The sequence below is a fragment of the Mercenaria mercenaria genome, chromosome 17 (genome assembly GCF_021730395.1).
Source record: "Mercenaria mercenaria strain notata chromosome 17, MADL_Memer_1, whole genome shotgun sequence".
Classification (NCBI taxonomy): Eukaryota; Metazoa; Mollusca; class Bivalvia; order Venerida; family Veneridae; genus Mercenaria; species Mercenaria mercenaria.
In genome coordinates, this window is record NC_069377.1 from 13,832,970 (window position 1) to 13,905,058 (window position 72,089).

A 72,089-nucleotide genomic window follows, 5' to 3' on the forward strand; every position below is an offset into this window, starting at 1 on the left:
GTTGGTCTACGGATTGCGGGGTCGCGAGTTCGATCCCCGGGCGGGGCGTATGTTCTCCGTGACGATTTGATAAAAGACACTGAGTCTGAAATCATTCGTCCTCCACCTCTGATAATTCATGTGGGGAAGTTGGCAGTTACTTGCGGAGAACAGGTTTGTACTGGTATAGAATCCAGGAACACTGGTTAGGTTAACTGCCTGCCGTTACATGACTGAAATACTGTTGAAAAACGGCGTTAAACCCAAAACAAACAAAACAAAACAAATGTTTGCAGTGACAAATTTACAACTAAAGGAGATAATAATGTGTTCACACTTTGTTTTCCTTTGACCAAGTGATCGCAAATCAATGTAGGTCATCTACTGACAATGACAAATAAGCTTGCCAAGTTGAAAGATCCCAGACGAAAGGCGTTTCAATCATTTTTCAGCATAGGGTCACCACGACCTTGACCTTTGACAGTCATCTACTGACCATGACCAGTAAGGCCACCTAAATTTGAGATACTAGAACCAATCATTCTCCGAAAAATGAACGAAATATAATTTTTAATCGAAGGTCACTATGACCTCAACCTTTGACCCACCAACCACCAACCTTTATATCACTAGGGTCCATCTTATGACCATGACCAATGTGCAAAGTGTGATGATCATAGGCTAATGCCATTCTCGTACCCCAGAGCGCAAATCAACTTGATATTACGGACTGCGCGTACGGCCGTTTGTCTGGGACTTTGACAAACCACTGATGTATGAGGATGAGGCTAATTTAAGCTCGACTACATTAAAATTGAGCCGTCATGAGAAATAAGCCTTTGGAGGTGTTTGCGACATGCATAGATCCTGCACACAACCACGCAGTCTGATCTGTATCTATGCTTTTCGGCTACCGCAATATAGGTCTTAGCTGCATCAACGGAAAGCATAGACCCTGATCAGGCTGCGCAACTGTGTGCAGCAAACTGACCAGGACCTTCGCTGGTTGCAAACGCCAGAGGGTAACTTTTTCCATGACACGGATCAGTCTTGAATCGAAATCGAAGAATGTTATGACCTTGACCTTTAACCTACTGACCCAAAAATCGATAGGGGTCATCTACTGACCATGACAAATAAGCCTACCAAGTTTTGAGGACCAAGCCTTCTTAAGTAAATAAAGTGGAAACTTATTTTCAATTAAAGGTCTCCGTGGCATTGACCTTTGACCCACTGACCCCTACATCAAAATGGTTATTTACGGTCATGAAAAACAAGCCTACCAAGTTTCATTATCCTAGGCCACAGTGGTTTCTAGTAGATAAGCAAGTGAAAGTGTAACGCCGACTAGCGTCGTCGCCGTCCTTATATGATCCCACAGTTATGTACTTGCATTTTTTATAACACATACTATGACATACATGATGTGTGCATGTAACAATGTCAAAAGTCACTTAGCGGAAGGGGAATCGAACCCACGCCTTCCTATTTGGAAGTCAGTTGCTCTATCTACTGACCTACCCAACTAGACATATTCTGCTTTCGCTTCGTAACAATATCGCACTATGCTGCGTGTATATATTTACAGTCATGGAAAGTTAATCATGTCCCTTATTTGTCACCAAGACTTGTCAATGGCAACAGCACATTTATCAGAGGCTGATCCAGGTTTAAATATAAAATGTTTAAATTCTCGTTATTTCATAGAAATTGTTCTAATTAGAAACAAGGTGTTTATTGATGTTTATTTACTGACCCGCAGATGTAGTTTCTAAGGGGCCTATAAGATCCATGCCCACTTGTTTAAATGCTTCCGAAGGCACCGGTATGGGCCGCAGCGGTTTCTTTGCCTTTTTCAAGTCTGCCTTTCGCTGACATTTGTCGCAGTTCTTGATGAACGTCTTTACCTCGTCGTAACTGCCTCTCCAGTAAAATCTTGAAGAAATTTTTTCCCACCTGGAAAGACAAATACAAACTACCGTAGAATGTAGCCGACATATCAGCATACTGGTGTATAATTGAATATAACAAACATAATACTCTGAAGAGCGTTACTATCGTATAGTCGTGCTTGCAGGATGGACAATAAATACATGCCAAAGTTTCAAAAAACGGCATCGTGTGTTAATGGACAATAGGCCCCACTGGAGTGCTGATGTGCACTTACATTACAATAAATGATTGATAACAAATGAATTTTGCCAAGCAATAAAAAGTCTCCTAAGGCTTCTACCGCTTCCAAACGGTTACCTTGACCTTTGCAATGCCGTCTGGATAAGGTGAACATGTGACCAAAGTTTAAAGAAAATCATTTTATGCGTGACCATGACCTTTGAGCTACGGACCTTGGTCTAGCGTGTGATACATCGGCTCGATATAGTGAACATTTCTACTAGTTATTTCAAAATCACACCATTAATCACCAACATTAAGTTACATCTGGTCCAGTAACGGCCATCTTCACACTATTTGCACAAATGCAGGACCTGGTGACTTTTAATCGCTAAATGCGACCTCGACCTTTGACCTTCGGGACGGACCTGGGTGATACGCGCGACATGTCGTCTTGATATGGTAAACTTTTATGCAAACCTGATGACCTTTAACCTTTAAGCCAGTTGTGACCTTGATGTTTGACCAACGGACCTGGGTCTTGTGCGCAACAAGTCGTCTCCATGTGGTGAATAGTTGTGCCAAGTTATTTCAAAATCCCCCATGAATGACCAACGTCAATCCCGGACACGGAAAGGCGAATGGGCGGACGGACCAAACTGGGTCGCTCGCCAATTGTGTAATTCAGTAGATACAATCATAATTTTAAATGAAAATGACAAAGAATATAGGCTCACCAGCCTTGTTTTAATTTTCTGTTGTTTTTTTTTTTTGCTTTCTGATTGGTAGATGTCGGCGTGCGTATGGGCGGGAGGCCGACGGAGTGAATCATTTCTTTCGACCACACTTCAACAAAACGGTTGTCATCAAGTGCCCAAGGGCATATTTTCGGGCTTTTGTAATTCGATCATTTTTGCACATATGCAATATATTGAGGAAATACTCTTCTGTGAGCAACTCATCCTACATTATTCATGGAAAAATTGCAACCAAACTATCACAAACCAACTATTATCAAGTAAGCCGTGGCATGGTAAAACGGACCTTGGAGAGGCTTTGGCGACCAAGATTAGCCTGCGGACAACTGCGCAGTCTGATCAGGGCCTATGCTGTCCGCTGATGTAGCTAAGGCATATATTGCGGTAGCCGAACAGCATAGGTCTTGATCAGACAGCGCGGTTGCGCGCAGGCTGAACTGGGCCTATGCTGATCGCATCTGTAGGCCCTAAGGTCCCTTTTCGCATGACGCAGCTCAGGTATGCTAGTTCACTTTGCACGGATTTTGAAATTTGGTAATGTTTGGCAGAATTATGGCACTTTGTTTGATTTGTACATGTGAAATATATTTGGCAGGTTGTCATCAACAAGCCATTTCTGATGAATAGCGGCTCAGGATATTGCAAATATTGTTTTGTGGCATTTCCATGTCCCTTGTACTTTCAAATACATCAATATGATATGTTTCATTTCACGGGGATGAAAGTTATTTTCATTGATGTGATCAACCTTCCTACCGTGTTCTCAATGTTCAGTAATCTAGGCTTGATACATTCGAAAGTAGTTAAATAATAGAAATGAAATAATCTAACTTACGTTTTCAATACCCCTAGGTGCCCACCATGTTCCTCGGCATGGACGTTTTGCACTATGTTCACCGTCTCTCCCTTCTTTATGACTTTGAGACGTTTTGATTTCTTCTCGGAATAATAGTACAAATCATCGTTGTCAATTTCAAACGGTGCACACTTGCGTCGAAAGTTCCTTTTCTTATGCTTGCTCATCTTCATATTTTCGGGATATTTCCCGTCTAGTAAGAACGCCTTAATTTCTACGTACTCTGTTTCCTCCATTGCGAGACAATGACAGACTTAGCCAAGACTAAGCGTTTCATCTTGCGTCAAGAACTTTCGGCATCATCGTACCTTTGATTTGAATCACATGGTCTCACATGAAAGAGAAGCGGCGTCTTTTAAAGTATTTTCTCTGCTTTTTGTTGAGAAATGTCACGTACGCAGTGTCGGCGCATCGTTTGATGTTGCCAGAGCCCCGCCCTTGATATTGATTGACAGGTACAGCATGGACAACGTCACAAAGTGAACTCACTGAACTTATCAAACTTTTAACATACCTTTCATCTTGGAAACGTGTTTTATGGGTTTGCGACCAGTGTAGATCAAGACCAGCCTGAACAACCGTGCAGTCTGATCAGGATCTGCACTGTTCGGTTTTTTGTTGCTAAAAGTATTTCTTACGGAAAAGCGAACAGTGCAGATCCTGGTCAGACTGCACAGATGTGCAGGCTGATCTGGATTTACACTTGTTGAAAAAACACGTTTCCGAATGGGAATAGGTTAAGTTTGATTCGTACTTTGCTTCATTTTAATATCACCAGTCAAACACTACAGTTAAGTGTTCTAGCGCCAATTAACGGCGATAGTATGAAGAAAGCAGGATTTATTTTTGAACTGTAATGGAACTAAAAGTATAAAATAATCTAGCTTTTTGAAACGCATCTTTTCTTTACACTTGATCGAGTGACAATTGCCTATGATATTAAGTAGCTCTCAACTATTTAATCCTTAGCAACCTGACCACGTGCTTATAAAAAGGCACAGGGGTCTATAAGGTAAAACGTCGGTCTCCTAACCCGAAGGTCGCAGGTACGAGTCCCGTTGCCAGCGGGTTGTACTGCGAATTCTGCAATCCCTTCTTTCGGAGAGAGAACTGGTTAGTTTCAGGACTACAATCGAAGTAAAATAAATACGATTAAACTATAAACCCGTTTTGAGCACAATCCCCTGCTCAACTGGGTTTCAACACATTTTTTTACAGCTCTTAATCCATACATTTTAGATTAACATGTAGAACCTAGGAACTGCTAGACACAGGTTTTCGCCATATATGTAATCGTGTAACAATTTCATTTTCAACTGAAGTTTGATCATAAAATCGAGTTCAATAAGTTTTAGAAGCACGGGGGCCTGATGGACATTTTTTCGCTGAATTTTATGAAACCTGTTATGAATGATTAATAGATGAATATATGTTCCAACGAGAGTTTTGTATTGTAGAATAGTGGAAAATGTTTTTTTTTTAATTAAAACCAAATATCTATGTAGATCTATTTATATGTCTGTTTATTTGTTTGGCCATAATTAACCGCTTCCCACCTTGGTTACAATGTCCCAGCGTTGTTGAATTAAACTCCGCCCACAATCCTGTCTACATAACCTCCAGCTGATACGTATACCCAGGCAAAAATAAGTAACTTGCCCAAAAAATATGTGACATATTTTTGACAGCTTGTGATTGGACGAGAAAATAGGACAAACGGTAACTAGAAATGTGTCCATAGGACACGGTTGCCCCTACTCAGACAATAAATGACCATTTTTTAATAAGTCAAGGGCCATAACTCCTACATGACTGAAGGAATCTGGACGCAAAACCCCAGGTTCACAACTACACATGCTGACCAATATTCCTATAAGGTTTGGTGACTCTAGGTCAAACATTTTTAGAGCTAGAGGCGACACAACATTAAAATGACCAGTTTTTACTAAGTCAGGGGCCATAACTCCAAGAAGACTGAGTGAATCTGGACGCGAAACCCCAGGTGCACAACAACACATGATGACCAATATTCCTGTAAAGTTTGGTGACTCTAGCTCAAATACTTTTGGAGCTAGAGGCGGCACAACATTAAAATAACCATTTTTTACTAAGTCAGGGGCCATAACTCCTACATGACTGAATGAATCCGGATGCGAAATCCCAGGTGCACAACTACACATGCTGACCAATATTCCTGTAAAGTTTGTTGACTCTATGTCAAATACTTTTGGAGCTACGCGCGACACAACATTCTCGGACGGACGGAAGGACGGACGGACGTACCAAAGCTTGGGGTTTATGAGCTAATTCTATTGTTCTTTTCTTTTGTTTCCTTGTGGGCTAACTATTGTTTCCTTGTGAGCTAACTATTATTTACGGAATGAAATGCATTGTTCTCTATTGTCTGCATGTACCGTTTTCAGCTCACATACCATAAACGTTTATGCGGACGGACGGAAGGACGGACAAGGGCAAATCTATATGCCCTCCTTCCCCGAGTGGGGGGCATAAAATGCAGCAATTAGGCATTAAATACATGAGTTATCACTAAATTTGACCATTAGCCCCAGATCTTTTGACACAGAAATCAGAGCATTCCGCAACGGGAAAAGGGATTCTATTTCTAGACGCTGTATCTTGGTGTATACATTTTTTCCAGGAAAATAACAATTCACAATACGTTCACAAAACACACCAGTGTCAATAATCCCTGCAAACTTCGGTATGAAGTAATTCTTCAGAAGAAAACTGCACAAGAAACTGCTAGCATAGAACTTAGTATTAATAGAAGTTGCATTACTTAGCAGTGGCAGTAAAGTACGGTAGCGGCAACAATAGAAAGTAGTAGTAGTAGTAGTAGTAGTGGCAGTGGTAGTCGCAGTTGCAGTAGCAGCAGCAGCAGCAGCAGCAGCAGCAGCAGCAGCAGCAGAGGAATAAGTGACAGCAACAACAGCAGCAGGAGAAGAAGAGGTAGATGTACAAGACGTATTAGTGGAAGCAGGTATAGTAGTAGCAGTAGTAGCAGTTGTAGTAGTAGTAGTAGAAGTAGTAGTAGTAGTAGTAGAAGAAGAAGAAGTACATGTAGTAATAGCAATAGAAGTAGCGGCACCAGTAGTAGTAGTACAATCAAAATGTTAACTATTGGCAATGGAGGGTGTTAGAGTTGTAGATCTAGTAAAATTGTCCGTTAGGTTTGATGGGGATCACTTTTTAATCGATATTATCGTCGAAAGTCTTTTTAGGAGCCGGTGTTTTACACGGAAAGAGTAACTTTTTGAAATAGAATAATGTCCGGGAATCGATATTGTATGAGAGTTCGAATGTAGTAATTTCGGCAGTGAGTATTTTACATGGAAGGAGTCACTTTTTCTATAAAATAATAACCGGAGTCGTTATTCTATGAGATTCGAAAGGAGTCATCTTTAGGGAGTCAGTATTTTACTTGGAGGGGTCAGTTTTTCTATAGAATAATGACCGGGGGGTCGTTATTCTATAGAGTTTTCAAAGGGAGTCAGTTTTTTATAAGGGGAGTCAATATTTTACAGGAAAGGAGTCACATTTTCTATAGTATAATGACCGGGGGGTCGTTATTCTATGGGGGTCGAAATACTTCATTACACCGGCAATGTTCACAGGTACAGCTCTCAATGACAGGTTGGCAGATACCGAGATCATAAAGGGAAAACGGTTGTTTGAAGTGTTCCGAAAGTAAACGAGTGCAAATTTACAAACGGGAAACATCTTCTTAACGGGTAGTATAGGGATTGTTTCTCCCGGTGTAGACTTTGATAGTAAATAAGTATTTTAAGTTTCAGGTCAATAGCTTTGATAGTAACAGAGATATTTGACTTTATCAAAAATTTTAACCAAAAATTCTAAGTTCAAAAGGGACATAATTCTATCAAAATTCAAATCAGAGTAACGCAGATTGTTTTTCCTGGTGTGGACTTCGATAGTAAATAATTATTTTAAGTTTCAAGTCAATAGCTTTGATAGTAACAGACATATTTGACTTTATCAAAAATTTAACCATAAATTCTAAGTTAAAAGGGGCATAATTCTATCAAAATTCAATTAGAGTTATGGGGATTATTTTTCCTGGTGTAGACTTCGATAGTAAATAACTATTATAAGTTTCAAATCAATAGCTTTGATAGTAACAGAAATACTTGACTTTATCAAAAAATATAACAAAAAATGCTAAATTAGAAAGGGGCATAATTCTGTATAAATTTAATCAGAGTTATGGGAATTGTTCTTCCTTGTGTAGACTTTGATAGTAAATAAGTATTTTAAGTTTCAAGTCAATAGCTTTGACAGTAACAGAGATATTTGATTTTATCAAACATTTTAACCAACGGAGACGCCGACGCCGACGCCGGAGCGAATGCAATAGCTCTACTTTTTCTTCGAAAAGTCGAGCTAAAAACAGGCACATCCAAATTTTATATCACCTACCGCATAGTGACGATATAATAACTCAAAACCTATTGCCGTTATAAACTCTTTTTCATACCGCGCATAATATAATTAAACTATGTTGAGACGGTCCCCTTGAAAAAATCTATCGTCTTAGGTGTCCACAGTCCACGTAGACTTAATCCGTAAATGTCTATTAGGCCTACAGCACAATTGATGTACAAATGAAGTTGAACAATTCATGCATGCCATGAAAAATAATTATTACACTATTTATTAATCTGGTGTAATATATGTTATTGTCATTCAACTTGTATAAATACGGTATGTTGAAATTTTAGTGCATGACCATGCTGCATTCAGACCCTTGACCTTGTCAGCTATGCAGAGGTATCCTTTCTTTTGCATACTTACAGACATGCTTCTTTTTCATACCAGAATATCGTAGATTCTATATAGAATATTGACATTTACCTTTCTGTACTGTTGGTCGCCATTATGCATTCCTGTTGAATAGATATGTGCGTGCCGAGCTCAGGTTCCACGACAGTTTACAAATTAGATCTTCATTATTTCCATGGTGCAGGTATTCATCTGAAACAAACACAAGACGAATAAAATGCACGCTAATTAACGGTAATTAATTTTCATAGGTAACAGGGTGATTCTTTTTTTTTTTTTTTTTTTTTTTGGTTGGGTTTAACGTCGCACCGACACATTTTAGGTCATATGGCTACTTTCCAGCTTTGATGGTGGAGGAAGACCCCAGGTGCCCCTCCGTAGAACCACCGACCTTCCGTAAGCCAGCTGGATGGCTTCCTCACATGAAGAATTAAACGCCCCGAGTGAGGCTCGAACCCACATCGATGAGAGGCAAGTGATTTGAAGTCAGCGACCTTAACCACTCGGCCACGGAGGCCCCAACAGGGTGATTCAGTCTCACGTCTAATCATACATGCAGAGGGCTACTGGTCGTTTTCTTTCTAAGTTTCAAATTATGTCAATTTGAATGCAAAAAGTACATAAACGGTTTTTCTTTGCTATGACAATGCCCCATCCTGATCGATTTACTATATACGAAATAATGCGTTAATTCTGCATCTATTAAAATGATAAACTCTGGTGACAGTAGAAACTAGTACATGCATTCACTGAAGTTACTTAGTACTATGTTATCCTCCCAGAACATTACGTTTAAATGACTGGGCAAATCGTTTCCAGGTCTTGAAATACAGACGACTGATTATCAACCTTATTTTGAACTCGCTGCAAAATAATTTATTTATAAACTTGCACTTACCGTCGTTCCTGCAAGAACACCTTCCTGCTGTCGTGAAGTATATACATATGCATAATGTATCGCATGTACATTTAAGCTTAAATTTAATATTTGTGAACTCTGTCCTTTGGCTGTTTTACGTTAAGCGCCAGAAATTATGTAATCCATAAGGCCATGTGCTCAGCCTGATCACATTTCTACGCACAAACACATTTTGCTGTGAAAAAATGTATGCTGACATTTACATTTTATTCTGTCAAGTACTTTGTGACCGCAACCGTTTCTAAGAATAAAATTGACACATCTGAATTTTATGTGTATTGCCCTTGTAATGATATTATGGATTTTGTCATAAATACACATGTTTATCTCAAACCAATAGTGAAATGATGATGTCTGTATGAAAAAAAGAGAAAATAAAAACTATCTGAAATGATCGACTCTAACAGGCCTTTTCATCAAATCTATTTAAAAATTGTTGCTAGCAGGCAGTAGATATATTATCCTGGTAAGTTTTGGTCACAATTTTAGACAGAATACTGCTTGCGTGTAGTAGCTGTCGATTTTGAAAAAATGACCTCCTAAAACTATTTTTCCTGCTTTTTTTGCCGGATTTTCGGGTAAAAGTTGGCATTTATTTTTCAAGATATTTACTTCAAAAGAGACCTTAATCATTTTCAATAGGCATTTCATTCATCAAATTGTGTAACTTTTCAGTAAAACTTCGCAAAATGTTAATAAAGACAAGCACTAAAATGTCGATATTATGACTATAGAATGTACCTTAATGATATCTTGTTTCTTTTTGCGACGAAATCTGTATGATGCGTACTTAAACTTAAATGATGTCATCCCTGCCCACATGTCATTTTATTCGTCATAATTTAATGTGTGCAAATTTTATTTCAGCTTGACATAAGAGTTTTTTTTAATTAACTCCAACTGGAATCACAAATCTGGGACAAAGATTTATTTTCACGATAGAGAATATTCTTATGTGAGAAGTTTCAGTGACAGGGGCCAGTTACGTATTTGGCCCGGGAACGTTTTCTAAATAAAATCGACAGATGTTCTTTAAAGGCATTTATATTCAACTGGTTATTTATGATGTTTATAGAACTAATGATTCCTGCGTACGAGTACTTATTGTGTAGAATAAATACATGCTTGTATCAATTTTCCTAGCTCCGTGTAAACGGCCGGGTCTAAAATCTTACCTGAGGTAACGGAAGTCAGTTGAAATGAAAACGGTCATCCATCCATCCATCCAGATTCAGCGCAAAATGTGCGGGAAAAGTAAGCGGTTATGAGACACTTTTCTTTTCACCATTATTTTCGTCTGATCACAAGCTTTAAGAATATACATATATTGTAGGTCAGTCATTTACAGATAATACGGTACAGGTCGAGCAAGAAGTGTATTTTGGGCCATTTTTGCCTGAAAATTTAGTGTCCTGTAATCTGCGCTTAACTCGTTTTTATAATATAACCGGATCGGCAGGCTGAAAATGTTACATGACAAAGTGGTAAGTATATTCAATAAATCCGCTCAAAAATTCCACAGACCTTTTCAGAATTGGATTAGTTTATGATTTTTTGCGCACTGGTATCAGCGCAGGTTTCTTTAATTTTCAAATTTTCTGTCCCTTTCCCCTATAATTCTACTCGTTTGATCAACATATGCTGACAGACAGCCCGAATGAGCCATTCGTTCTCAGTGACATTCGTACCTCAACAGATATAATCTTACATTTATTGAGATCAGGAAACTGAATATTTCCATGGGGTGCATCATTTGTAACCTGCTTACGATATCAAATTTCAACACAGAATGCAACATGCGTCTTTTCAAATCGCTCGATTTGAACATATCTTAGGACATTAGAAGGGGTGTACTGCTCTTCTAAGTAGACTGCAAATTAAAAAGCCTATAGCGGTAATCAACACTCTTGGTCTTGGGAATAACGAATACATGTACAAACAGTAATAAAAGAAGTGATACTAAACTGATTTGTTGCGTTAACGGCGCAGAATTAAATGTGCGAATTGCTAGTTTTTCAATTAGAAACGGACATCAAGGAATGCATGATGTTATTGATTACTTACATTTTGATAAGGAATGAAAATAATTAATAATCGTATGAAAAACTGTTTTAAGAAATATTTAAGTTGAATACATTTTTAATTTAATCTGACTTATCTCCATTTACAACATTTTTTTCTCATATCCTGTCTTTGTCTTGCTTTTTTCTATCATACCGTACTCTGCTTTAAGTATGTTTAACCTTCATTCTATGTCATCTTTCAGTGTGTGTCCCATATACAAAATCAGTTCACGTAAAGTTATAATCATAATGCCCCGGATGCGCTTCCGGATGAGTTCAGGATTCCCTATCCCCGGCTTGCTCCGCAAGTGAAAGAAAAAAGGGTTTTGATAACGTCTTACGTTATAAATCTCTAAAGCAAACGTAACAGAACTTTAAAAACCATTATTAGAACCTGAATAAAACTGTAAGAGCTCGTACGTTTTGGAACAGTGATTGTCTTCTGGACTGTTAAGATCTTTTAAGATCTGTTACGATCTTTTCAGAACTGTTGCGGATTAGGACACCGCGTGCAAATCGCATTACAAGCCTGTTTTAATCCCGGGCTGCTGTAACTTCTGTGTTTGTCCCTTTCTAATATTGAAGATATACCTTTGAAAATAATATTGTGATCTACAATTTGAGGGGTTTCATTACCGATTTGGTTCATTGGATAGGGCAGGCTGACGGAATCAATTTGAGTAAAATTCAATATTTACCAAGCAAATAGTAGGAAACCGGGTGCAAATTGCATTACAAGCCTGTTTTAATCCCGGGCTGCAGTGATCTATATGTTTATTCCTCTCTGTTATTGAAGATATATCTTTGAAACTAATATTGTGATCTACAATTTGAGGGGTTTCACCGCCGATTCGGTTCATTGGTTAGGACAGGGCGAAGGTACCAATTTGAGTAAAATTTCATATTTACAGAGCAAACAGTAGGAAACGGCGAACAAATCGTACTAAAGGCTGTTTTAATCCCGGGCTACTGTGACTTGTGTGTTTATTTCTTTCTATTGTTGAAGATATATCCTTGAAAGTAATACTGTGATCTACAATTTGAGGGGTTTCATTGCCGATTCGGTTCATTGGTTAGGGCAGAATGATGGTATCAATTTGAGTAAAATTTAAAATTAACAGAGGAAATGTTTTTATACGTACTTTGCATGCATACGAAAAATAAATGGTACTGGGTGATTTCTTTCAGCTTTCACAAAGCTCAGCCGTATAGGACACAACGCAAATGATGACCTTATATTACGATGTTAAAAGCCTTAGTTATTCGGGCTACTATGACCTCAGTTTTTGTCATTACCTGGCCTTGAGATCATATTTGTGTGAATTAAGCTTTTGATCTACCATTTGAGGGGCTATACTGCCGAATCGGTTTAATATTTAGGGGAGGATGGCGAAGTCAATTTGGAGAAACAAACTGATATTTACAGAGCAAATGTTACAATAGGTTTCATATGAAATAAACATATCTCTAGTTTCTTGTGTTTTCAACTTTCACAAAACGCATCCGTATACGACTAAACGCTGGTAGGAACCTTGTGCAAATCGCATTACAAGCCTCTTTTAATCCCGGACTACTGTGACTTATGTTTTTGTTCCTCTCTATTATTGAAGATATATCTTTACAATTAATATTGTGATCTACAATTTGAGAGGTATTACTGCCGATTCAGTTCATTGGTTAGGGCAGGGTAACGGTATCAATATGAGTAAAATTAAATATTTGCAGAGCAAATAGAAGGACACCGCGTGCAGGTTGCATTACAAGCCTGTTTTAATCCCGGGCTGCTGTGACTTCTGTGTTTGTCCCTTTCTAAATATTGAAGATATACCTTTGAAAATAATATTGTGATCTACAGTTTTAGGGGTTTCATCGCCGATTTGGTTCATTGGTTAGGGCAGGCTGACGGTATCAATTTGAGTAAAATTCAATATTTACCAAGCAAATAGTAGGAAACTGGGTGGAAATCGCATTACAAGCCTGTTTTAATCCCGGGCTGCTATGATCTATGTGTTTCTTCCTCTCTATTATTGAAGATATATCTTTAAAATTAATATTGTGATCTACAATTTGAGGGGTTTCACCGCCGATTCGGTTCATTGGTTAGGGCAGGGCGAAGTTACCAATTTGAGAAAGAGTTCATATTTACAGAGCAAATACATATAGTAGGAAACTGCGTACAAATCGCATTACAAGCCTGTTTTAACCCCGAGCTGCTGTGACTTGTGTGTTTGTTTCTTTCTATTGTTGAAGATATATCCTTGAAAGTAATACTGCGATCTACAATTTGAGGGGTTTCATTGCCGATTCGGTTCATTAGTTAGAACAGTTATCAATATGAGCAAAATTTAAAATTAACAGAGGAAACGTTTTTATACGTACTTTGCATGCATACGAAAAATAAATGGTACTGGGTGATTGCTTTCAGCTTTCAAAAAACTCAGCCGTATAGGACTCAACGCAAATGATGACCTCATATTACGATGTTAAAAGCCTTAGTTATTCGGGCTACTATGACCTCAGTTTTTGTCATTACCTGGCCTTGAGATGATATTTGTGTGAATTAAGCTTTTGATCTACCATTTGAGGGGCTTTACAGCCAAATCGGTTTAGTGTTTAGGGGAGGATGGCGAAGTCAGTCAGTGTGGAGTAACAAATTGATATTTGCAGAGCAAATGTTACAATAGGTTTTCAAATGAAATAAATATATCTCTAGTTTCTTGTGTTTATCAGCTTTCACAAAACGCATCCGTATACGACTCAACGCAGGTAGGAACCTTGTGCAAATTGCAGAACAAGGCTGTTTTAATACTGGGCTACAGTGACTTATATGTTTGTTCATCTCTATTATTGAAAATATATCTTTAGAATTATTATTGTGATCTACAACATAAGGGGTTTTACAGCCGATTCGGTTCGTTGGTTAGGGCAGGGTGACGGTATCAATATGAGTAAAATTTAATATTTACAGAGCAAATAGAAGGACACCGCAGGCAAATCGCATTATAAGCCTGTTTTAATGCCGAGCTGCTGTGACTTCTGTGTTTGTCCCTCTCAAATATTGAAGATATACTTTTGAAAATAATATTGTGATCTACAATTTTAGGGGTTTCACTGCCGATCTGGTTCATTAATTAGGGCAGTATCAATTTGAGTAAAATTTATATTTTCCAAGCAAATAGTAGGAAACTGGGTGCAAATCGCATTACACACCTGCTTAAATCCCTGGCTGCTGTGATCTATGTGTTTGTTCCTCTCTATTATTGAAGATATCTTTATAAAATTAATATTGTGATCTACAATTTGAGGGCTTTCACCGCCGATTCGGTTCATTGGTTAGGGCAGGGCGAAGGTACGAATTTGAGTAAACTTTCATATTTACAGAGCAAATAGTAGGAAACTGCGTACAAATCGCATTAAAAGCCTGTTTTAATCCCGGACTGCTGTGACTCGTATGTTTCAAAGTAATACTAGTCTGAAATAGTTATGTACCTCTATCTCACTTCTTGTAGATAGAGGAATGTTCCTCTATCTGCAATATATGACCAATAGAGGAACAATAGTCTTAGTTCAGCTAGAAATATTTTTGTACCTCTGTCTCACTTCTTGAAGATAGAGGAATGTTCCTCTATGTTACAATAACACTACTAGCTGGAGACAGTATTGTTCTATCTTTCATATGTTGAAGATAGAGGAATGTTCCTCTATGTTTTAAAAAATTCACTAGCTAGAGAGAGTAATGCTCTTCTATCATTCATTTGTTGTAGATAGAGGAATGTTCCTCTATGTTACAAAAAATACTAGCTGGAGAGAGTAAAGCTCCTCTATCTTTCATATGTTATAGATAGAGGAATGTTCCTCTTTGTTTCAAAATACGGTTTACAGTGTTCCCATGGAAAAGGTACAAATGGAATTTCCTTTTTTATTCTGTAAGGCCTTATAAGTGTAAAATGAATTAACAGGTGACATTTAGGCCTATTAATTGAGCCGCGTGTTGTGCCGGATGAGTATTTATTGTAATATGTATGTACTGTATATATATCACCTGTCACGTTAATAACAATTTATTTAGTAATACTTACTTATTTACTTATTCATTTATGTCAGATAAAATAACATAACTTAACTGGTTTCACCTGTTAACGCGATCTTCATTACTGATACTGTACCGTTGATTTTAGCACTGTAACTTTGTAATGATTGATGCCATATATTTGACGACACACTGTAAAGGGTTTTCAAGGATCGTAACTGTTCATTTATCATTTTGAATTTAGTTCTCGATAATATGTACTAATTAGTAAAATTTTTCTTTAGAATCTGTCTGTTTCACGTAGTTTATAAATGTAATAATAATATACAATGCAAACAATATAAACAGAAATGATTGCAGAAATTAATACAATGAAGTAATAAACAGATATACATGTAGACACACATGAAAATGGGTTCAGAGGGCCCCACTTTGGAACAATCAGAAGCAAAACCAACATAGAGATGAGTAAACTACCAAACATGCGCCAAACCTTATTATTTAATACCCAACGTTTTATTCAACCACGAATGGCATGGCAACGCAACGGAGAGAACTCGTGAGATTTTCACCAAGCACTTGGATTTAACACAGGTTTGTGCTTGATCGATGCGTCACCTGTTACTCGAGGAGCGAAAAGCCAACAGAGTCGAATGTGCTAAAGAAAAGCTGGAAAAGTTCTCAAATTTTGATGATCGCACAATGTCACAGCTCCTTACATTAGATGATACCTAGTTATACTAATCTTTTATGAGCCATAGCGTCGCATTGACAATACTGGCTGCGAAAAGGTGGCCGAGTCACTCCTTAAATTCAACGGAACACACTAGAATAGGTCAGACTTTCAAGCTTATAAAAATACCCCCAACTATAAAAAAAAAACTTGAACAATCAGAATCTTGGCCGTGACTTAAAGTAAAACTATTTTTCTGCGGCTTTTTTAACTACCATTATACGCCGGGAATTTGTCAACCTTTTTGAAGCAGAGTAAGTGATTAGTATTTGCAATAGTTAACCCTTATCCATTACCTGAACTCGCTCATACTGGACGGACACGATGACCAAGTAATTCCATCCGGGTGACAATTTACTTCAAAGTTTCATTGCTCGGCCATCATCGGTACGCTAAATACCCTTGCAAGACTTTTCTATGAAAGTTCGATTGATTTGTGTGGCCCAACCAAACACAGCGGGAAAATATTTTATGTACTGTATATACACGAAAAATCAAACACCACCATTGAATTCGAAAAACAACGATTTGTATCGAGTTCGAAATTCCAATCGTTTGCATTTAAAGGCAGTCCTAATAACGTCTCAATCCAGGAGTACAGTATTTACAGACACAATTAGTTTTTACCACTGATTACTGCACCGAATAACTATACAATACAAATATAAACTTTAAGGTAGAATTCCATTGGCTTGTACCAGACCATTAAATGCCATCTTAAAAAATATATTCCCTCGAGCATCATCAGTGTTTTGTATCGCAGAGACAGCCCATATATCATATATTTCTTTCAACGTTATAAACAAACTTGCATTAAGTCCTCTAATCATTTCCTGGTACCATATTGTAGGGTATAATTTGTTTAATACATCGTGCTAGTGCACTAAACTAGTTAAACAAACGACATGGAATACTAGTATGGACAAACTTTTTAAACTTTGTGCTCAAAGCATTTTACTTTTGGTAGTGAAGAAATATTTTTACGGTCTAAAGAGCAACTCAATATTCACTATTTTGCATTAAGTATGTCACATACATTTATACTGTAAGACTATGAATAAAAAAATAATAGATTAAGTAATCAGGGGAAAAGAGGCAATAATTATATGCAGGCGTTTGATGCACCTGCCAGAGGTATTGCCAGATGTATTGCAGTGGTAAAAAGTAGATTAATTTGATTACAAGAACTGATAATAAAGAAGTTTATTTTATTTATTTTTTATAAATGTGATTGTAAACATATATCTTGTGCGTAAAAAAACCTTTCAGAGAAGCCCGATTCAATAACGAGCTAAACATACATTTTGTACAACTGCGAGAGTATGACATCAACAGTGAACGACCGATACCGATAATGGGTTTCACAATATAACATAGAAGAATTTTAATTTCGGTAAGTTATCGTTTTGTAAGATATTTATATTTATCTATAACTGATATACACTAAAAGATATACTCGAGTTAAAAAATTTTTAATGGAAAAGAAAATTGTCAAGAGCGGATGACTGGCGCAAAAGTCCATTGAGTATACATTTTTAAAGCCTAAAATTGAAACCAAAAAAATCAATAGTTTTAATTATTGTTAAAGTGGTGGGATTGATTGTAGTAATTAGAATTAAAAAAACTGTCTATACGAGGGATGTTCGATATGAATTGCTTATTGTCCTCTAGCTCGATATCCACGTGGGGCACGATAAAAACCAATACCTACCTGTATAGGGTTATTCAATACCTACACAACGGTGTATAAATGTACATGTTAGACTAAGTGTAAGACATAAAATTTGCCATTTGAATACACGCAATCATTGACCACTGTAGTAAAAATGGTTGGTAGAAGCGTCGACAAGAAAGATGAAATACGGGCTTACATCAAAGCTCGCTCAAAACTTGGTTGTTCTTTGAAGCAGCTGATGACTGAACTTTCTACTGCTTATGGACCTTCTTGTGTGTCTTATGACACAGTTCGGCGGTGGAAAAAGAAATTTGAGTCTGGTGTAGAGTCCATCAAAAATGCACCGAAATCAGGTAGGCCAAAATCTGCATCTCGTAAAGAAATCGTTTCCAAAATAAAGGAAATCATTGAAGGAGATGCCAGATTTACAGTTCGTGATATTGCACGAAAGGTAGGCATATCACTATCAACGGTTCACCTTATTTTGAAGAAGCATTTGAAAGTCAGAAAGATTTCTGCTATATGGGTGCCACACCTGTTGACTGATGAGCAAAAGAGGCAACGGGTTAAAGTGGCCAAAAAGCTGCTTCAAATGTTTCCAAAATATGACAAAAAGCAGTTTGCCAATGTCGTCACAGGTGATGAAACCTGGGTCCATTATTTTGAGCCCGTCAGAAAGGTTAGCAATAAGATCTGGGCCACTAAACACAGCAAACGCCCAATAATTGCCAAACGTTCTTTGAGTGCAAAGAAGGTTTTGTATGCAATCTTCTTCTCTGGTGAAGGAGTCGCAATAAAAGTGCCGGTGAAAAAGGGCAAAAGCATCACCGGAAAGTACTACAAAGACGTAGTACTGAAGAAACTGAAAAAGTATTATCAGAAACGACGCCCTGCCACTGGTTTTAAACATGTCCGTCTTCTACATGACAATGCCCCCGCTCATACCTCCGCAATAGTTACGGCGTTTTTGAAGAAAGAAAAAGTAACTGTTTTGCCTCACCCCCGTATTCCCCAGACCTTGCCCCATGTGATTTCTTTTTGTTTCCGAAATTGAAATCATTCCTTGCTGGGCGGAAATACCAGTCCCGGCAGGCACTTGGATCTGCCATTCATCAGTACCTTATTACTGTGCCCAAATCAGCGTACCGTGACGCCTTCAAGAAGTGGATACATCGGCTGAAACTTTGCATTTCTAGCCACGGGGAGTACTTCGAGGGCATGAAATGAGCCCTTTTGGGCTAACTTGAAATTTGAGGTCTCCAGATAGAAATAAGCAATTCATTTGGAACATCCCTCGTATGACGTTTGGTCAAATATTTCTACTGACTGTATGTCAAATAAACACCAGATTGCAACATTTGAGGTGGTCCAGCTCCCTGGAGAAAAAACGCCCACTCCTAAATGCAAATCCTGGAACCGACCCTGATGGTTAATCTTTATAATCTACTTGATTACTTGTAAATATCCATTAAGATTTTTTTTTTACAATTTGAATATCACATTTCAATAATATTTAACAAGCAAATGTGTCCTTTTATATGATTACCTGACATACATTGAGGGTAACCCAAACTGATTCTTAATACATTATATTTTAGTTGAAGATCTGTCACGTGACATTGATCAAGTGAAAGGTCGTCTCAAGGACATCATATTGCAGGAATTAAGTTTTAGAGTTATCGCCTATTGAACTACTAGAATACCGCGAAAAGCATATAGAAGTGACATCAAGTGTCGTGGAGAATTCTGAATTTGTGAAAGATGTCAGACAGAAGGCGGAAACCCGGAAGCCGATGGTATGAGTACATTCTCTAGCTAACATGGGGATATAAATAAATAACAGGTTCAAGAAAAGCGGTGGAGATTTAGTGCCTCCTGAATCAGTGCATGCCTTAACCCTTATCATGCTGGACAGAATTAATAGGTACTGAAAAAATCATTTAAAATGCATTAATGTTTTAATATTTTTATGGGTTCTGGCAAATTTAAATTTTTCAAAAATTATATTTTTTTATATACAACACCCCCTGACTAAAACTTCTTAATTCTTTCTTCCATAAATAGTCAAAATTCAAACAAGCAGTATCTTAACAATACCTAAACTTACAGGCCTTATGCAAGCCTATTCTTAGCATTGCTATTTAGATCCAAACTACTAAATGATCTTGCATCAGCCTCAAATAAGTCCTTATCAAAAAGGTCATATGGACAAGTAACATGTATACATATATAGCATATCATAAATTTCTGAAAGACATTTTTCCAAACAGTCATTACTAAACAGTTACCTCACCAGACAGGGCAAGGGAGTTGTTTTTAAGATGGGTGTAATACATAAACTGTCACCTAAATCTCAGTAAGCTACTACATGTATATGCCACACTAGACAGGATGAGAAAATTATAAATGAGATGAATATCAGACATAATGTCCATAAATTTCAAGTTACCTCTCTAACCAGGATGAGGAAGCTGTTATTGAGATGAATGTCAGACATAATCTTGATAAGTGACTAGTTAACTCTCTAGCCAGGGTGAGAAAGTTGCTACTTTTGAGATAGGTGTAAGACATAATATCGGTAATTTCTATTTACCTCTCTAGCCAAGGCAAGGAAGTTGTTATTGAGATGGGTGTTGGACATGATCTCAGTAAGTTCATCATAATCTTCCATATCATCATTGAGTTCTAAATAAACTTGCTGTCTGCCCAACATAAATGCTAGCTGCTTCTGTACCAAACTACAAACAAAGGAATCAGCATAAATTGTCAACACTATGGAATACATGTATAACAAATATACATTTGGTTAATAAAACAGAGTGCACAGTCTTTTAAAATAAAAGATACTACAGGTTTTTTTTACAGTATTTGGGATGCCCAACCAAATACAAATTGGCTCTGGAGTTTAGCAGCATTTTGGTAAATAATTGGGGAAAATCAAGATAGGTAGTAAATGGTGCAGTGGTTAGCAGGCTGGACTACAATGCCTGCGGTCAAGGTTCGATTTCTGGTTGCGGCTGATATCCTGACTAGTGTCCCGTGCTGGGTGATTTACTTACTGGCACTGTTTCCAGCTGTATCTGCCTAGACTGGATGCTAGGGAGGTAAATATAATGCCTGCCGTGGGCTCAGCTGGAAATAAGTTGAAAAATATTCCATCCATTCCAGGAGGGGACTTTTCTCGACTACCCACGTTAAACAAGAAACTTTACTTTTATTATTATTATAACAATAACATAAACCTATCTGACAGACTCCTACTTCTTTACAATAATTTCCATTTTAGATTATCTTTTTTGTCAATTTTGCTTTACTATAATATATGCAAATAGGGAATAATATTTTACTAAACTCGTTTCGTATTTTACAACTGGAAATTGTTTCAAATTGGAGACATTTTTTTCAATTGGGAATATGGTCCCGATATTGGATACAGAATCAGCAAAAAATAAAACTCTGTTTGGCACCAATTACATTTCATCAGTCTAATAAGAATTTGTTTTCTAACAATAAAAAATAAACAAAATAAAAAATATCACTCGAAATATCAGACATTCTATGGTTCTTAAAAGTAAGATTGTTAATATAGAAAAAAATTTATATTTATAACTCCTTGAAACAAACCAATTTTAAATACATATCTGACATTATGAAAAGAGTCACTATGAGAACATTTTAAACATATACCTATCTTTACACGAGTAGAATATCTCTTCGACCAGTTTTTGATCATTTAACTGCATGGCAAATCTCAATGCCTGAGGATACTGTTTAAATTTCCTGTACAGATCTACAGCTGTCTTCAAAAGGGTAAGGTTTTCTGGATCTGGTACATATGCTACACAACTAAAATAGATAAAAGAACAGTTTTTAAAATCATGAAATAAAAATTTAACTGCAGATGAAACTCTGTGAAATCTAAAATTAGTAGGGCCCTGGGGATTTATTTTTGATATATTTGTTAAATCTCTGTATTTGTAAAAGTAAATTTATTTCTTTATCGGTCATATGGCGACTTTCCAGCTTTGATGGTGGAGGAAGACCCAATTATCACATCACAACCGGGCACCTGGGTAGAATCATCGACCTTTCGTAAGCCAGCTGGATTGCTTCCTCACATGAAGAATTCAACACTCCAAGTGAGGCTCGAACCCACATATATCAAGGGCAAGTGATTTGTAGTCTGCTACCTTAACCACTCGGCCACGGAAGCCCCTTGAGAAAGTAAAATACAGGCCAAAGCTTTATCTTTATTTGTGTCACACATTGGCCATATGTCTCCAGTTTCAAACCATACAAACCAATTACACCCTTACCTAGTAAGATACAGACAGACCCTAGTATAAGCCGTCTCGTCAACGTAATCCTGTAACAGATCAAGCCTCTCAATCTCCATGAGCAGATCACATCCCTCCGCCTCAGCATTGTGGGCCATATGATATGGTACAATTTCTTTCGCCATCTTTAAAAGTTTTTCCTTCATATCCTTATCTGTTTCCGTCAAATCTTGCCATTCTATAGATACCTGACCAGCTAAATGTCTGAAATCAGTTAAAATGTAATTGTTTACACTCCAGTCTATGATATGCAAGCCTGTATATATGTTAAAAATACTATGACTTATAAATTTACTGAATGGCTTCCTCACATGAAGAATTCAATGGCCCGAGTGAGGCTCAAACCCACATCAAAGAGGGGCAATCTTAACCACTCGGCTACGGAACCCCTTAGAGACATGTAAGCTGTTTAACATGTATGAAATAAATTCTTTTAATACCACTTTAGAAACTGTTTTGATTATCAAAATTCCAAAGTGTCCCCTTCAAGTGCAAGGGGTTGTGGTTTCAATCCCCCGCCAGCGTCATTATAAGATATTAAAACTGGTAAAGTAGCTCCCTTTGTTAACTCTTCTCTCATACCTACCTGGCAATGGATTCCATCAGGAATCAGGTGCTAAATGTGATTTAATATATGTTGCACAAATTGCTTCACAATCGCCAAAAACAATTAGTATAACCTGCACTTCAAAAAAGCATAACCTCCACTTTTATTATTTATTTTCAAATAATTATAAAAGGACACCATGACATATCATTCCCCAGGAACCCATCGCCTCCTTAGATCCTAGCAGCCTGAACTTCAAACTTTCTTTATTATCACTGAATGTCATACCTAGCACAGAGATAATGTCTGCACAAAACCTCTGAAATTAAAAAATTGTGAACAATATAATCACTTTTTCTGTTAAAACTAAAGTTTTTTCTCAAAAGCATTAAATTTTGTTGCTAAGTCTACTTTTTTTTCTTTCCAGTTCTAAGTAACTGAAAATAAAACATGTATTATTCAAACATCAAGGGTGGTAATTAGTAGTGATGTCTCCTTGATAAATTACAGGCCAGTGACATAACCTTATGATGCACGGAAAGTCTTCAGAAAAATTATACAATTTTTTTTAGATCTTAATTTTTTGTATAGTGTTTTATTTTATTAGTACTTGGTAACACAGATAAAAATACATTTTCTCCTTAGCTAGACCATCAAATCAGCAGTGTTTGTTTCTGTCTTTGTTGGGTTTCATGATACATCAATGCAAGTCATATGTCAACTTCCCAGCTCTTGATGGTGGAGGAAGACCCCAGGTGCCACTACAGCATTATTTCAGACAAGGACAGGCACCTGGGTAGAATGGTGAAAGACCTGCCAGTTTCCTTACATTTAAGAATTCCAGCTTTGAGCAATATTTGAAACCTAAAATGATTAGAAGTAAGCTACTTTAACCACTGGGCCAAAAAGGCCCTTATCAAACTGGCAAGATTTACCTTACATAGTTTAATCTACGTAACCATAATCACCATATGAATTATCATAATTCAATGTAAGACAATACTACATTCAAGATAATAAAAAAAACATTAACAAGTCTACTTACTTGAGTTTCCTTGTCTTTTATTTTCTCATAAACAGTTTTCAGTGTATCATAGTGAGGTCTGAGAAACTTGAGAGGTTTTGGCACAGAAGTCATTGATGTAGTTGAAGCTCGGATCTGTGTCCTCAGACTCTCTAGTGCTGGCTTGTACAAAGCCTGGTTGGCTTCCTAGAACAGACATAAAGCTCAGTTTCAGAAGTAATTCTGTAAGACCTAGGTACTGTCATATAAACATTGTTGAGATTAAAATCAAACAAAATTAATTTATGTCATATGACCATGTTCCATCTAAAATTATAGACATAAAACACCAAGTGCTCCTAAGACTAACTTCTGGCATGTGCAACTTATCCTTGGCAGAAAAGCCAGTTGAACAGTTTGTTCACATGAGAACCCCAATATTTAGAAAAGATACAGTCTGCATTTTTGTCAAAGAAACATTAGTGTGGGAATTAAATCCAACAGACTGATCTGAGACAACCAGCACTTACTAAAGACTCTAAAAGCTTCCAAATCACATTGAACTGGCTCACACATACATGTATATGTATTCACACAGAAAGATTACTTGTGACATATTCATGACTGGCCTGCTTTAAACAGTAGTCATTGACAGATTGAACCCTGTCTTACATGCCCATGTAATACTTACTGTTAGTCTCTCCACCAGCATATTCAGCTCATCTTGTAGCTGCTTGTCTTCTTCAGACTGAAAAACACACACAATAAAAAGAGATTATTGATACATTCAACAGGGAATTTGCCATTCAAGGAATACAATGTATCTCCATCAATGGAAAAAAAAAATGTTCAAAATGACAAAAATCAGTTAAGAATGAAAAAATGACAATAATTTCATTTTCATTAAATAAGTTTTTAACAGTAAACTGACATAGCAAACTGACAATATTCTTTAATTAATTTAGTTATTGTATGCAATTCTGCACAGCAGGTAATGACATTATGGGCATAGCTGATATAAGTATGGAATATAAAATCAAAAAGATTAGATGGCTACACCTTCATTTTACCTTCAATGTTCATTTTTTAATTTTAACTTCTATTGTAGGATTTTCCTATCCACAGAATATGCTATCTATCTAGGTCAAGACAACTGAACCTACTTTTACTTATCATATTTTAGTTGCAAAATCAATATGTTAAAAATTAAACTTCTAGAACACTAAGTGTTCAATCAAATGTCTATCATGTAAACTTTTCTATAGATCTTTCCATCATTTTTGTATTTGCCGATTACAAACTATAAAGTGATCAAAGAATCCACTGGAACCTTAAATGGCAATTATATTATTTTGTACATTCGCAAACATCTAATGTTGCATATACAAAACAATACAATTTTACATTTAATTAATTCAAACACAGTACACGTAATGTGACGTATAAAGCAAATAACATTTAAGAAAGGCAAAGTAGTTTTCACGCTGTTATAACCAGAAACGTTCCAACTTTGTTAATTATTGAACAGGTATAATACCCTATTCTTTCGTCAAGCATTCCAGCATGAAATGAACATTTAACTTTCCTCATACAGTGCTTTAGGGTATAGCGGATTTTAGGGTATAGGGGATAGGTTGATAAATTTTGCATTTAGACTTGAATTATTGTATAAATTTTTATATCATTCTTTTACTGGCATGCAGACAGACATTCTGACATACATTTTAAATGATTGCTTGTTGTATTATTTTTCAAATGTTATCAAATAAAAATTGAGGCTATCCTTTACTGACTAAATGAGTGTGTATGTAAAAAACATCAATGAATGAAAAGTACTTGATAGAAATTTAAAAAGCTGAATGTTTTTGAAAAGAGAATACATTATTATTCTGATTTATAGTAAAAAAATATTGGGAAGTTTGTTTAGATGTGGATTTTAAACTAATAAGGGAAAAAATGACCAAAGCTATCCTGTACACCCTAAACCAGCACGTACGTAAACAACAGCATGGAGAGAAAAATCACATGAATTTCTATTAAATGCTGAATGTTTTGAAAAGAATAGCTGTTTTCTGTCTGATATACAGAAAAAAACTACTAAATTTTGTTTCTTTGAATTAGAATGCAAGAAAAATTAGTTAGCTATCCGCTATACCCTAAAGCACTGTAATAATGTAACTGAAACTTTCAATGTCAACATAAAAATGTGCCTCGCTGATAAAACAAGACAGTACGCAGCATTGACACTTTGTCGACAGGATGAACACAGATAAATGTGAGGGCATGACTAATTAATAAAGTTAGAAATATGCATGATACACACCAAAAGAAACAATGTGAATTTCGGCAGCTTTATGCATAGAAATAAACTTCCAGTTCCCTAGCCTATACACATACTTAAGCTAGAGAACCAATTCTGGATGAATAAGTTTGCTGCCTAGGAAAACACTGACAATAATGTTGCACACCATTGTCACCAATACAGTGGCGATACACTTATGGCTAAATCGTAATTGTACAGCCATTCAAGAAAATAATCGCCAGTTCATTTAACAAATTAACAAGTTTTCACCATTTTGCCCTCCTACCGATGTTACCAGTATACCGAACTGTTGTCACTACGCAAATTACAACTTACCCCACCCACAAGTTTGTAAACTGTGACAAAGCAAATATTAAACGGCAAGTTTTGTTGACACCAAATCATTTACCGCAAGGTCAATTGAATAAAAACATTCTGGTATATTTAATGATATTTATTCTCACGAGTTCTTGCTCTTTTTCGTCTCCCTTCGCTTTTTTTTCATCCTTTTTGTCTTCAACAACTTCTTTCTTGCTGGTGTCCGCCATGTTTGCCGGTATGTAATTGGCGATAAAGATTTGTAATAAACCCAAAGAAATCGAAATATTGAAAAAGTATCTGCTATCTGTTTTACTTGTCCGTGGAATCGATTGTGAGACAGTGGTAACGATGTTTGGCTACTAAACCAGGAATTATGAGTTCGATCTGCTGCTTCAATTTAAATGACTAATATTCGGATAAGAGTCGATGGGTGCTTTAAACCACAGGTGCTAGACACATAATCAGAACCAGTATTGCATTTGAAGTCCCCCAAACACACTGGACATTTGGCTACCTACTCGTGTGAGCGATACCGTCTTCGTGTGATTTAAATACATGTATTTATTCCGTATTTTTACTGAAGATTTGAAAAGTTTTATTATTGAATGTGTAAGACCATAACTTAACTTGATTGAGCTTCAAACACATGTGCTTTAAACCACAGGTGTTTGAAGCTCAATCAATAAAAAAGTATATGCAGGTTTGATCTCTTGATATATGAAGTATATTAGGCGGATGGGATATGATAATGCATATATCTATTGATAGAGCTTCAAGCGCCTGTGTTTAAACCTGGCAAGTTTTTATTCCCCAGGGAAACTTCTGGAATTTGAGCTTCTCTGTATCTTCCACTGTCCTCCAACTAAAAATTACTAACGAGTCGCCCATATGGGTTACTGATGGCGACTATTAATAAGTTTACATGCACACTCAATTGAATATGTGTGGTGCCATTTTGAATGCGAGCTTTAATAGATATAGATATTAGAGATACTGTATAGTTAATACTTCTTACGACAGTAAATTCAAATCATGCAGAAATTTGTTTCAATTTCTATTTCTTACTATTGAATAATTGCCTAACGATTAGGTGTGACGAAATGACCCCTCTTTCCAGTGTGGAACCAGTATTGCATTCAGTCAGATAGAAGACCCAAACACACCGGACATTTGACTACCTACTCGTGTGAGCGATACCGTCTTCGTGTGATTTATATACATGTATTTATTCCGTATTTTACTGAAGATTTGAAAAGTTTTATTATTGAATGTGTAAGACCATACCTTAACTATATCCATGTCAATTTTCTATCTTATATGATGGAATAATTTTTGGAAAAAAATACGTTTTCTAAAGATATTTTAAAGGGGATGCATCTATTTCATAAATAAAATTTTTCCATCATGACATTGTGATATTGATTTGTCATGTCATTATATGTATTTTTGCGTGTTTTTGCGTGTTTGTTTGTTTTCTCATTTATTCCTTTATCGCTTATTTTACGTATGCCGTAAAGACCCCCATCTGGCACCCCCATTCCAGATGAGGCTCGTGTCGTTATTGACACCTAACGATTCGTTCATTGTACGGGAAATTGGATATAATATATCTTGATAGTTATTGTCCGTTTCTTAAAGTATAGTTCCCGATTCAAAATAAGTTATTTTACGGAAAATGTCTAACGAAACATTGTTGTTGTGCGTCTTTGACAGGGAAGTAGTACGTTGTTAAAAATATTGGTAAACCCATATAAAGCTTCAAAATATTTTATTACGTACCATATGTAACTATTTTTTTTTAAATAGCATTACATCAAATCATTGAAATAGTTTTATTTCAGTTCTATTTTGAAAGTAACTACTGTTGTTGATGTTTTTTATTTAGCTAAGAATATCATATTTAATATAATGTTGACATTGATTGTAATGGACCTGCTGTTGCTAATCATAATGATTATTTGTTTAGTTTTACAATATATTGTATGCCATAAATGGGCTTGCCTTCCGATTTATATAAATCATTTCGAAAATCAGAAAGTGTCTGCCTTCCAAGGTCAGCTTTTAACGAGAATTTTCGAGAATTCTCTCCCTTAATCATTGACTGTGTTAAAGCTATTCCCTTATAACTGGATTGTTTCCTTTACATTAGCTAAAGTTCTGTCATTCGTGACCCAAATTAATAATTCTTTGTTATAGATTTTGCATTGAGTTTAATATATTGCTTTGGCAAATACACGGAAATAAAGCTCGCATATTACACCATAAAAAAAACAAAACATGTAGGCAGTTTTTGATATAAATCATGTTGTTTTATAGATTCATATAGAAATATCATTCTTCTAAAGAAAAAGAATGATATAAACCATTTCTGTAAAAAAAAGAATTATGTTAGCTTATGATATTACGGAATTCATGCTGTCATGTCACTGAAAATGAAAACATTTAAATACTGTTTTTGTTTGGTTTAGTTTTCTTTTGACCAGAAATTGACGGCTTAACATTGAAATTCGAGGATTATTTCATAAACGAACTTTTCCACAGTATCATATATTTCCTCGAGAAAAACGAGACTTGTGTGATGATATTGTTTGAATGTCATGGTCCATATAACAGTACTTTTGTTTAACCTTACATGCCTAGAGGTTTGCTCTTTAAAACATGATAAACTAAACAATAAGGTATTTGACATAGGCAATGGCAAAAGAAACGAGCAATTTAACAACTTAAAAAAACATAATTACATGTTAGTAAAACACGCACGGACTTGTTTTATCAACTGGCCTTGATCCTTACTGTAAACTGCAATGTTTTCCGTAGAAACCAAGGAAAGAAAGAATCTTATTTAATTATGAATCAAGTGTCTAATTTTTCTTATCAGCACTGATGTATGTGTATCATTGAGATCCGAACTCATTTTTTTAAATTAGTTCTGATTCATCCTGCCTACTCATTTATAGTGTCTAATTTACTTAGTTTTGTATAAACAATGATATATATAAATCAAATATGCCATTCATATATCTGTTTGTGCTTATTATACAATTCAATCATGAAATCAAATTTACCCGTGTAAACTAAAGTTTCTTTAGCTGTAAAGGTGACTATTTTGCATGCTTTCCACGAACAAAATCGTGACAAAAATGTAGGTCCCACTAAAGTCCTGTAAACTAATGGAAAGCACGCTATTATAAATGTTTTTTTTTTTCGTTTGTTTTGTTTTCAAGCTTGGATTTCATTTCTAAAATAGACATGATATTGCTCGTCTATTAATTTTCCCCTTTCTTCGTACAGCGGGGAAATCATGCTGCCAGTAGTATCTTTTATTTAAATAAATGCACCCCACCAGCTTTCACTAATTGCCAAACTTGCAGATTACACTATTTCCTAAGAAAATTATTCTTATTGACGTCGTTTTTCTCCTGTCGTCGAATGTTTCAATATTCCAAAGATATTTAGCTTTCAGTCGGAACTAATGTAATTTATGTTGATTCGTATTGTTCTCATACCACACAGTTGCAATTACTTAAACAGCAATATAAGCGATAGTGATACTTTTAAAACAAAATTGGAAGCAAGAAGATGTACAGTTAGAATAAATATTTTCACATGAAATTGAAGAGGAGAAATTGATGTATACTGTCATATGTGTTAAAATATTCACAAACTAAAATACATATTTGAAATTAATGATTGAAAATAAATTTCCTATATAATCTATTGCTCAAAGTGATATCAGCAGGGAACTCAATATTGATTACGGATAATTTTCAAGGGGGGCAACCTACTGTGATACGCCAGTCAAATATAATAAAAGCTGGGGTTGGTTAGTAAGTTTAAAATAAAAACAAGGTTAAATTAAAGCGAGACCGAAACAATTTTTCCTAACAAACAAAAATAAACCGAAAAAAGAAAAAACAACCCCCCACCCCCCCCCCCCCCCCCCCCCCTCCCCACAAAAATCAAACAAGAAAAACCACGCAGTGTGTACAATACGCAGAAAAACTCTCACAAGCGCAAGTCATGCAATAAAAAACTGTGATATATATGTATATTAGAATTAATTAGCTGCATGTATACTATATTTCATATCATACCCATAAAATATCAACTAAAATACTTAATGATTTGTGATGTTTGATATCAAATATGTATACATGTACGTTGCTGTCTGTTCGTCGGATGAGTACAAGCATTCTTCTGTCGTCTGCACTTCGCATTATGATGTTTTAAACGCCAGTGTCAAAAGGTTTAAAACAAACAGCTGGAATAACGTCGCTTACCTGATCCGTCAATAAAATTATATAACTTATATGACAAAATTGAATACAGTTTTGAATATGATCAGATGTCAACTTAAAGCCACTACAGGTTTCTTTTCAAAATGCAAATGTTAACATTTTCAAATGTTACACTGATGCAGAATTTAATTCAACGGTTATGGACACTGTTGCTTTCTATTATAGTCAGCATTGCCAAACCTTCTGTATCAGTGTCGGCTGAAAAGAAAGCAAATTATAACATTTGGTCTTGACTTTGTATACCGATACAAATGGCTGCCACTAAAGCTTTAAAATGTATTAACAGTATGATGTTATCTGCATTAAGTAGGCTACATTAACGGCTGACCCGAATGGCATATATGTCGCCAAACTAGACGGTACGAAGATTGAAGAAACATGTGATTTTTAATGCATTCATTTTGATTATACATAAATGTATGTTGACTGTACTTCATTATATACAATGCACGAGAAAATTCATGTGATAAAATTTGTCCCAGGATTAAGGCTTGAATAATTACATGAATGTTTAAGTATTATGAAAGATCGAAATTTTAAAATTCATCAATGAAAATGTAAAAATGTATAAGACATAAAGGAAACGTAAACAAGACCCAGTCTAAAATTGCTCAAGGCTGTAAGTTATGCTTGTGCGTACCGACCTGAGGTCTTGAATGATGGAGTGGTTCATACCTAAACCTCCCTTGATTATATAGCCTTACCGCCGGCTGAAGAAAACATAATTAGTCCAATAATAATAGAGTGTAAAATATCTACACATATGTAGTCAAATCTGATTTGTCATTTTTCAGTCATTATGGCTCTCAGACACTACCCCTACACTCACCACCCCCCTCCCAACACACACGCACACGCACACGCACGCACGCATACATGTAAACGCAACCAATCGGGGATTTAAGTTATAAACCTACCAACTGGGAACTTCTTTATTACTGTAGCTACAGTCATCATATTTCTATCAAATCTTATTCTAATCATTTTTAAATTATCCGTGGCTTAATATTAAAGCTATGTTCAAATGTTAAGCAATGAGATTTTTCACATTCAGAACGGGGAATGTTGTGTTTAAACCAACTGAGGTAAATGTATAACAAACCGGGTGTTTGTGTATCGACGAAATGTGGAACTGTGTGTTTCAACAAAACGGGGAATTAGTGTAAAGACTAAATGAGGTACAAGTGTATAACTAAACGGGTGCGTGGGTATAGTTGAAACGAGGAACTAGCTATTAATATGGTGTATGCGGAAGCACCTGTTACATAACATATATATGAGTAAGTCAGTCGAGGGATTTAGTTTGATTTTCATGGGTTTAACGCCATTTTTAAACAGTATTTCTGTTATGTCAAGCGGGCAGTTTACCCAACAATCGTTCCTGGAAAGATCCGCTACTAGTACCTATCCTCCGTAAAAAACTGTCATCTTCTTACATGAAGTGATACGGTCGGTTGCAGGGATCGATCCCATGCCTCTTAATCAGTAAGAGCTTACAGTGATTTTAAGTCAGCGACTCTAACACAGCGGCGGTCAGTCAATAGAGGAAACTCTGTATTCTATTTGTAAGTACATGTAATAAGTCAATCCTTCGACATTCAATCAAAAATGTCAGGTGTTTACATTAAAATAACTGTTTATGAAAAGACACAGAACAATCAAAGAACGAACTAGATGCATGATGCAGAGATATAATATAGCACAAAACAGTATTAAGTATTCTAGTTCCTTCTCCATGTTTCAACTAAAATTATCCCTAAGGCATTCACAAAGCTGTGCTAAGCAGACAATTTTTCCTTCAATTCTGTCTAAATAAAAGAACTGATTTACAGACACAATATTGTAGACCAACATGCTACCATTTGCAGTTGTATTCTACTCGTTCCAAAGACAGTATTAACAGTCCTGTCAAAACATATTAGGGGTTCCTATAAAAATTATTCGGATTAAGGAAATCATGTATATTCGAGTACAACAAAAAATAACAGGCAACTTACCACTGAGATTATCTCCCAATCGAGGTAATATTAAACATATTTTTCAGTTGTTGTGTTCCTACCTTTGAAATATTGTATTATTATACAGCTGTATATACAGGGACATTGTATACATTATATGGATTTAAACTCTAGTGCCGTTTGCTATTTAACCATGATAAGTTTCAAAAGGTAAGGTTTTACAAAATGGTAGGATACGAACCCATGACCCTCGCTGAGAGTGACGGCAAATTTGTCTTAAAATTAAGACGGAAACAATAGAATTATCGAGGTAATTATTTTAATAAGATAGCACATAACCATAAATCAGGAAGGCAAAGCATTTATTTTCATCCGTTAACAGGCTAACAAAAACTTGATTTTCTTAGAAAAAGACTTTTGCGCATACACTCAGTTCCAAAAGAAAGTGTGCACTTAGTTTTCTGTTATTTTTTCTCGGTTATTTTCATGAAAACTTATAATGTTTGGTACCAAAATTTAAATCAGTTCGTAAACAAATTGGTGTGCATTTTAGATTTTGAGTTATACCTGAGAGTTAGTGTATGAAAAAATGAAACAAAAACGTCGGGGAATTTTTTTTGAAATATTTAAACTTAAAAAGTGCACACTTTCTTTTGGAACTGAGTATATTTGCAAAGTAAAATTTCAGGTTTGATATGTGGAAACAAGAATCAAATATCGGGAAATCGTTCATTCAACCTCAAATGATACGCAGTCTCTGATATTTGCATGAAAATCGTTATTTCTTGCCTGACAAAATCGCAATTAATATTAACAAAGAATTCAACAAACAGCATTTTTGGTTACCAATATATTTTCGTATAAGAAGGTTTGTTTCTTTCTTATTTCTAGAAAACCAGGCTTCACTAGTACGTTTACTTTACACAGTTTATCTTTCAGAATTTGTGAGGGTCATATGTTCGGATCCCACTCTGAGAAAATCTTTTCCCAATTTTGTGACGATTTTCCTTTTTGAAACTGAACATGATTTAATTGCAAGCAATACTTACTAGAGTATCAATCACGAAAATGTATATATAGTATAATTACAAAAGTAGGAGAAAGAAAACTGAAGAAACAGCTGAATTTACCGCAGTACAAAGTATATAAGTATTTTCTAACAAATGCAGACGTATATAACACTTTCATGTAGTAATGCTCGTGTAAAAATCATTCTGATCAAGGAAGAGTAAAATGAATCAGTCATAGGTATTTTAAATGCATTTGATATTGTTTTTGTTTTATCTAAACTTTTATGTCCTAAGTATTTTCATGATTTTGATATATTTGTGTTTCCCAGAAAAAAAAGTATTTCGATGCTATTAATACCAGTAAAGCATATGTATGCCAGTGTCAAAACTAAAATAAATGTACTTGCACTCATAATAAATACAGCGTTAGTGTGTCATCGAATAGGGAAATGTCTTATTTTGTGTTGGTCAGTTACATGAATAAAGTATGAAATAATCTTTTATGCAACAATGAATAATGCTGTTGTGTATTTGAAAGCCTTCTTTTCAATAAAAATCCTTTTTTTGTAACAGCCCCTGCAATAAAATTTCTGTTTTCAAGTTTCCATTAACGATAAGTACATGTGTGATAAGTTATGAAGATATCGGAATTCATTCAATGCATAACATATTGTATTTTCTGACACCTTGGGAACTCATCTGTAGATTACTTTATTGTTTCTTTTTCATTAGCACTGTAAGTTCAATCACCAGTCATTTTCGCTCTTCGTTTCCAAAAAATACCAAATTAAGTGCTACCGCAATATACATACGGTATGATATATCATTGAATGATATATTTTTTTACGTTTTATATTTCATATTAAATTAACAAAACTGATCATTAAACAAAATTTCTTAAAACGTCGTTTTCCTACGGACCTGAAGTTGAAGCAAATATCATGTGCAGATAATTGTATGCCGTATTCATATTTATAGTTGAAAGGTAGGAATGTCAGTGGCAGGAAACAGTCTCCTTTTGGTCAATGAGCATTATGTGTTTTAAAAATTACCCTTGGTATGTGTAGCGCATTGAGACTTTGAGATTTCATACTTTACACATAAACGAGACCGTCAATGATAACACTTGATATATCAATGGCCTCGACAAACAGAAACTTTCGTTTTTGTGTTACAACTTTTTTGTTTGTATAATTCTAAAAGCGATAGTTTACAAAAGTAAGATGCTTATTAAAATACAGCAAATCATAGACTGTTCTGTAGAACTATAAGTATTAAAATAATGTGCTTCAGGTTGCAGGTTCTGGTGAAAATTTTTCTACAGGATATATCTGTCCGTAACGTGAACATCTAATTTTATTAAGTTGTTGTTTTTTTGTTGTTCTTGTTGTTTTTGCATAAGAATATAAGCTAAAATTGTTTTGTTGTTGTTTTCCATGTGTTTAATTAATGTCTCACGATCTCCATATTTTGACAAATGTTAATAAACCTGTGCAGCCGCAGCATTATCATTTTATTAGAACCGTCGTAAACTACAAATAGTACAACACATTTCATAGCCTATGCTTTGTTGAAACATTTTTGTTTAACATGGCGATCACTGAACAAAAACCGCGCGAAAAATAGCATGAAAATTCCGTGTTAAGATAATCTCACGAGTTAGCTATGATCTAGGCTTGTTTAAACAGTATTAACAACGTACTGGAGTCAGATCCTTGTGGCCTTTTCTTTGATGTGTGGTAGTTAATATCAATCAGATAATGCACTAGTGTTATCATTTATGTGGTCTCTAAATTTGACAAATACTTCATAAATAAAACTGTGTTAAAATATCTCGGCTTTGTAAGCCTTTCTACCCTAGTAAGCTTCGTGGTGATATTTCAGTCTTATAGCGAGTTATTGCACTGATATTTTTTTTTCTGTTTTAAATATTACTATTTCAGTGTTAATATCACACCATGATTATATCATACTGTATTTAAGTCAACTTAATTGAATAACATTCTTGACTGAAAAAACTTCTGTCCTGTTCTATTCTAAATATTGGCGACCTTGACATTGACTTAGGCGGTCCCACTAGCTTCTACAGAAGCCTGCTATCTACAGAGTTTGGCGACAATTCGTGTACTTCAGCTATAAACTGGAAACCATCTGTTTTGCTCGACGATCCAATTACTGAACTAGAAAACGCTTTTGTAAAATAGCGCATGTCTCCCCCAATGCAAAGTCCTATAGGCAAGAAGTCAATAGGGGTCAGGAGCAAAAATCAAAGAGACACTGATGGTTGGCTGGAATAGGGATCATCTACTTGGCATGTCCAGTCATCCCGCTAAATTTCAACACTCTTGGCCTAGTGGTTCTCAAGTCACTGTTCAGGTTCCTGTGACCTTGACCTTTGATCAAGTGACCTCAAAATAAATAGCGGTCATCTACTCTGCATGTCCAATCATCCTATTAAGTTTCAACATTGTAGGTCAAGTGGTTCTCAAGTTATTTCCAAAAAATGATTTTACATGAACAGGCCACTGTGACCTTGACCTTTAACAGACTGACCTCAAAATCAATAGGGGTCATCTACTCTGCATGTTTAATCATCCTATGAAGTTTCAACATTCTGGGTCAAGTGGTTCTCAAGTTATTGATCAGAACTGGTTATCAATGTTCAGGCCCCTGTGACCTTGACCTTTAACAGAGTGGCCCCAAAAACAATAGGGGTCATTTACTCTGCATGAACAATCATCCTATGAAGTTTCAACATTCTGGGTCGAGAGGTTCTCAAGTTATTGATTGGAAATGGTTTTCCATGTTCAGGCCCCTGTGACCTTGACCTTAAACAAAGTGACCCTAAAATCGTTAGGGGTCACCTACTCTGCATGACCAATCATCCTATGAAGTTTCATCATTCTGGGTCAAGTGGTTCTCAAGTTACTGACCGGAAATGGTTTTCAATGTTCGGGCCCCTGTGACCTTGACCTTTCACAGAGTGACCCCAAAATCGTTATGGGTCATCTACTCTGCATGACCAATCATCCTATTAAGTTTCAACATTCTTGGTCAAGTGGTCCTCAAGTTATTGACCGGAAATGGTTTTCAATGTTCAGGCCCCTGTGACCTTGACCTTTAATGGAGTGACCCCAAAATCGATAGGGATCATTTACTTTGCATGTACAATCATCCTATGAAGTTTCAACATTCTGGGTCAAGTGGTTCTCTAGTTATTGATCGGAAATGGTTTTCCATGTTCAGGCCCCTGTGACCTTGACCTTTGATGGAGTGACCCCAAAATCAATAGGGGTCAATTACTCTTTATGACCAATCATCCTATGAAGTTTCAACATTCGGGGTCAAGTGGTTCTCTAGTTAGTGATCGGAAATGGTTTTCAATGTTCAGGCCCCTGTGACCTTGACGTTTGACGGAATGACCCCAAAAACAATAGGGGTCGTCTACTCCAGCAGTCCTACAACCCTATGAAGTTTGAAGTTCTAGGTCAAATGGTTCTCCAGATATTGCTCGGAAATGAAGTGTGACGAAAGGACGGACGGACGGACGGACGGACAGGGCAAAAACAATATGTCTCCTGGGGGAGACATAATTATTTTTCTTCTATTTCTAGTATTATATTTTGACCTTGGCAGTATTTACCCTAATGCCATCAAAGTTGCTAAAACAAAGTAAAGTTTCGATCGTAATTTTAACCACAAATCTTCAAAATTCCTAAATGTGAAATGTACTCTGGACCAGCGCCTAAGATCGCTGCACACACTGGAGTCTTTCAAGTACAGCACTTTTAGACTGAACCTTCTGGTTGCAAACACAATTCGAGTCTTGTTTTTTCTTGAAGCTACCTGTAGGCAAGGTTTCACTCTAATATAAATTCACTGAGAGGACACATTAAAAATGGTTTTAGCAATATTGATCTTGACATTGAATCTAGCGCGCTAAACACTATCCCAAGCTAAGTCTCCAAATACATTTGCTATATACTATTTATCTTGTATTTGCCAGTCTGAAAAGTTGTTGACCAGAACTAACTTACCCCAATGTATTTATAACCAGGCAATTTCTATTTTGGAACTTTTTCTGAATTCTTGTACGACATGCAACTTTACTTGGATAAACGTAGTTTCATTTAAGTGTATTTTAATGTGTAATTATATAAAAAGGGCTTATTGGAATGCAAGAAAGAGGATTAAATCAAAATTGAGATATTTGTACCATTTTATAACTTAAGACTATCAGTAATAACGTTACAAGATTTTATAAAAAGTGAATTGTCCGTAGAACACATATGGTACTGTTTCCTTAAACTAAACGGATTAGAGCCACAAACACACGCTGAAATTTATGAAAACTTTGGACTTGTTTGCTAAAACGTTACGATTTCTAATAATATTTTGTTAATTATAAGAACGAGGAAGAAACACTTGCTTTATTCATGTAAAGATAAAATGCTTGTCACGAGCCTCGCGTTTTATTATGTTAATTAACTAGTTGAATAAATTCAGTAAAAGACCTCATTTATGTAAGATCATCTATTTATTTCGCCAACATCCGTAAAATTCACGTATTAAGATTAATAATTCGCTCAAATGAATATTTATCAAAATTATGTAAATCTGTATTACGCTGAAAGAATGTATAGAATTTGAAATTTCCACCGTTTCATTGAAATCAATGATAAATCGAATGAAAAGTTGATTGCTTAGATACATTCTTAAAAGTTTGAGATTTTAAGCATGCAGTGTAGTTTATAAAACTTCTATAGAGTGTATGTTTCATTAGATTTGGTAATGCATGACACATCGCTATAGCTATCAAACTACGGAGACCCACGCATATATTTTCTAATTAATGTTAATCTGAAGGCGACACATGATAAGTGCAGTACATTAGTACTTACAACATGTTTTATTTATGACTAAGATACGTTCAAAATGTTGAATTATATTTTACTCGTCCAAAATACCTCTTACCGCCAAACTGTGTAGATCTAATCATGTTACGAATCTTCAGGGACTATATCTACCGGATAGACTCTCGTCTCTTATTAAAATTCAAAAAAGAAATTGTCAAGATAGTTTTCATATCTCCAAACTTCAAAGTGTTGTTGTTAAAAAGAACCTTAAATAAATAGAAAATCATTTTAGTAAAATATTTAGTTTCTTTACAAAAAGGAATGCTGACAAGATGTCAGACTTTCGAAAAATACTCAGTATTCGCGAGCGGTGAACTTTACAAATTTTGTCATGTGATAGAGATAACTCTTCCTTCCACTTGGCCATGTAAATAATGGAAAGTTTTTCCATTGCGGATTTTTTTCCCTTTCTTGTTGTTATTGTTATTGCAGCATTCGCTGATTTATCTTCCCAAATCATTTGACAGGTGTCGCTACGGGCGAATATGTCCTATCATGCGGTGTACTCTCGGCTTTTTTCATAGTGTTAAACTCTTTTTCTTAACCTTTCACGCATTTGATAGCTGAATAAAAAATTAATTAAAGCATTTTTAAAAAAATAATTCTAATCATGTAATTTATCAATATAATCTATTTGGATAGCTGTTTCTTCTGTTTTTAACATAAAATTTAAAGCCTTGTAAAATTTTCATCATTTCAAAATGCTGGCTAGTAATATATAACTGAAATTATTATTGTAGCATTAATTTAAGCGAGTCACATTTCCGTATAATTTATAAGCAAAGTGGGGCTAGCTAGTAGCTAGTTGAAAATATTGTTAAATTTTACCCCTGAATGGAAGCTTTGCTTCAAATAGACAATGGTTACTCTGGGAACATTTAATTTGCATAAAATTTCCTACCCACTGGCTGCATACTGATTGTTATCATAAAAATGTGCATGCCATGTGTCCTGTTAACTCTAGGGGGTTAAATTCAAGAATATGTCCTTGAAGCAGACTTAACACTTTCTGCTCCCAATTAGGTGTTAAATATCGGTCAGATGTTAATATAATGTGTATAATAAGTTTTCTTAATACATTGCAATATTTGAAATAATGTCTAAAAGGTCTCACATTTGTTTTTTTATTTTTAAAGCTTCACAAATTTGTAGTCTGTGTATTAAGAATCCTACGGGTGTTTTTATTAAATGTAAAGATTTATATTTTAACTTTATGTGGGCAAGTTACTGTGAATTTGAATTGACTGAAAATTAACGAGGCAGCAACATAAAATTAAATTAATACGTGGTATGTCAACTTGTCAATAGAGTTCATTTATGCCTCATGGATGATATTTTCATGAAATATATGAGAAAACGCCTATAATAAATTAACTGGACTGATGGAAGATTAAAGGGACATCTTATCACAAAGGCATATATTCTAACATTTTACAGTAATTATTATTATAATTTCTATATTATTCAAGATCTCATTGCATTAAGCTGTGTATGCAGATCTTTCCGATTAATTTGTAACTTTTAGTATATACTGCCTAGTATATTGATCCTTATTCTAAGAATATAGTCTAAATACTTGCACAATGATAAAATGATTTTCCAAGGAGGCATTTCAATATTGAAAAATACTTTAAAGCTAAAGAAAAACATTTATTGTCACAATTAACAAACATACCAATGATACAGTCCATATATAAACTGACACTAAGAAAATGCACTTTAAAACAGTCCTTACAGCTAGCCTCATATTTTTAAGGCACAGAGTATCAATAAATATAAATAAAGCTCTTTCCTCAATTGCTCAAGGGATAAACAGCTGAATTTTGATTACATAATCGGATATTTTCCAAATCTACTAATATAGTTTGAAGTGACAGCGACTGAATAATAATGTAAATAATGTAAACAAACTTTTCTAGGACCTATTCGCATGTAGCGCCACCTATACGCGCATCTGTTTAATCAGGGGAATTAACTGACCGATATCGCCCATTGTTTTCCTTTTTATCATTATTATCCCCCCAGCCAAAGGCGAAGGGGATATTAGAAATGCTCTCCGTCCGTGCGTGCGTCCGTCCGCAACGATCTATGTCCGGAGCATAACTCCAAAAGTACTGGAGGGATTTTCTTCAAACTTCATACACTGATAGAACACATTGGGAGGAAGTGCAGTGTGCAAGAACAATAACTCTACCTTGCCTATTTTTTGAGAACTTCTCCTTTATCATATTTTCCAAAAAAAAAAAATTGTCCGGAGCATATCTTTTTCATGCATGGAGGGATTTTGATATATGCTGGCATAAATGTTCACCACCACAAGGCGGAGTGTCATGCGCAAGAACCAGGTCCCTAGGTCTAAGGTCAAGGTCACACTTAGAGGTCAAAGGATACAAGAATGAAAACCTTGTCCGGAGCATTTCTTCTTCATGCATAGAGGGATTTTGATATAACTTGGCACAAATGTTCACCACCACGAGACAGAGTGTCGTGCGCAAGATCTAGGTCCCTAGGTCTAAGGTCAAGGTCACACTTAGAGGCCAAAGGTCAGATACAAGAATGACTTTGTCCGAAGCATTTCTTCTTCATGAATGGAGGGATTTTGATGTAACTTGGCACAATTATACACCATCATGAGACGAAGTGTCATGCGCAGTTCCCTTCTTTAGCATTACCTCGCTTTGTTGTTACTTTAAATAGCTTTTATTGTAACTTTTTCATTACTAGTCGTAGGGAAAAATCGAGACCACTTTTCTGTAGTACAACATGCATGCTACATCCAATTTTGAGGTGTATTTTGACCAATCTCTACCTGGTGAAGATTTTTGTGTGGACTTACATTTTTTTTTTTTAAAGATTAACTTCCCTTAGTTGTTACTATAAATAACTTATATTGTAACATTTTTGTAATTGACCGTAGGCAAAAAACAAGACCACTTTTCTGTGGTACAACATGGATGTTACTTTCCAATTTTAGGTGTATTGTAAGATATCTCTACCTGGTAAGGAGTTTTTTTGTGGACTTAGAAAAACAAAAGACTTAAATGATTACTAAACAACCACAAAATTAAAATTCCATTTGCAAATACAGCTGCTAGAGTAAACAAATTTGCTGTGACGTGCATATATTGTGACATTCTGGCACTAGTGTTCCCTGTTAGCTTTCCATTCCTTCTTTTTACAGTAGCATATAGAAAAACGTCATAGCTTTACTGTTCATAAAAATTAATAAAATTTAGCAGTAAACCACCTCACCACTGACTTATTCTTTCTTCCACATCTTTAAAACCCCTGATGCGGACCACAACTAAATGGTTCTTCAAAGCTTTCCCCAAAATTAATACTTTCAGACACTAACTTGCCAGGAACTTCAGCCTTCAATTATAATATGCCCGGCGGGGGATTGGCCATGTCTAACGTGGCTCTTGTTATTATTATTATTATTTTATAGCAAAAAGACGTTTTTTAGCGTTATACAGTATTTCACATATAAATGACGTCATCAGTGACGTCACATTTAGAAACGCTAATAATGTTATTTCCACCATGACCCATAAACCCGAGACCCTAATTTAAACGTTATTAAAAATGCAACATATGCAATGTAAAAATCAACTTTGTACTCGAAGTAACCGCTATTTGGCGGATACAAATATAATATTTACAGAATACTTGAATGAAACATAGCTGAAAAATATAATTATTGCATTTCAAAAAAGTAAGGTACTGGCTTTGTGAATGAACAAGTATTGTTCAATCAGTAGTGTTATATGGCCAAATAAAGGAACTGATTTGGCTGACAACCTTTTTTATCGCCAGAAATTTAATGTAAAGTTTATTTTCTATCGAAAAATCTTAAAGTACTGCTGCACCTGTATACAGAAAATAATTAAGATTATTCGATAGCTTTTATTGATATGATCAATATCACTCAATTGTTTTATATAGATGAAGGTTTGAAATGTTGAAGAATTTAAAAAGAATTGGCTTAATTATTAAATCGCACAAAATCCCCAAACAGGGCACAGGAACCGTGTGAATCCCGCTGAAATACCAGTGACTGTTCTGGTGCCCATACCTGCACCCTATAGATAATACTTAGCAAGCTCATTAAAAATAAGTATTCATGCCGGATTGAAGTTACAAGTCGTTAATTTCAGTTTACCGGTAATAGGCCTTTTGTATACCAAATGAATTACCATAAGTAAATTTAAAATGAAGAAATAAATGATATCAATAATTTAGAAGAATTAACGAAATATAAATAAATATATATATCATATCAAGAATTTAGAATAGTTAACGAAATGCAAATAAGGTGGGAAAAGTATAGACTAGCCACTAGACTGATACTAACTATATTTCTATATTTTTCCCGTTTATGACAAATTCACTTTGATAGAGACAAAAGGCAGTCTATTTTAGAGATTTTTACACAGGACTGATGTTGAAATTATCATATGATATTGGGCATAGGATATAAACTGGCTCAGTTCACTACATTCAATCATAAAAAAGATATATATCATAGTATAGGAGCTAGTCTAGGAAAAGTATATTAATTCGAACAAAATTTGTTCAATACGTTCATATTGCTTTTCTTTTAGATGGTTCAGACGATCATTTTAACAACTATAGACTTTGAAATGTAGTTGTAGTGGTGTCATCTGTTAACATATTACATTAACCGTTGTGAATTCTTTATAGATCTAATACTGACAGATATTTCCGGAAAAAACAATGCATATATAAGCACCGCTTGAACTTGAAAGTTTGTAAAATGAAAATATATTGATAGACCATAAATAAACTGTATATTTTGAGTGATGCTCCTCAATATTATAATATTTTTAATTCAGTATTTCTGTTATCAAACATTTTATTAACATGGCAATAACAGCAAAATGGTGAAACGATAAGCCGGACAAGATATTCGGAAACATAGATATATAATATCGTCTTGTGACGGTGAAAACATATATAATTGGTAATTAATTAATGATTAACGTATTATTTCACCCATGAGCTTAAAATGACGAAAACATGTGTTAAATCAGTGATAATGATTTAAAACTACGAGTTGTATACAGGTTAACTGGGGAACTGCAGAAAATTGCGAAGGATACACACTCTGGTAAAATTCTAATTGTGTGTGAGATATGTGTATGACTAGAACCTGCAAACCGGGGAATAAATTTTTATCGCTCAGAATAGGCTCAAATTTTGAGAGACATCTAATTTCAAGGTCAGAATTAACGTGGCATTGTTAGATTGAACTGGGGAATTCCCTGGTTCGTGGCGTATCCCCGGTTTGTTGGTGTGTATTGATACGAAATTACCCAGTTGGCTATGATTACAAACACACACACGCACACACACACACACACACACACACACAGAAAAACAGAAGAAAATACATGAAGAGAAAAAAAACAACAAAAGAAATCACAAAACAACCCAAAATTTTAATTATAAGCGGGATTGGCTCTACATTGTAGCTGTTCAATTTAACAAAATTTAACATGACATTGTTAGACTTGATGATTAAAGTATGATTTGTTCATTCTGAAAAAAATGCATTAATTGTTTATCTTCCCACAGTGGGTGAATTTCAAATCAATTATAGAAGAGCATTTATTTCACAATATAGTTCAAGTAATAAGATATGCATACATATATCACCGGCCCGTTTCAACATATTGGAGACTAAAAGACAAGTGGCTATGACATAATTTTGAACAGTAACGTGTTCATTTCAAAGGCAAGGAAAATGATACCATAGACAGTCCTCCCAGGCAAGATTAATAACAATATTACCAATTTAGTGCTAATTTAAATAATTTTCTTCAACAAACGTCTTTCCTATATTTTTGCTAATCTAATCTGTCATGTGTCAGTACTGTAATCAATGTCGAAAAACATATACATATAGAGATAGACCCTAAAATTTTCATTGATAGAATACATTAAATAAGGTCTAGAAATTGGTTTCCAAGTCCTTGAAATTAACAAAAATGATTTCACAAATGTGCAATGTATGATAGTTTTGCTAATATCAATAACAGAAATTTTAATATTTAATTCAAAGTTGTGATCCACAAAGAATGTCAACTCTTGCCTTGGACTAGTACTTTAAAGCAGAGATATCTATTAGTTTACTTCCCTTGCAATTACACAATAGAGTGGAAAACGAAAACGGTTTAAGACACAATACCATACTTTTTTGCAAAACAAAATCATTTACTGGGATTTATTCATATGTGTTTGATTTACCCCTGAAAGACTGGTTCCAATGATTTTGTCAACTTACTTATGGTAAAAAATGAACTTTTAATAAGCCGATAATAAAATGAAGTACCAGTAAGTATTTTATAGTGCAGATAATACAGTTTTGCTTGTATCAAAATGTCACAATAGAAGCACTTTTGTAATACAGAACACCTAGTAGGATTAGTAAAGGTGCAATTATATTGATCTCTTTTTCCTATGCCTAATACATATAACACGAAGAAATAACTAACATCTAGCATATTCCGTCTTTGTTTCTACTAATTTAGCATAGGGCATTTAAATTTTCTGAACATAGGTATAGGATCCCATAGCGAGACTCAAAACGTCAATATTCGACATATGTCACAGGTCGTTTACCAAACATTCAAGAAAATTCCTTACTTACAGGCTAGTTCTTTAAATAAGTAACAACATATAATATTTGCCAGGCCTATTTCCTGCTTCTATTGTTTACACTATGTATTAGCATGAGAAGTTCGTGCATAACCTAATAAAGCGCACGTGAATGATTATCGCCTGATTCACAAATGTTTAGAAGTTTTATATGTTTTAAATAGTTTTACATAAAACATTTCTTGAAATTTGATCTAAACCCGACTCTGCGGAAATATTTTAACATTTAACACAGGTCACAGGATTTATTCAATTTGAGTGTTAAAACGGACCTAGGTACATTTTCGAAGGAATACATAATGAAACTAAAATATAAATGGCAAAAGATAAAATCGCCCAAAACAATTGCTCATTCATAATCCAAAGATGAGTATCATGATAATTTTCTGTATTTACATGGGACATAAATGTCAAACTTAATTTCAGAAACTATCCATTTCATTGGATTGTAATAACATTTCCTGGGTTGTTTGAAAAAAAAAAGACTACATTTAAACATGTTTTAAAGACATCAAAATATTAAGTAATGGAGATAAGTAACACACGCGTGTGTATTTTCTAACTTATTTATCGCATGATTAAAAACAGTAAACTGAATACATTTCTAAATATCTTAAATTCAAAATATTTAAAAATAATTTCCCTCTTGAGCCTCCCTTAGAAACATTTTATATTCAACCTCCAACTGACAAATAAAAGCCAGAAAATGGCACTGATAAGAGGTGGATAACGAGAGACTTAACAAATGTGACTATGTTTATTCCACAGGGAACTGTGGCTTCGAACTACAACACCTTCGATTTCACTATTGAGCTGACTGTTTTAAACCATTTACATCAAGTTACAGTTACTTTTGCCAAAAATAAAACTTGTGTATTAAGTATGTCTAGCCATGTATAATTTGATCCGTTTCGCTTTTGTTAAAGAATTGAACATTTAATGACCAAATTCGGAAAAAAGACTATGGCAGTGCATTTTTATGAGTAAACTAAAAAAAAAAAATATAAACTTCTACAAAGATGTCCGAAATTGTGACAAAATACCGGTCGTGTCAAATTCTGACGAATCCATGCTGCTATCACTACAGAATTAACCAAATATTCACACGTTTTTATAAAGATACAAGGTTTTGTTCTTTCATTTTACTTATTTGTTTTTAATTATACTATATACATTTCACAAACGTTTAGCAAACTGCAAAACCAACAGGGATTATTCAAAGACATCTTATGCAAATCTTTCACTAAAATATCCTTTTTTGATAACGTAGAAAATCTTTATCAATTAATATAATTTGACTATGTCTCGCCCTAGTTATCCTGCAAACTCAAGTTTTAACCTTTTAATATCACTAAAGTTATTTTTTTTAGTTTCTTCCACTCTAAATTTTTATCACTATATTCTTTCTCTTTAATGATTTTGACGCGCAAAACGTCTACGTTCCCGCAAGGGGTTTGACGGCTACGGAAGATTGATATATCGGACGCACTACAGTCCGTGTCTGATAACTTCGGAGTGACGTCACGTTTGTTTATGTTTTCTGGACTTATAAAACTAACAAAATAGGTAAAGCAGCTTACATAATCAATGATATTAGGTATATTTTATTGCAACACGTCTGTCAGTCCCGGTAGCTCAGTGGTTAAGCATTGATGTTTGAAATGCCGATTTATGCGGGCCGTAGGTTCGAATCTAGGTAGGTGTTTTCTTTTTTTTTCTCTCTCTCTCTTTCTTGGTAACCACCATAATCATTCATTTTTCCTGGGTTATATTAATATATTTAGATAGAAATATTATTAAATAAACTTCTGTTGTAAGGTGACCAACTATCAGCTCTATGTACACACATCGTATTATGAATGCATAGTCACGAAAACACTCGAAAATTTCGTGCAGGTTAAATTAATTTCTCTCTGGTATATTTCCAGTATTAGTGTAGTCAGAGGCGTCCACTTCTGTTGTTGCAAAGAAAAACATTGTTCAGTATAAAAATGATGATAAATGCATACTACAAAATATTCTGAAGTATATTTCAAGCAACATCATTTTCTATATTTCAGTTTGTTATTGTATACCGTAGTGCTGTAGTATTGCATTTTTTTTTTTTTTTTCAATTGTCTATGAAAAAAAATGTAATAAAACATAAATAAAAAACAAATATTTAAAAAAAAGTATAAATCACAGTGGGATTCGTATCAAAGCGACAATAGTAATAAAAATGAATCGCACATGTAAGGCTAACGCCCTACGGCCGGTACTAATTTTCTACTTCAAAGTAAGCGTTCCAGTTAGTAGTATAATATAAAAGTGTGTACTTAGATAATAATAATTATCGATTACCTTCCTGACTTGGACTCGTCTAAATAGTCACTCCGAAGTTATCAGACACGGACTGTACCGGTAATCGTCTGTTTGTGTCTATTCGTCCCTTGTTTACAGATCAATAGAGATGCAAAACAACTGGGCTAATTTTACAGTTTGACTTTTGTTATAAAATACACGTCGAAATCGTGGAGATTTTACCGAAATGTTTATAACTTTTGAGATTTAGAGTCCGTTGATAAAAGCAAATATCATTTTTAAAATAAATCTCAATTGACGAGCACTTTTAATTATTTCTAAGGCTGATGAGAAATGTGTTCGTCGCTGGAAACAAGAGAAAGACAAACTTGAGTGTCTCCCTAATTTCAACAACTTTAAAATTGCAAGTGAAAAATCAAAACTATTGTATAGGCCGCATGAAATGCCCATTTAGAAAAAATAAAATGACGTATAGGCCGCTTCGACGCATAGGCCGCACCCTTGAAAATTTCACTTTTTTAACGTATTGGCCGTGGCCTATTGTCCGGAAAATACGGTAATATATGAAGTGTGTTTGCAGGGCTACATCTACACAGTAAAATGTCATGAATAATCGTCACTAATTTTAATTTTGTTTAAAAATATCTTCTAGCTTTTAGAGGAAGTACACATTTATGCTGTGATATCATTCTAATCCATCCTAACACGCAGTAATGTTTATATAAAGAAACATGTAAATGTTAGGTTAAAGTAGTTGTTCATCGTTTTCAAATATAATTTTTGGGTCTAATATACTTTTGAGAGCGAACAGTTTTAACATTGCGCTGTCGGTTTCTTCTTCGCTTTTGGCGGTCATGAGAAAGGTTGAAAAGCACACATTGCTCCCTCCTGCTTTAAGACATAGTCTAGCTCACGTATAAGAACAATTTTAGCAATCGTGCTGGTCCTTAATAGTGTCGAATCCTTTTTTTGTTGTTGTTGTTGGGTTTAACGTCGCACCGACACAATTTTAGGTCATATGGCGACTTTCCAGCTTTAATGGTGGAGGAAGACCCCAGGTGCCCCTCCGTGCATTATTTCATCACGAGCGGGCACCTGGGTAGAACCACCGACCTTCCGTAAGCCAGCTAGATGGCTTCCTGTCGAATCCTAAAAAACAGTTACACTGAGCTCAGAGTACTGACAGGAACTCCTATCTACTGGCTATAATTCCCAAAAGTCATACATAAAAGGTATGGAAGTTACAATTAGATTTTTTACTAAACAATTAATAACATTTTCATAACAATTATACAGACAAAGTCATATTCATTAAAGTCGTATCCTTAAATTTTAATCAAATTTTAGAATTTCCTTTTTGGTTGAAATTAAAAGAATAGTGTTCTGACAGTTCTAAGTAAGTTGAGTGCGTTGGCAAATGCCTAATTGTTTTGCCTGAGGACAGCATTATGCTTACACTTACAATAGTGCTTTTATTGGGTGGAAATCTTTTATATCTCCCCATTAGTGTTCGTCGTTGCTGCCTGCAGGATGTAATGAACATTTTATCAAAGCCATTAGTGTTAATTTCTGCATTCGATTCGCCCCTTTCACATAAAACTTTCTTTTTACAGGCGTCAGTATATTTAATTAAGTTATATCAGTAATACTATGTTGCAGACATTCATGCAGTATCATGTATTCAGTTGGGCTTTGGCAGTACGGTATTGATAGGTTTGTATCAGGAAATATGCACGATTTCTTCAGCGGAAATATTGCGCGACTTTAGGAGTTCAATATTCTTCCGCTAAAGAACGAGTGCATATTACCAGATGCAAAGATAATAACCTTTTAATTAAATACGTATCTACTCGTATCTACTCGTAAAACTGAATAAAAATAACCTGAATAAGATTGACAATACTGAACTAAATCAAAATAAAAGCACACATTAAATTACGTCACGCACCCGGTATGAAATTCAGCCGTCAGTGTATTGAAATATATTGACGTTTCCGGTACCATTGTAACTAAACTGGGAATAGAAGGAGTATGTAATAATGTATGTTACAAGTATGTGTGCTGGTATCTGTCGTCTATGGTGACTTGTTTCTGCCAAGTTGTACCTTCGAGTTGCCCCCCCCCCCTCCCCACACACACCGGAACGACTACACCACAAAACGATTAATCAACACGTGGACCCGAAAAAATAATTTTTCTATCATGTTGACGCTGTATAGTAGTCCCACGAACTTATGTTGGTTGGGTGCCTTGCGACATTACGAATTCATAACTGCGGGGGCGCCAAGATTACTGTACTACATGGCAGAATGAGCCACCATATTCATCGCTGTTGAACGCAAATCTTTAAGTCTTTTTTGCCACATTTTCAAGAATCTAAAGTGTCTGATTTTTTTTTCTACAAAGAATTTGATAACATTTTTCAACAAACTAAAATCGGCCGGATAACTAATAATACTCTTTGGAAGAACATGGTTAAAAAGTTCACCTGGTTTTATAAAAAGATATAATCCTTGCGGGAACGTAGACGTTTTGCGCGTTAATGTAATTACATTTTGGCATTTTGGCAAGGACATTTTAAAGACATATGTATTGCGGCACCTGATCAATGAACGCACGCCTTAAAAATGTTTGTTTCTCATTTAATACCTATGCTTCTTGTAGCGGCAATATCTTTTGAATTTTCTGTTGATCTTTTGTTTTACAAATAAGTTGCTTCTCATTCATGCCCGACACATTATATTCTATATAGATTGAATTTTAGTTCATGCATAAACGTATCTTACAGCAAATTTGAGATTTGTTCGTATATTTAACTGTTGTATATGAAATAAACATCATTCCTGTCCCTTATGTCATATTTTACATGCTTACAGTTAAATTACAAGGCAAAAGGTTGCCGTATTAAAATCATTTTCTTGTTAAGACAAGTTTGATACAACGTAATACCACTGTCCTAGACTCACGATCCATTTATCAAACGCATATAACAAAGTATCGTTTGTATATTCTTTCAAGGAGGTTTGTTAGATAGCAGTGTAAATTTTCGCTTGCTGCTTCGTAATAAAAAATGGTAAAATCTAGTATTTTGACGTAGTAACTCGATTAAATTAAACTCGTATAACGTTGGAAATTGTTTATTTCTCATGTTTCTTTACTAGGCAAAGTGCTACCGTCTTTAAGTCAGATCTAACTATAATTGCTAGTCATCTCTTCTTTCCTTATTTAAAGCAGCATGCCTCCAGATTTGGCTAAAAAGTAATTTTTCTTTCAAATTGAAGTTTGGTCATATTATGAACATTGGAATATGTATTTTTGTTTCTAAAATATTTTAAAAGTTCCAAATCAAGAAAAAAAAGATGACCGCGTCGGGAATCGAACCTCGGACCGCCGCGGCAACATTTTCCCGTCATCGTAACCAATAGCGCTATAGCTGGAGTAGTGAATAATGACTTCAATCTATATAGATATTTATAATCGAGACAGTTTACCTGGAGTAAAAGCGTGACAAACGCTTTTCGATTTTCATCGTAAACACAGTAAAAACAGCAAATTCTAATGTGTGTCCGTAACATAAAGTTTGTCAGTAATCAAGTTTTAAAGCCTTCTTAAGAAATATAGCATTTATTTCAAGATATCTAAAAAAAAATATTCATTTTTGTTATTGAACGATCTGGAGGCATGCCGCTTTAAAGCCGACGGAGATCTCTAAAAGCAGTTTAGGATTATTTCCCCTTGATGTTGTAAAGTGACTGCGCAACACTTAACTTCTTAAGTACAAGCAAGGCCTAAAGGGTACTTATCTCGACCCATATTGTGTGTCAGTTGTGTCATCAAATTAACATATGAAACTTTAAGAAAACACATTCAAAAGATGTTTCATTTCAGTATAAGTTATTCTCCTGACAAATGAGCTATCAATGACTTTCTTTTTTAGATCTTATTATATTGAAGATACTATGTATTTTATGTTTATACTATAAGTAAAGCAATTAAAGCTATATTTAATCATCATGCAATATACCTAAACTCTAGTAGGCAAGATCACTGTCTATACTCATGAGGTATTGTCATACAAAGAGCAAATGATTACCTGCGGCCTGGATATTGGAATGCAACAAGTAGTGTAGCACATGGAGACTGGGTGATTTCAGTGACTTTTTATTACCAATATGCGATTGGCTTATCGCATTTATTGAACGCCGTTTCTGCAATAAAGCTGGCAATCTATATGATATATAGAGAAATATTTGTGACCTGAATTCCTCATTCATTATTTCATATAATATTCAAATTTTCATCAATGATCAGTATTGATACCTAGTGAATGTGCATAAAGGATTTTTTAAATTGCTCTTTAATTTCCTGGATTATGGTTATGTGTTGTCTTGCTCTCTACGTCAACGAATTCCAGGTGAAGGCATGAATCACACTTGTGATAGCTCTAGTAGAGTATTTCAATAGTCAAGGAATGTGAGTTGAGCTTAAAGTTATGTTATGCATGAAAGGGAATATAGTTATTTTTGCTCAAAGCAATAGTAACTTTCAGAATTAGAAATACATATTTCATAGATCTACTTGTAAATCGTGTAGAATGGAGTAATATTTCCTAAATTTAAAGCGTAACGGTAAAATAATATAAAAACAAACACGTTATTCACTCATAAGTTTCTTTTTAGGCGGAGTGGTCATACATACATTAATAACAGTTTCTGGTCTGTATAACTTCTGGCCGCAGGAAATCTTTCGACTTATTCATATATCGTGTTAGATGGAGATTGTTTCCAGTGTTTTTATGACGTGCACGACTTGTTCTTGATGAACTAGTGACATCTACTTTGTGATGAGGGGTGCTGTCCGCAAACGCTAATGCATTTATCTACACTACAGGACAGAGTACAGAACTTTTATTCTTAATTTGAGTTCATTTTAGAGAGGCCTACGTTAACAAAGTCATCTATACAAATATAACAGGTTTCGAAGATAAAACTTTGTGCATTACGTGCGTGCTAAAGATTTTTTAAGGTAAAAAGATCTACCTACTGTTTGTACGTAAGCCGACCAGTTGTAACAATTTAACGCAACAGAGGGTACTTTCCAATATCTAGAGACAAAGGAAGTGTTTGTAATTCAGTCAAGAATCATAATGCATCTTCAAAGTAAATTTATGTGACACATTCTGTTAATGAGAAGACTGAAAGTTGATACAAATCGTTTGATATTTTGACAGCAGCGACTGCAAACATTAAATCATGAGGAGTCTTTTAACAGAATTGTGACATAAAAAAGTATAATTAAATGTCATGGCTTATAATAACATTAGAAATATCTAAAACGTTAACCAATGTTTCAGTTCTAATAAGCTTTAGCGAAAGCACTTGCAGTCAGTCTTCGGCCTCGCTGTTGGGCCATGTTTGTTTTCTTCTGTAAATGCCAGTAATGTCAACATGTCATGCGTTGAAAATATAGATAAAGAACATCTTACCGTAAATAATTGTAATGTTTAAAACAGTTTATGTTTTGTAATTGTAAATTCTACATTTTGGACAAACTGGTTCTCTCTATGACTCGTGGAAAAATAATTTCATTCATTTGAATCGAGTTTATGCTCTAGAGAACTGAATGAATGTGATGAGTTGCGTAAACGATATCCGTTAAGAAACCATAGTAATTATCAGTTCATCAAAATAAGTCTCTAGAGCACACATAAAGACAAATTTTGAGGTATTTCGTCGATGTTCTATAGGAGACAAGAGGAAGATTAAGTACAACGTAGACATCATTTGATTAATAATATTTGATGCAAGTTCCGGACCTATGTCAAACCAAGTTTGGTTTAAACGATATTTTATTCAACAAATAGCATTTACAAAAGCAAGGGATCGAGTAGTAAGGTAATAAGCTTTTTTAGAAACTCTTTCCCGCTTTTTTAGAAACACTTTCCTAACCAAACTAGATTGCTCAATTATCAAGAGCCAAAAGCTACTACTTGTGAGACACATGATATTTATGCCCAGTATCCGAAAGTCAAAATTCAATGTAAATTGAATCCGATTTTCTTTTCAGAGGAATCTAGTCTAAACACATAAATGTAGGCATATTTCAACATAGAATGTATTGTTTCATCAATTACTGCAAAGACAAGCCTTACGCAATAGTATTACTTTGACAACATCTTGGATAATTAAGAATATTGATACAAGTATAAGTGTACGAGTTTTGGAAACTATATTTCGTAAGATATGTTTGTTGCAAGCCACATTTTTGTATTTTTATATGAGAAATGTCTGTTATAACTGTAAGAGGCTTTAACAATAATTTCCATAAATATTCGTCGTTGCTTGCAATAAAAATAACACTTCTGTATTAAGCATTAATTCTCTGGACTAAACTTGAGGAGATTCGCTGCCTTATCGGTACAGTAGTTAGGGCTGGATGTCGGTTTCAATTTAGACAAAATACCTCGATCATTTGCAAAATTACAATCATCGATTTACGGCCATGATTATGAGAGAGTTATACTCATAAAAATACCCTGGTCGTTCTCTTTTGCTTAGCGACAAGTCAAAGGTATCTCCATTTAGTTTATCCTATGCCCTTTCCAACGACACCTTTTACATTTTTATGCGTTCGTGGACCACATCATGATAAATATAGCAAATTATGGCCGGGTACGTTTACTGAATAGAAGATATTGGTGTTTTCATACGCATTTGCATTCAATTTATTATTTCTTATGTTTATAGAACTAGGGTTTTCTACGAATAACTAATTGCTGTGTAACATAAAAAGTGATTGCGTTGGTATCCCTAGCTCCTTAAAGATGCACAGGTGTAAAATATTTTGGTGAAACAAGTGACTTTTTATATAAGCACTGCTCAACGCAAGTGAGAACAGCACAGGATGTCACAAGCCTTAGATATATCGGTGCACTACAGCACAATGTGTTTATTTCTCTATCACAATGAAAATAGCGCTTCTGTTTTAACACTCTGAACTAAACTTTGAGGGGATTCCCTGCCAAATCGGGTAATTATTTAGGGCTGGATGACGGTTTCAATTTAGACAAATACCTCGATCATTTACAAAATTTCAATCATCAATTTGCGGCCGTAGGGTTTTCTATGAGTAACTAATTTCTGTGTAACATAAATAGTGATTGAATCGGTTTACCTAGCTCCTTAAAGGAGTACATGGTGAAACAAGTGACATTTTATATAAGCACGGCTCAGCGCAAGTGAGAACAACACAGGATATTACAAGGCTTAGTAATACCGATGAACTGCAGCACATGTGTTTGTTGCTCTGTCACAATGAAAATAACACTTCTGTATTAACACTCTTAAATAAACTGAGGGGATTCGCTGCCAAATCGGTTAAATAGTTAGGGCTAAATGACGGTTTCAATGTAGACAAATTCCTCCATCATTTACAAAATTACAATCATCAATCCATAAGACTGTCCTGGTATTTCTATTTTGCTTAGCAACAAATCAAAGGTATCACCGTTTAGCTTATCCTGTGCTCTTTCCAGGGACTCTTTTTACATTTAAATGCACACTTGCTTTCGCGGGTCACATCATGTTAAATATAGAAAATTATGACCGGGTACGTTTTAAGAATAGGAGAGATTGATGTTTACACATATGCATTTGTATTCAATTAGTTATTTATTATGTTTATATAACTAGGGTTTTCTACGAATAACTAATTGTTGTGTAACATAAAAAGTGATTGATCCGGTGTCCCTAGCCCTTGAAGGTGCACAGGTAAAAAAAGGCGAAACAAGTGACATTTTATATAAGCACGACTCAACGCAAGTGAAAACAGCACAGGACATTACAAGCCTTAGCAATGTCGGTGCACTACAACTCATGTTTTTGTGGCTTTGTCGCAATGAAAATAAGGCTTCTGTTTTAATACTCTGAATTCAACTTTGAGGTGATTCGCTGCTAAATTTGGTAATTATTTAGGGCCGGATTAGAGCCGGATGTAGACAAAGTCCTCGATCATTTACAAAAATTACAATAATCAATTTACGGCCGTAGGGTTTTCTATGAATTACTAATTTCTGTGTAACATAAAAAGTGATTGAATCGGTTTTGCTTGCTCCTTAAAGGTGCGCATGTGTACATTGTAAAATATTTTGGTGAAACAATAGATAGTTTATATAAGCACGGCTTAACGCAAGTAGGAACAACACAGGATATTACAAGCCTTAGTATTATTGGTGCATTGCAAAAGTGTTTGTTGCTCTGTTGCAATGAAAAAAAACCGCTTTGATTAAGATTTGAGGGATTCGCTGCTTAATCGGTTACTTAGTTAGGGCTCGATGACGGTTTAAGTTTAGACAAATTCCTCCATCATTTACAAAATAACGATTTTAGAAAAGTAAGGAACATTTTTAAAGGCATCACCCACGCTTTAACGTAATGATGTGTTGTCTTTACCACTTACATATACTTCTGAAAAGAAGTAACGCTGCTTGCAATGATGAATATCAAATAATATCTGTATCAAATAGAGTAGATAGGAATATGTTTTTTTGAGGGGATACTTATTACGCTTACGTATATTCTTATATTTATAAGCCACATGGTTATAATGTTAAGATTATGGTCGCCAAGCCACAATGTTCAATGACGTTACCGGGCAGAATATATAAAATCAATTCAACATGGAAAAAGCACTGTATCCGTTGCATGTAACCTATTTTGTCATAAAAAAGATTATAGATCATTTCAGTAAGTGTAAACGTAAATTGCATCTGTAGCAATAGTCTTCATAAAGACTTCGTTTACCGTGCTAATTTGTAACAGAAGAAACAACCGTAGACGCTTGAAAGCAAGTGCACCTATTTGAATAACAATAAATTAAACGTCTTTAAAACTTCATTAGACTAGATGATTGACTTATATGTTTTATTCAAATCAAGGCAGAATACTTTCTTATAGCCTTATCACATGTGAATTCATCACTCCGAACTGAATTCTGTAACTATTTTGTTTAATATATTCTTTTCATTTAAGTTAGTAATGCTCGTTCTTTTGCATGAGCGGACGCAGAGATCCAGTGGTAAAGGTTTGACTTCGCCACCAGGGGTCGTGAGTTCGAGGCCATGATTCCCTAATTAAAATAACTAACATTCAGACATGAGTCCCGTGTACTGGCGTCTTCACATCTGGTATGCTAAAGAACCACGGAAGCTTCGGGAATTGGAGCATATTTTTCTCTTAATCTGTTTCTAACATTCTTCAGGTGGAGTCACCTATATTGGTTATTGGGTGCGACTTTGAAAATGCTAAGATTGAAACATAATATTTAATCTTTGTCTCATGATTACCCAAGCAATGCTTTGTTATGACGCTTCTGAAGAAAGCTAGATCATTGCCTGTATGTATTTGATTTGTCTTGACTCACGTCAATAAAGGCTGGTAGATATAATAATTATCTAATGCGTCGCACCTTAACGCAACCGAACAAATATCTCTGAATTGTTACTTATGTGAAATCATGGTAAATATCTAAGGATGGCAATGAGGGACTTTAGTAAGTTTCAAATTGGATTTTTGGGTTATGTCCAAGATAATAAAATTGTAAGTTGGTCCCATCATTTGGAATCCTCTGACTTTATCGCTGTTTTGTCTATGAGATATCTCAGTTCTAAGGTGCGAAACATCTTGCATATTTGTTAAATTAAATGTCTGGAATGTCAAAATTAAGACACTTGTGTGATTATAGAATATATAGCATTATTAAATTAATAGTCATGATGATCAATATCTTAGCTTCATTTACATCATATTGTTACAAATAACATAGCGATAACAACAGAGTAATCGAAATGAAAGGACCTGCTTACCTTAGGAGAGCATGAAAGGGAGATGACTGACCAAAGTCTACCATTCAACCGATAATTTTAAATTTCATGTGGCAGCTTGCGGCAAAGACAAGCCTGATAATTGATTGAAATTGGACAACCTTTATATCCTGGCGAACAGAAATGAGCAAATTTGTTAAGGAAATGTCTTCTAGTTGTGCCACTGATAAGGGCTGTCGAAATATTGGAAAAGCAAATCAGTGATGCATTTTAGTAAGCCTTAGAGAAATCTACATATATCTCCCTTTTCTTTTCATATTATTTTGCCTTGATTAACGGACTAACATTATGAATTAATTTATATATGAAATGAAGTCATAAAGTCATATAATGCAATTAAAATCATACTCGTGTTATTGTGTAACAAAAACCCACTACAGTTTCTTCCTGTCAACTGTTAAAGCTATACAGTAGTAAATAAGTTTGGTATATGTTCTATATAAAATTAACAATCTTCTGAGAGCTGTAACACATAGCCAGGTCCATTTAAAAAAAGAATTCTAGCCTTATGTTCTTCATGACCTATAAACCACAAAAAAAAAAACGCTAAGAAAAAGGGGTCATGTATCTTCTATTAGAGATTTTATGTCTGACAGGTCAACACTATCGGATATCCTTCAAACTGACAGCTAAAATGTGAGTAATACGGTTTGTTTGCATTTCTATAAATGAAATTAATCGCCTTGCAAATACTACCAAAATGTCAAATATAAGTCCAGAATGAAAAAAAAAAACCAAAAACAACAACAACAGGAACTGGCTTACATAAAACATGAAAATGCCACTTTAACAGGGAATAATTGAGGATTTTTGTTTCTCCGCCATTATCTGAATGACCGAAAGTGCTGCTTGATTACCTGTTGAACTATTGTACCTTAATAACTTGTAAATAATATTTCCATGGATATTTGTAATGTTTCATTTTGAAAATGTAAATTATACATCTCTTGAGAGTCTGGCTTAATCTTTGAAAGCCGTCTCTTGTCATAGAAACAGGAAACTAAAGCAGATTGTTACAACGTGAAATGATAATGGTTCGGGCACCTTTCTAAGGATTACTTCGTCAGAAAATGTCTCAAGATGATTTACTGATGTCCTACATATTTATAATCACTATATGGGTTGCATACATGTAGAAAGGAAAAAGTTTATTTTCGTATAAACAATATAGGTGCTATAACAGCAAAGATTGCGCTTGAGTGGCCTTTTCTGCAAAATTGCATGTACGAGCTGACGTCATGAACGAAAACTATAAACAAAAATAACGAAAGTTTTCAAAGTAAAATTTCAAAGGAACACTAAATTATAAACAAAACATTTTTTTTCTGAGGTTAAAGCTCAGAATTTATTCGACAAGACTGTGTGCGATTTTTTCTGAAGTTAAAGCTGTTCTCAATTTAAAATCAAGACCTGTGGATTTGTAGGAAGGCTGATATAACAGACACTCACGACAAATTTTCCTAATGCACTAGAAACAATTTTCCCCATTGTGGCGCTGGCATTATCCAGTAGTCGAGCTTCTAAAATAGAATAAGAAGTTGATGAAAATTGTTTTGGAAATTATAGTTTCTACAAACAGAAAAGAAGGAAACAGTATTCCCTGTAGGAAAATATTCGCTGGTATATGTTACATCTAAGGTTAGATGACTGGTTAAGCATTTGTATGACACAGTTACTATAATTTTTTCGGTTTTGAAGGAAATTGTAATAAAGTTGTGAAGTTGAAAATATAAGAACTATATTTGCTTGAGATTTGATAAGACGATTCGTCACATATAGGTATCAGTTTTGAGCTGTTGAGTTTCAAAATTTTCTCTCGTGTCTTCTTTGTTGAGTATATTCTCTTAAAGTGTTTGGAAATTGAGTCCATGTCTTTTTTATAAAGACGTTTGCATCAACACATGTACAAAGTCATTGAATAAATACGTAGACTGATGTCATTGCTTCTAACTAGCCAACAAAGACATAGTAAGAATAATTTGAGCCGCGCCATGAGAAAACCAACATAGTGGCTTTGCGACCAGCATGGATCCAGACCAGCCTGCGCATCCGCACGGTCTGGTCAGGATCCATGTTGTTCGCTAACAGTTTCTCTAATTGCAATAGACTTTGAAAGCGAACAGCATGGATCCTGACCAGACTGCGCGGATGAACAGGCTGGTCTGGATCCATGCTGGTCGCAAACCCACTATGTTGGTTTTCTCATGGCGCGGCTCATTTTAAAACATCGTTTTTCTCCTATCTATGTACCAAATCTAAAATTGTTACCATGCAATATGTCTGTGCTATGATTATTTATTTAAGTACGGGCTTTTGCTGTGCAGCCCAGGTCTACGACGTCTTCATAACGTCAACTTTGTTTCCAAAAGTTTTCGATAATAATTTATTTATGTTTTTATTAATTTATTGAAAATACATTGAAAAACTTTTGTGAGTAAAACTCAGTGTATCACAAGAATAAGAATGGTTATTCATTCAAACAAGATATTTCACTTGGTTAATGTAAAAACATACATATAACTGATGCTTGTAGATATTGGATTTCTAAAGCCATTCATTTCACTGGAAACAATAAACACATCTATTCATAGGCGTATTATCACGATTATGCCTTATCAACTTTTTAAAATTAATGCTTATAGGTGGTTGAGCTATCTTCAAAGACAGGTCAACGATAACTCTTGTTTTCTACAGTATCTCAAAGCGTTTTCCATGATTTTGTAGAATTTAATATATTGCTCATATTTCTAAATGTTTTTGTGACGACATTTTTATGTAAGACCATGTATGACTGCCCTTGAAAAAAACTGTTTATTTCAAACTCGAATGACCGACTGACTTTAAATCTTAAGGATAAATCACTTAAATATTAAAAAATATATTTACGATGTTGATGTAATTTTCTTTAGCAAAAAAATATGTAATTAATTTAATTTTCACTTTTTAACATTTGTTACACTAAAGACGTCAAAACGTCCACTGTCCACTGACCACCTGTCTGGTTGATATGGTTAGTAAATAACCTCTAGATTTGTACTGAGGTATGCCAATCTATTATAATAATTACTGTTGCAAGCGTACATATTCCTAGTCATAATGGTACCAGTTATAGTAAACAGCAGATAAAGGGGATAAATTGGTAGCGCTAGTCTACGTATTTATTGTACAACCCACGTTTAGAACTTTAACACAACCAAATCTTCGTGTTCAAAGAGGGATTCCACTTTTTATTGAAGGAATATCCAAAACTGTCCGTCGAGAAAGGTGTTAAGCTGCGCCAGTGTACTGATCTCTGTATCAATACGAATTCCGGTTTCATACACTTGTTACAGGTAGAGTTAAATATTACAGTAAAAGTGTTGTTGCTAAAATTATGTATAACTGTATTAAATTCCGTAGGTTATCATTTTTCTCGATATGTTCAATATTATTTCAATGAGTGTTATTAGAGAAATGTTAAAAATATGTAAAAATATTTAGAAAATGTCGAAATGCCATGCTGTTTGTTAAAAAACGCCTGATTATTCTCCACGGAATTTTAGAAAAGTTTTACGTTTAAATGCCTTTACTCATTCTTGGGAATCTATCATAGAAAACCAAATAAATATAAATGCCCCTTATTTTATTCAGAAAACAGAACCTGATACAATGATCATACTTAGAGCATAGCACTCCCATGTAAGAGCTTGATGTTAAAGCGGTTCTTTGCATGTTTCACAAATTGCGTATCTGTTTTTTTACTTTACTTTATGTCTCGCGGAAAAACTATTTCTTTTATTCGAATTGAGTTTATGCTCTTGAGAACTGAGACAATTTGTTGGGATGTGAAACGATATCATCGTAGGAACCCTAGTTATTACTAGTTCATCAAAATATGTCTCCAGAGTATAAAGACAAATGTCTTCAATTGCATTCCACAACTTGATTACAATGTACCTCGCTGAAGTTTTCGTTATTTAACGGGAGACAACAAGAAAGTCGAACAAGTAACTATTTTTGACTAATTCATAACATTTGGCGCATGTTCAGAAAGGATGCCAGAACAAGTTATGAAAAAAGATTCTACTTTGGACTAATTCAAACGTTTGTCAGTATTGGAATGATTATAATTAACACTGGTATAAACTGTAAAGAGAAGACATGTTTTCTTTACATTAGGATTCCTTTTTAACACTTGAAAGTAATGAACTTGTCAAAATTATTGAAGTGCAACAACTGCAATATGAAGAACCTAACTACAGTTTTAAAATATGACAAATTCTAGGTAAAGAGTGATTTTACAAATGCGTGTACATTTGTGTACGAGTTCCTTCATTAATTAACCAAGGTGAGTTACATCAGACACTTTTGTAAAAAGTCAACCCTTTTCAAGTGCTCCTGTAAGTATTCTTCGAGGCTGCTGCAAATAAAAAAGGAAAACTCGTAGTACATGTAACTTTCTGTCTTCTCGTCTCCTAGGCAGTTACTCATATTTTAGAGGCTTCGCAATACTTGACTAGCAGTGTATTTTTCCAACAAAATGTTAAGGTTTCTAGTTAATTAGGAAGATCTTCATTTTAGCTTGCTTTCTCTTATTTTCATGTCATACAGTACTTTAATTCGTACAGATAAATTGGTATTGACAATCGTGATATATTTTCGTAATGAACTAGAAATAACAGTTGTCCCCTTGGGATTCTTACATTATCTAGTAGCCGTTAGTCTAAGATAGAATAATAAATAATTGATGACAAAATATTTGAAAATTATCGTTACAACTGACATGGAAATGAAATACATTCCCCTTTTTAAACTTCTGCTGGCCAAAGTTGTGTCTTAGATAGAAGATTTTTTAGGCAATTAGAAGACATAGTTATTCAAGATATTGGCAGGAAACAAGTGTTTCATTAAATAAAATTAAGCGAAAAGTTAAACTCAAAACATATCATAAATTTTCAGGGAAATGTTTCATGTATATTTGTTGATAAAGCTTAGATTTATGAGGATGTCTGAATAATTTAAAGCATAAACATCGACATTAATCGGCGTCCAATAAAATTGTCTGTCGAAACACTGCTTTGTAGACCATTGGAACACTTTAACAGCTTCCTTTATAATGGCTTGCTACATTGTTTTATAGCCGAAAATTTGGACAGGTGTATAAACGATATCTTAACGTATTGAGGAATTTATTTTCAGTGTATCCGAAGGCGTGTCAAAGCCGCCGTGTATTTTGTTTTTTATTAGATATCATGTTTCACAAAATGTATTATACGCTTGTTCATCTCTCTGCGTCCAAGAATTAATACTATGTATATATCATAAATATTTGTTATTTTGCAATTATGACTTAAACATTGTTGTGGCTTTCCGGGGCGTTATCAGTCGCCTCTGATACGAAAAATCTCTTATTTCGGTTTAAGCAACATGAAATAATTTTATATAAAATAATATATTTCTTGAAATTTTAAAAAACTGTCTTTTGTGCTGAAAGTAATTGACGGCAAATTTCCTGTTCTACATTCTATACCTTTGATACAGATTTGTCTTAACTGAATATAGGTCCTAAAGGCCCTTGTTACTGAAATTGAATCAATTTGATAAAAACGTATGCATCAATAAGCAACATTTTACAAGCACGTTTGAAATTTAAGTGAAGAAAATTGACAGCAAAAAGACGAAAGGCCTCGGGATGGGGTTTTATACGGAAAATAAACAAGTACTTGGTCATCTATGTCCATCCCTCTGTTGATTGCAAACGAAAATTGAGGGTTGCGAAATCGTGTTGAAAACCGCTACGTTCTACGTTCATATGAACATAATTTTGTATGTGAAATGTCCGGTTTTTTTGGGCACTTTATTCAGTGTAATTCTGCTTATCGGTTCAATGTCACATTTCAAAAGGCTTAGTGTCGTTGAAAAGTGCTGGTGCCAAGCTTCTATATGATACCTTCCTTTTTACAGTTCTACCAATCACAAGGCCCATGAGAAGCGCGTGCATGTATAAAAATTTCCAAGTAGGTATGAAATAATAGAGGGAAATTGACAACTGGAAGAGGAAAGGCCACGGGATGGGTTTTATTACGGACAATAAATAAGTACATGGTCATATAGGTATATCCGCTACGTTCTACGGTCATATGTACAGAATTTTGCATGTGAAATGTCACTTTAATCAGTGTACTGCTGCTCATCGGCTCAATGCCACATTCATTGCAAAAGTCTTTATGTCTTTGAAAAGTGCTTGTGCAAAGCTTCCTTTTTATAGTACTATGGGGTTTAATCCGGAAAATAAACAAGTACTTGGTGATCCAGGACCGTCCTTCTTTTGATTGGAAGCGAATATTGAGAGTTTCGAAATCGTGCCGAGAACCGCCAAGTTCTACGTTCAAATGTATATAATTTTGAATGTGAAATGTCCGGTTTTTTGCATATTATTTGCTGCTCATCGGTTCAATGTCACATTTCAAAAGGCTTAGTGTCGTTGAAAAATACTTGTGCAAAGCTACTATATGATTCCTTTCTTTTATAGTCACAATGGGGCCTTTGTTGGAATATACGTAAGAGTGCTGACACTTGCCAAACCAAATTTGAAAGCGTATCAAAATGAGAAGTTTAAAGATTACAAAACAATGAAGCAGAGCCTTTAAATGGCATCCCTTGTAAATAAATGTTAAGCTATGGTACCGTACTATTCTTCTGCATATCTGTGTGAATGCCCGTTTCAAACATATTATTTTAGATTTTTAAATTTGAGGAATAATTTGTTGGTATTACATTTGCATCATTTGTGAAAGCGCCGTTACTGTTGATTCATCAAAACATTCTCCAGAGCACGAAATCTTTCTTTGTATTCCACAACTTGATTACCAGCTTGTTCTGTTTTGAAGTGTCTTATTGTCATTTAACGGGAGACAACCAGAAAGACAAACAGTTAACTCTTGAGACATTTCTGACTAATTCCTAATAATTAACGCAAATAATAATTGGTAACAACGAAATAAGGAATGACAAAGGCATGTTTTGACTAACTGAAACATCTAATAAAGAGCACAGAATAGATAGCTTTGGCTAGTTATTGGAAGATTCCAATGTGTAGATAGAACATGTCCCTATTTAAGGAATGCTCTCTAAGCAATTTAGTGTAGGCAGTTTTTCAAACTTTTTTATATGTTGTTGGCTTGTTGCATTTTAGATGAAATACTGCAATGGTTATAACCTCTCCAAAGGCTATCAGTGCGACAACTTCCTAAAAAGTAGAGTGTTGTGGCAAGTACGAGTGTGAGTTTTATAAATAATTTGCATATTAAGGTTTATTTCGTCAGGCATCTCTGGTTGTGTACCTTTTAATGGTATTTTTCATATGACACCTGTTTTACAACTGCTCATAGGCATTTATCAATGCTGCCTAAATTATAACAGAACATAAAACACCATGTTTTCTCTACGCATAGCGCTGTTACTGTTGCATTTTTTCAGGAGGTTTCGTCAGACTTCATTTTATTCTAATGCTACTTTAAAATTTGACCTTTAACAGTTCATTAAAGTTCCTCTTTATTTAAGAAGTTTAAGATATTTTAGCCGCTTTGTCAGAGATGACAGCTTTAAATCACCAAGATATATTGGCAACGACTCTTGGGGTAAATTTTCTGAATGATCTAGAAACAAATTATTCTCATGGGACGCTGACATTTTCCAGTACTCGTGCGTCTAGGATTAAATACGAATTGATTAAAATTAATATTTGTGAAAATTATCGTTACGATCAGCAGGAAAAAAGGAACACCCTCTGTAGAAAAATGTCTGCTTTCTATTTAAGCTGTACAGCGGTATGTACAAACACTTATATTTTAGATTAAATAATCTCGAGCGCACGAGATATTTCTAGTGCACGAGATCAGATGTTATGCGTTCGACATAACATGTCATGCGCTCCAGATATTAAGGCCGCGCCCTCAGATAATTTCATCTTAAAATAAGAGGATTATGATGGTAGTGGATATATTAACTGAGATTCACAGCTCAAACATGATTTTACCCATGCCATCAAAACCCTTCCGGCACCTATATATAATTGTTCATGTTATAGTTCATGACGGACATGTGGCATATCTCCTGTCGCGTATTAGGACATGTACTTATAAAATTTACAAACAATTTGTATAAATTTTCCGTCTTGGAAGTTGTCACTTAATCATTGCGTGTTAGAAGCTTCCAAATAATTGACTAAATTACAGCAGCGTACGTCGACATGTCAAAATTCCTGATGTTTACAATACTTGTTTGCCATTGTTTTGTTAAATTTAAAAATACATCGATACAGTTTAAGGCAAAACGTTATTTTCCGGCTGTGTGGTTTTCTCGCATAAAATCAATAATACCGTGTTCACACTAGCAGATCGGTTTTATTTTTATCTGGCACTAATTGGTATTTGACATTTAAAACCCATCAAAATGTAATCTTGTTTGCGTCCACACTAGGCAAAGAAATGTGGTTTAAATATATACATGCAATGTTGGAAGTAAACAAATATTTTGCAATAAGCAAAAAAGGTTACAAAGAATGAGGCTGACAGAAACAAGAAGGAGTCATTAATGTTTAAACTTCTGTGTTCATCTAAAAATTTCTGTTCATTCCATTTATAGTCAATTTTGAGCATCAGCCTGACTCCATATTGCAATTTAATGTTTTTGCTTCATCAACACTCCGATTACTTTTGTCAGCCATAGCATCAGTTGTTTGATACAAAAGAGAAACACATGGTATTCTTCAGCCAAAAGGTAAGATCTGGGGATTTGGGACTGTAAAACCAGTTATAACTCACATTTGCGTTCACACTTGTAAAATAATGTAGTATTACTTTTTAATATAGTATTAAAACCACCTCCCGAGGTAGTTTTAATGCTACATTACAGAAACCACTTGACCTTTACATAATTCACGTTTTACACCACATATAGTGTGGACGCAAACGAGTTTAAAAAATAAACCCAAGTTAATGTAGGATTAAAAGCGTAGTCTGAACGCGGTATAATACGCATATTAACATTAATACAGCCATTATCGATCAAGTTAATTTATCGATTAGAGGCAACAGAAGAATTAATGAAGACATTAAAGACATGGCATCGACAGAACAGTCAGTCTTATTCATTAAAAGATGAATCTTGCAAACATATATTTTTTCCTTTACGACATTAATTAACCAACCTGCTTTATGGCATTACCTGACAAACCTGCACCAGCAGACAAGTTTACGTAACGACATAGTATGGCATACAGCAATAAGTACAAAAAAGGGATCGATCTAACAATTTCTCAGATAATATAGATGCCGAATGGAGTCGTTCCCTTGATTAGAATAGGAATGGATGCTGCTCAATATCTTTGATTGAATTTCTTGACATTTACAATGTATATAGTTATGCAAATGTCTTTGCTTTCGGCATTCTCTCTACAATGCGACGTATAGAATACATTTTGCCTTGGTATAACATGTCATTTTATACTGACATAATTGCGGAATATTCGGTTACTGTGCTTCACCGCCAAATAATATTTATAATTACTGCAATTGTCTCAAAGAACAAAGTAATGTTCAAGGAATAAAGAATTCATGTACATGAACATTAATGTTCTTTCGAAGACATTTGATAAATTCTGTAAATTGTTAGGAGCTCATTTTTTTTTGTTTTTTTATATTTTTATCTTCTACTAGAATGTCCATTGCTTTATTTGCGTGTTATTCGAGACGATAAACCACGCGAAGTATAGATAGCCAGAATTAATGGTGAAACGTCACCTGACTAAAGCCTTGAAAATCATTTTATGAATAATGGCAACAGGTTAGTAAATGAATTACAACGGTAACATCTTCTTTGTTTCTTTAAAATATGGTACTAAAACACCTGACGCGTTTAATACTTTTAAAAGTATGTCTTAAAATCAGCACGAAATGCGCGGATCTCTTCAATAGACAGTTGGCTAACTTGGAAAAGAGGCCTGGTTAACAAATCCGTAGGCATTTTTTAGTACAATATGGTATCATACCTTAAAACGTTCGTTATTCCTTCTTCTATTCAACCAGGGTGGATACCAGGCTCAAAAATACAGTTTTAATTTTTTGTGAGGCCCCAAAAGGGGACATTTCGTTTTTTCTCAACTTAAGGGAAATTAAAGAAAATTTTCATTTTTATCATTATTTGATGAAATGTGCATATATGTTTTAGATTAAATATATTGTAATATAAATAAATATGTTCATCACACTAATTATTTTAGAATTTGAGGCCCATTACAGGGTGTTTTAAAAATATTTTGAATTTTTTTATAGGTATTGCATAATTTAAAAGTATATTGTTTTTACTCTATTTGTGAAATCTCTACAATATTAAGGTTGAGTATTTAAGGTTCAGGTGTGTAACAGGCATTCTAATACACAAAATAATAAAAGAGGCACCTCTATGGGGTCATGTTATTGTAGAATAAATGAACAGCAAATTTTAAAGTTTGTTGAAAAAAAAAATGGTAAATTGCCCTCTTCTTCGTATGTTGAAAACCATAAAATTTACCAGAATATTTTCTTCACAGCAATTTAATATTTGTTCTTAGGTAGTTATTTTACGCCCCCTACCCCCACCCCCACACAAACAATGAGGCTCCAAAGGGGTTTAAATTACTCACATTTCATGATAATTTATTATTATTATTATACCAGATTTATATAGCGCCCTTTTCATGACCAATTTCACGTTCAAAGGCGCTTAACATGGTTCAAATGCGCCACACAGAGCGCATAATTCATCCTTTACTAGTACAGACACAGAGTGATCTGACCAGAGGGACAGAGTGAGACAAAGCCCCCTGGACAGAGAGATCAGAAATCAGATACAGGCTTATCCGGCTTACTTAGCCTAGCTCATTGCGAATAGACAGCCTGGTTCTTTAACGTGCCCAGTGTATAGCACTGATACACGCAAGGATTGCCTGGGTTCCTGACCAGTACACCTCTATTTGGGTGGGAAACACTGAAAAGCGGTTCTGAAAATTTCCGAGTAGCTGCCGGGATCGAACCCCGACCTCAGGATTGGAAGGCCAGTGTGCCAACTACTTAGCTATCCGTTAGATTAATAAGTGGTTATTAATTAACAGAATCATTGCTGAAATATATTAAGCATATGACGATTAATGATTCACCATTTTATATGTCTAGTGGTATTCACATCTCTTTAATAGGATGTAAGTAGAACTTTAACTAATATGCCATAGCATAAATATAGCTCAAAGGCCAAATTATTCTTAAATGTGTGCCCTCTTGATATACTAGTTGCAAGCCTACAATCATATTCATTGGCAATGTCACCTATACATTTTCTTTATTAATCTGACCTCTTGTAACATTGGAATAACCCCAAACAACAATCAGATCACTTGATTCAGACAAGTCAAAGGCATTTTTACCAATTTGGTATTAGCGGAGCAGTTGTCGAGTATTAAGGTTTCCGCTGCTCAATCTGGAGGTCAGCATTTCATGTACCACATGACACTGGACAGTACTGCTGTGTGTCCTCCTCAGTAAATGTCACAATGACACTGAACAGCTTATAGTTACATTTTATAATTGTAAGTATTTCATTACCTGAAAAGGATAAAACGATTGTCCTGGCACCTAAGTGATGGTCAGGGCTAGATTCCAACCTGAGGGCCCTCCATGTAGTTTCAGCTCAACATTAAAAGGTTGTTAATGGAATTTTTTCTGTTCTAGGCTTATTATGCTCTAGAAGCCTATTTTGCTCAGGTTAAAAGAATTGAGTACATGTCTTAATAGTTGTCAGGCTTACTTTGTATCTAAATTTTCAAAATTTACAGAAACATTTCGTATTGTACGTACTTTGCCATTACGTCTTTTATTTACACTGTTATGCAACTCTGAAAAGTTGGAAGGAATAGGAAAAAGGTTTACTTCACCTTTTATTAGTTTAATTTCCATGTTGTGTTTTTGCACCTGACAGTTCCAAATCTGTGCTCCACTTTGTTCCTTTGTGTGTCCGAATCTTTCTCGTTGTCTATATATTTTACTTTGTTCATATATATTAAGTGTAAAATTATCATGTACACATCCATACAATCACTGATATGGGTTTTTTTTTTGTTTGAGAGGGAAATTCTTTCTTCCAACATAGCTGTTAAATGAATATTTGTCCGTGCGATTTTTTTTGTCTAGCCTTGTGCTCTCAAAAAGTAAAAATGCAACATCCATTTTTACGACAGTTTAAGCATGACGTGTGTTACATGAGCATATGGCGACTGTGTTGTAATTAATTTCACTACTACCTTAGAAACTCATATTAATTACATTTCTTTATACAGAAATTCGATCATCAGTGAGGAATGACATGTCAAATATCCATAAAAGTCTTGATACTGTTAAATGATTAATAAATTGGCCAAGAGTTTAAGTTCGATAAGTTTAAAGTTTTTACCTTGCAAATCACTTTTGTGTGATGTAGACGCGATTACAAACGTTTACGTGTAATGTCACACAAGGTTTTCTATATTGTAGTAGTATTATTACTTCTGGTGACTCCACCATTTCATAACAACTGAATGTAAATTGGTCTTATGGCATACCACTGCTTCAACAAAATATTTTTAAAAAATGCCTGTTCTGGTCATGGATAAAGTCCGGAAAGATTTTAATAACAATAGCTGCCCAAAAGTCTTGCGCTCGACTATTCAGCAACATCTAAGTTTAATAAGGACCATGCCTGGGCAAGACCAACAGAACCGTATATTGGTTACTTCCAAAGGTTTGATGGCCGGAAGCACTATGTGAAATTTTAATCAAATGCATGTAGTTTCCGAAATACTCCTTGTTTTTAGGGACTGTGCATGCTAAACTTTTATCAAATATTCTAGGTTGAAAACAATTCATATTTTGTATTAAACTCAGTCACGGGTATTTTTATTCCAAAAGGTTAGATGGCACAAAAACGTTATGTAAAGTATAATCCAACATATATATATTGGTTGCTAAGATATGAACTTACATGCAAAACTTACCCAAGGTGAGGATGTCAACAAAGGCGACAACAACACATGCAGGGAGAATAGAATAGTTCTCGCTATTCTTCAGATATTTGGCAATTTATATGTGTATATCAATGTACATCAAATATTTACACACAATGCTTTGCAAATAAAAAAAAGAAGAATAAGAAGAAATATTTGCCAGATAGTAATATTGCGTATTTACTTTTTTGAGTGTATATATCGGTTCAGTATTCCATATTTGGGTAATTTGGGTAATTTGACTATATGTGTCTCAAAAATTAGTACCAATAAACCGATATTTTACACACTCTTATTGTGGTAACAATTAAATGAAAATAAGGAAATGAAATGCAGCGTTATATGTAATCTTGGCTCTACAATTTCTTGAAATTCTCACAGTAACTTATTCTATATGTATTTGCGAAAATCTCGGTTTCAGTGTTATCAGACCTCAATAGAAAGTGATGCTGCAATAATAAAAACAATAAAATTATTTTATTTAATAAGTTTAGTACAGTTAATGTTAATGTTTTAAGACTCTGTGAGTATATCCACACACTTAGCTAAATGTTACGTTGATGGCAAAAATGATATGCAGCATTTCCAGTTAAAATTGTTCATTTTGAGTGAAACTCCCTTTGGGGCCTCTTGAATTATATAAGAAATTTCAAAGAAAATTTAAATATGTTTTAAGTTTTTATATGCACTGGATACTATAGAGAATAAATATTCATTTCTTAATCACATGCTAATACAAAAGTAACGCAAATTTTAACATATTGGATAAGTCATATCATCATGTAAGTGCCGTCTGACGGAGAAGCCCCTTATTTAGGGCCTCTTTGTCATTAATTTCACTGGAAAATTACATTTATACGTCAAATCATATTATATAGTTGAATCTTTCCACTCTATCATATATTTAAGTCAGATTTACCTTAACCTGTAATTTAAACAACATTTTACTTTCATTATTATTTCTCATCACATACACCCCTTTTGGGGCCTCACAAATACTTGAATAGGGATATTTGAGCCTGGTATCCACCCTGGCTGAATTCCATATACCCCAAGAAACATTTTGGTGTATGATACCATATTGTACTAAAAAATGCCTACGGATTTTTTTCACGGGGCTTTCGCCAACTGTCTATCAATCATTGGCAAATATCTCGAAAACAAGCACACGGACGTATACATTTTTCTATCGCTATATTAGGATATTATGGGCCTTATGTACATTTACGGATCAAATGATCGATTGTCTTTAAATCTTAAGGATACATCACTTAAATATTGTAAAAATATATTTACGATGTTGATGTGATTTTCTTTTGCAGAAAGTTATGTTATTAATTTTATTTTCAATTTTTGATGTTTGTTACACTGAAAACGTCAAAACGTCCACTGACAAGTTGGCGTGGTGATATAGTTATTAAGTAACCTCTAGTTTGGTCTGAGGGATGTCAATGTATTTTCTTACACACCGGACTGGCGTTTCCGGTGATTTTACCCATGCCAGCAAAACCCATCTGGCAGCCCCATGCCAGATGACT

At 34.8% G+C, this 72,089-nt stretch overlaps 2 protein-coding genes across 2 annotated transcripts in view; both read right to left on the reverse strand.

The window, feature by feature from the left end:
* Positions 1-2,016, reverse strand: part of LOC128550298 (uncharacterized) — a 6,217-nt gene extending 4,201 nt beyond the window's left edge. Inside the window, exon 1 of the mRNA XM_053529100.1 lies at positions 1,736-2,016. Within this exon, the coding sequence (XP_053385075.1) occupies positions 1,736-1,985 (250 nt within the window). The 5' untranslated portion in view covers positions 1,986-2,016. The remainder of the gene's footprint in view (positions 1-1,735) is intronic.
* Positions 2,017-15,004: 12,988 nt separating this feature from the next.
* On the reverse strand, positions 15,005-26,723 carry LOC123536189 (26S proteasome non-ATPase regulatory subunit 2-like). The gene is made up of 8 exons (XM_053528763.1): positions 26,600-26,723; positions 24,525-24,581; positions 23,876-24,040; positions 23,029-23,149; positions 22,263-22,539; positions 21,634-21,792; positions 20,540-20,684; positions 15,005-15,037 (listed from the first exon to the last, which is right to left on the reverse strand). Exons 1-8 carry the CDS (start codon positions 26,681-26,683, stop codon positions 15,005-15,007), a joined length of 1,041 nt encoding a protein of 346 aa, XP_053384738.1. The 5' UTR covers positions 26,684-26,723.
* Between the last annotated feature and the right edge of the window lie 45,366 nt (positions 26,724-72,089).

Bases quoted from the DNA above. Each gene is read 5' to 3' on its own strand.
- LOC123536189 (XM_053528763.1), bottom strand. From the start codon at position 26,683: ATGGCGGACACCAGCAAGAAAGAAGTTGTTGAAGACAAAAAGGATGAA. The intron at 21,793-22,262 runs GTAAGGGTGTAA...TATCTATTTTAG, and splicing joins GTCTGTCTGTATCTTACTAG to TTGTGTAGCATATGTACCAG. The intron at 15,038-20,539 runs GTAAATAGAAAT...CATATATTGCAG, and splicing joins TCCTTGCCTTGGCTAGAGAG to ATAGAGGAACATTCCTCTAT.